We start from the raw sequence: 72,089 nt of genomic DNA on the forward strand, positions 1-72,089 counted from the left end.
TTCCACAATAGTTAATAACAACATAAATGCAAGTATAAAAGAGATATCTCAAAAGTAAAATACTCAGCTCGTTCATATTTCCAGAAAATGGTCATGCTTTACAAATATCTCAGTGAAAGAAGATCCCAGATCTCTTACCGAAAATGCCAAAAGTACGAGTATGTTTGAAAACTGTAATTTTCAAATCCTTTCCATAATAAATAAAATATTTCATTTTCTTTCCAAATAACAAGTATAAAGTGTCTCTCCATACCCACATATCAGTGTATATAATATGTCATGAATGACCTGATACTATATAGCATTAGGAAGAATGCATCTATATGTATGTATGTCATGTATGCATGTGAATGCCATGTATCATAGAGATGAAACATGTACTCACACTCTCAGAATACTCAATCTCATTACCTTACATCCTCTCTTACTAAGCTCAATACTCAGCACACTAAATCACTCAGTGCTGTATAATAACTGTTGCGGCGTGCAGCCCGATCCATATATATATATATAGTCGACTGCGCTCACTAGGGGTGTACAGACTCCAGAGGGGCTCCTACAGCTCAAGCGCTATAATCTGCGGTGTGCAGCCCAACCCAATATCGCTGCGGCGTGCAACCCGATCTATATATATATTGTTGCGGCGTGCAGCCCGATCCATATATATATATATATATATATATATATATATATATATATATATATATATATATATATATATATATATATATCCTCACAATCAGGCCCTCGGTCTCACTCAGTCATCACTCTCTCCAGTCTCGCTCATGGGCTCAAAATGGCATGAAACTAGCCCGACATCAATGATATGATGCATCAACAACAACAACTGAGACTGAGATACGATATGAATGCATGAATATTACTGAGTTCGAAATATCAATGGAAATCAGTGAGATGACAGCAAGAAATAACTACTATGGGTACAAACAATATCATCATAAAGCTTAAACATGATATTTATCATGATTGACAACTCAATTACTTTATCACATGATGAAAACACAAATATCAAAAAAATAGGGCCACTATACAAGGCCATGGAAACAACAGAGTCCATTTCACAGGGTGCACGCCCACACACCCATCACCTAGCATGTGTGTCACCTCAATACCAATCACATAACACGTAGTTCGGGGTTTTATACCCTCAGCACTAAGCTTAGAAGAGTTACTTATCTTAAACAAGCCAATTCCAACACCGAGCAAGCCAAGCGATGCTCTAAGAATCCCATCACGCGTGTTCCGACCTTCGAATGGCTCGAAACCAATCAAAAACAACTCAAATACATCAAACAATGCTAAATGAACCAATCCCAATCGAAAAAGGTCGAATCTTTAATTAAAAGCCCAAAATCGGCCAAAAAGCCCAACCAGGGCCGTACCTCGGAACCCGACAAAACTCACAAAATCCATCAATCCATTCAATTACGAGTTCAACCATACTAGTTTCACTCTAATCCGATTCCGAATCGGTGTTCAAAACTCTAAAATTTATATTATGAAACTTTAAGCCAAAAACCCCCAATTTCTTCTTTAAAATTCATCAACCAAAAGCTAAAGTCGAAGATAGATTCATGAAATATAACCAAAACTGAGTAGAGAACACTTATCCCAATTCATATGTTGAAAAGCGCCTCGAATAATTACCCAATTCCGAGCTCCCCAACTCAAAATATATTAAATGCATAAAATCCTCTATTTAACATTGTTCTGCCACGTTTCTTATGCCAAAAGATCTTGAAACTCACTTTTGATACCTCCAATGGTTTCCTTGTGAAATTCTACTCAAGTTAGGCTCTTTAATCACTCCATTTGACCATATATTGAAGGAGATATGTTGGTTTAAATATTTGAAAATAGTGCGAATTTTTAAATACGCAATAATGGCAATTTCGTAATTAATCTGAAAAAAAATCTGACAGCCCAATTCTTAGTAAAATGACCATAAAATCCTCATATGATGTCCAAATTTGACGATTCTTTCTTCTATGACTCTATAATTACGATACGGATCGAATGCTTCAGTAAAAACAGAAATTGGGGCTCATTTGTTCAATGTGGTACCATTTATGCTTGAAGAAACGACGTCGAAACAAAAGAAAAATAAGTGCAACACAACCCAAACCTATCCGAAACTCACCTGAGCCCCTCGGGACCCCGTTTAAACATACCAAAAAGTTCCATATCATAAGACGGACATACTCAAGGCCTCCAAACACACATAACAATATCGAAACGACATAATGCACCTCAAATCAAACTTAATGAACTTTCGAACTTTCGACTTCCAAAAACTTATGCCAAAACATATCAAATCAACTCGGAATGAACTCAAATTTTGCACACAAGTCCTAATACATCATACGGAGCTACTTGCGCCCCCAAACTACTGAGCGAAGTACAAATGCTCAAAACGACCGGTCGGGTTGTTACATTGAGTTGCTGGATTCACTTATCCGAGTTACAGTTTTTTGGCTTGACGGATGAATCTAGTCTCGGTATGTTTAGACATGATTTTAGCACAGATACTTCTTCATATCTTTCTTATTTAGGTTTTCTTTATATAGATCAATTTTACTAAAATAATTTACGCAAAAATAATACCTCACCTTAGTAGTACTTTCAGATGGAAAAAGATGCACATAACATGCACATGACTCATTTGTTAACTTCTTTAAGGACTAAAATCTCATATTTATTTTATTATTGTGAAAAAAACTTGTCAAGTAACTTTAATCTCTCTAGTATGCACATAAATTCTCTTAATATAATATTCATAATAAATTTTATTTGCTTTCAAATATATCCATGCCCTGGTCGTGGAGGATGAGTTAATGTAGTTTAATCTTTTCTCCTTTGGCTAGTGCCAAATTAGTTGCTAGAAATATGAGTGTTCAAGGTTAGTATTATCCAAATAACCACTATTAGCATTTGCTATGTTATGAAATAGGAAATATCAGAATATATAGTTTTATATCTTTTATGCTTCATATTGCATGTCACACTTAAATAAGTTACAATCTTGCAGGTGATTCCCATTATATTGAGTGAGATCAATGTTGGAACAATACCAAAGTGGATTTCCCTTTCTTATAACTCCATGGTGTTATAAGGAAGTACTAGCACGAAAACAGTAAACATGACAGCATCTCATAACTTCCGTTATGGTTGGAGATGGTCCTTTGCCATTAGTGGATTTTTGGCTTTGCCACTTCTTGTACTATCTTTCTTTCTTAGTGAGACGCTCGGGTTTCTCCTTAAGAAAAGGCGTATGGAGGAGACAAAATCATCCCTTAAGATGTTGGGGAAATGTGGAGTATAAGCAGAGCTGTAGATGTTGTGAGGCATGATGGAAAATTAAGGCAAGAGGAAAAGGAAGAAACTGTCACGCTCGCCCATTTTTCTGCTTAACATAGTGGCTCAAACTTTCCAGCAAGTGTTGGGCTTAGACTCAATACTATCCTTTAGACCATTGTTTCTGCAGTCATCTAGATATACCTATAATGCCTCCTTCGTCACTCAGCTCATTACCGGAGTTGTTCGAGCTTGAGTTGCTGGAGTTACAGCTTCTTTGGCAGACAGATGACTCTAGTCTCGGCATGTTTAGTCATAATTTTAGCACATATACTTATTCATTTCTTTCTTATTTAGGTTTTCTTTTTGTAGATCAATTTTTCTAAAATAATTTACGCAAAAATAATACTCACCCTAGTAGTGTTTTCAAATGGAAAGAGATGCACATAGCATGCACACGACTCATTTGTTAACTTCTTTACGGACTTAAGCCTCATATTGATTTTATTGTTGTGAAAAAAACTCATCAAGTAACATTAATCTCTCTAGTATGCACAAAAATTCTCTTAATATAATATTCATAATAAGATTCATTTACTTTGAAATATATCCATACCCTGGTCGTGGAGGATGAGTTAATGTAGGTTTAATCTTTTCTCCTTTGGCTTGTGCCAAATTAGTTGCTGTAAATATGAGTAATCAATGTTAGTATTATCCAAATAACCATTATTAGCATTTGCTATTTTGTGAAATAGGAAATATTAGAATATATAGTTTTAAATATTTTGTGCTTCATATTGCATATCACACGTAAAGAAGTTACAATCTAGTAGGTGATTCCCATTATATTGAGTGAGATCAATGTTGGGAAGGCACCAAATTGGAATCCCCTTGCTTATAACTCCATGGTACTATGGGGAAGTGCTAGCACGAAAGGAGTAAACATGACAGCATCTCACAACTTCCGTTATGGTTGGAGATGGTCCTTTGCCAGTAGTGAGTTTTTGGTTTTGCCACTTCTTGTACTGTCTTTCTTTCTTAGTGAGACCCCGAGGTTTTTCATTAAGAAATGGAGTATAGAGGAGGTAAAAGTGTTCCTTAAGATATTGATGAAATGTGGAGCGGAAGTAGAGCTGTAGATGTTGGTACGCATGATGGAAAATAAAAGCAAGTGGTAAAGGAAGAAACTTTCACACTCGCCCATTTTACTGCTTAACATAGTGGCTCAAATTTTCCGGCAAGTGTTGGGCTTAGTGTACGATCCGACCGGTTGTTATGAGAGTTGTAGCCTTGTTTCACCATTTTCTGCTCCTTTTGTGCTTTACAGTTGTTATATAATTTACCAGATTAGTTGGTTAAGTTCCAAAAAGATTTCAGAATGAATTGAGACACTTAGTCTCAAGGTTGGAAGCTTAAGTTGGAAAGGTTGACCGGATGCTGACTTCTATTAGCTCCGTTGGGTAATTTTGGACATAGGAGCGCATCCAAATTGTGATTTTGAGGTCCGTAGTTGAATTAGGCTTGAAATGACGAAAGTTGAAATTTTGGAAAGTTTGACCGGAAGTGGACTTTTTGATATCTGGGTCGGATTAGATTTTTGGAAGTTGGAGTAGGTCCGTAGTGTCATTTATGTCTAGTGTGCAAAATTTGAGGTCATTAGGACATGATTTAATAGGTTTCGACTTCGTTTGTAAAAATTTGGAATTTTAAAGTTCATTAGGCTTGAATTGGGGTGCGATTCATGTTTTTGATGTTGTTGAGGTGATTTGAAGGCTTGATTAAGTTCATATGATATTTTAAGACTTGTTGGTATGTTTGGTTGAGGTCCCGGAGGCCTCGGGTTGATTTCGAGTGGTTAACGGACTTGGAATTGGACTTAGTTAAGTTTCTGAAGCTAGGACTGCTTGTGTAATCGCACTTGTGGAGGGCCCGAACATGCAACGAAAAATGATAAGGGTCCATCCCAAGCTCCATCCTAAAAGATTACAATAAAAGAGAAGCAATGCATATGCGGAGTTTGGAGATGTGTGAGCAGTGGATGCAGGTGCGAAGGTTTTGTCGCACCTGCGTGACTGCAGATGCAGCTGGAGGACCGCAGAAGCGGAAGTGGACTGTGGAGTTGGGCTCCGAAGAAGCGGATGTTTTCTCGCAGACGTGATTCCGTAGGAGCTGAAGTTCTAGCACATGTGCGGATATAGCCGCAGAAGCGGGCTTGGAGTCGTTCCTGTGAAGACGCAGAAGCGGCTAAGTGAGTCGCAGAAGCAAGATTGGTGGGCAGAACATATATATATACGAGGGTTCCGATATTTTCACAATTTCTAACATTTTGATCTCGGGTTTTGGAGAATTTTGAGAGGATCTTCGAGGGGATTCTTGAGGTAAGTTCTTTTTGTTTATTTTTATTTAATAATCTTGTTTCCCATTGATTTTCCCACCTAGATTGTGTGGTTTTAAAGTGAAATTTGGGGGTTTGAGGCTAGGGATTTGGAGAGTTTACTTTGGGATTTTGGGTGGCGATTTTGTTTCGGATTTTGATAAATTTGGTATGGGTAGACTCATGGTTGAATGGGCTTTTGGGTTTTGTGACTTTTGTTGGATTTCAAGACGTGGGCCTAGGGGCTGGCTTGGAGCCAATTTTGGATTTTCGAGTTATAACTTTGTAATTTCTTGTATAATTGATTCCTTTAGCCAGTATTGATTGTATTATACTGCTTGTTACTAGATTCGAGTCATTTGGAGGCCGATTTGTGAGGCAAAGGCGTGTTGGAGTAGAGTTTTTCTCAGATTGAGGTAAATAACACTTCTAAAGTTGGCTCTGAGGGTTCGAAACCCCGAATTATGTGTTAAGTGAATGGTGTTGAAGTGACGCACATGCCTAATGACGGGCGTGTGGGCGTGCACCGTGAGAATTGTGACCTGGTCGATTTCATGGCACTCTATTATTGTTCTATCTTGTTGATATCTGTGTTTTCATCATGTGATAAAGTAACTGAGCTTTCAATCATGATAGAGATCATGTTTAGAACTATATGCTGGTACTGTTGGGACGCATAGTCGTCATTTCTTGTTGTTGAACTACTGATTTCATTGATATTTCGTACTCAGTCATATTCATGCATTTCATATCATATCTCAGTCTCTGTTGTTATTTATTGATACATCATATCAGCATGTTCGGGCTAGTTTCATGACATTGTGAGCTTGTGAGAGAGACCGGAGAGATTTATGACTGAGTGAGGCTGATGACATGATTATGAGTGACATTTATGGGATCAGACTGCATGCCGTAGAGGTTATACTGATTTATGATAGAGCTTGGCATGAAGGAGCCCCTTCGGAGTCTGAAAACACTCCCAGTAAGTGCGGTTGATTATATTGAGGGATGGATCTTCCCTGGACACGGATCTTGTCCGAAGCATTTATATAACTGGGGATGGATCTTCCCCACAGGCTGGATTGGCCCTACTCAGTACTGAGTGACTGATGGTTAGTTGATGTATATATTCCGGGATGGATCTTATCCTGCAATATACAGTACTGAGTGATTGAGCATTTGAGAGTGTGAGCACATGAGGCTGTCACCATGGTGCATCACATATAGCATGTGCATTGGCATGTAGAAGTAGAGGAGTATATTTTTCATATCATTAAGATTTGATCTATCTTACTGTTTTGAGTTTATCTATTGAACTTGAAAGCATGCCTATGTTTCTGCACTATTATTTCAATATTGAACTGTACGGGTTATGTTCGTCACTACATACAGTCCAAAGGTTAGATTTGTTACTTATTTAGTTGGTTGTACTCACGCTACACCATGCACCTTAGGTGCAGATCCAGGTGCTTCCGGACACGGCAACTGCTGAGTGTGGAGTCAGGATCTTGGGAGACTATCGAGGTAGCTGCATGGCATTCACAAGCCTTGACTCTCCTTCATTATCTTTACTATGTTTCAGTTTTACTCTTTAGACATTGTATTAGACTATCTTCCATTGTAAATGCTCATGTACTCGGTGATACCCCGGTTTTGGGAGAGATTTGTATTGAGTTGCGAAAATATTTTCTGTTTTGAAAGGTTTTCCTTAAATATTAACTGCTTCTGTATATTTTTCACGGCTTTTATTGTGTTGAGATAGTTGACTAGTTGGCTTGCCTAGTTCCACAATAGGCGCTATCACGACGGTTTGATTTTGGGTCGTGGCACTTAGACTCAATACTATTCTTTGGACCATTACTTCTGCAGTCAACTAGATACACCTATAATGCCTCCTTCGTCGCTCCACTCATTGCCGGAGTTATTCGAGCTTGAGTTGCTGGACTCACTTATCCGAGTTACAACGTTTTTGGCCGACGGAGGACTCTAGTCTCAACATGTGTTTAGGCATGATTTTAGCACATGTACTTCTTCATTTCTTTCTTATTTAGGTTTTCTTTATATAGATCAATTTTTATTAACTGAAATATAGCATATGTAACTTGATATCACTTTTCTAGGATTTTTCCAGGTTTCCTTGTTGGGTCTCTTCCTTTTGGTAGGAGACTATATCTTTCAACTGAGCCAAAAGAGTGCATGTGTTGGCATGGCATTTGCCCTCCCCTTCATAGGCTGCTATTCAATATTCTCAGGGCCTTTTGAGTGGAATGAATAATCGCACGCAGAAGAGATTAGAACGTTAGGCGCATGCTGGGAGACGAGAATATCTTTGCTCATGTGCCTAATCATGAATCCAACCGTTTAGCTGCTCCTTTATGCTCTCAAGGCTTGGATATTCATGTTATTTGCTGCTCTGACACTGGGAATGTGCTTCTCAATTTATAAATTTTTGCCCGAGAGAGAAAAGAAAGACAGAGAAGGAGTTGAGGAAGATCTCTTCAAACAACATTGGTTTTGGAAGAGGTTTCTTCCAAAATATGGCAATGTTGAAGCCGTGTAGCTGTAAGTTAGCTTTTTACTGTAAAACTATAATTTATATTGATTGTTCTTATGTATTCCTGAGATTTTGGGTATATGTTCTTTTCTAGGATGACAGTAGCACTCTACCTATGTGGCAGATCAGGAGCTTAATTCTGTAGATTAATCAACTGATGGCTTTAGGGAAGTTTTAAGTAACACATTTTTATGGGAAAGCAAATTTTTAGTTGATTACCTTGCTAATATAGGCATAGTTGAAAGACATGAGATATTCTTCACTGAGGCTCCTTTTCTTTGCTAGTGCAAGCCAAAGTCTTACTAAAGAATGATAGAAATGGCTATGTAAATTTCAGAATCAGACCAAATAAAGGGTCCTTTACTTTTGATTATGGGTAAGATCAGGAACAACTACATTTGTCTAACTATGACTTGCATTTTGACAATTTGCACTGATGTAATTAAAGGAGTCTTCCTCAATTCGTATCACTTTTTTTGTTCAGAGATGTAAAAGACTGTACTCTACAGGCATTCTTCACTTCAGTTCAGAATGTCAAGAGTATAGACCAACTGTTATAGATTGTTTTTCCTTTTTCCTTTTCGTTTTACACATGACTGAATATTTGAATATAGTATCAATTGGAAACTAGATATGAGTTGTATAATCATATATTGTCTCTTCTCTCTACATTGATTTCCTCTTCTCCTTTTGTTTTAATTTCTGTGTTTTCCCTATTGTTCTCCCATATTGCCTTTGGAGTAAAAGGGTCTGCATTTTAATGCAGAATCTATCATATCTTTTAAGGAGTATCATTTTACTTGTTATTGCAAGTTTACTACTATTGTTCCTAAAATGGATGACTTATACAACTTTATTAAGATGGGATCCTGCTCTATGATTCCAGGCCAGGCGTGCTTAGAGAGAAAACAACAAAGCAACTATGAGAAATATTTTTCTACGCTCAGAGTTTGAACGAGAGCTCTAATTCTTATAGCGTGGTTCTAAGTTCTCGATAGGTTAATGGTTATTAGATCTACACCTTTACGTCTTAGTATATGTTATCTTTCAAGTATGTAATAAAATGTCTGATGATACAGAGAAATGGAAATAGCGCAAATTGGAGTGTTAATTGAATTAGATAGTAGAAAATTGAATTTTTTTTCTTATTTTATTTGATCGAATATGTTAACCTAAATTTATGTTAGCATTATGCACATGTTATCATTACTGAAAAAATTTATGCATAAACAAGGCCTACATCCTAGGGCTGGGCATATATCGGATAAAACTGATGACCCAACCGTTCATTATTTATTGAGTTATCGGTATTGAGTTATTGGGTTAACGGTTCGGTAACGGTTTCGAATTTTTTCACTATTGGGTTATTGGTTCGGGCCTCAGTTTGCCAATTTTGTTAATGGGTTAACCGATAATCCAATAAAAATTAATAAAATTACTACTTTAAAGAATAGTAGAAGAAGAGTATTTTTCTGAGACCTTCTGCTAGCCCAAAATCGTTAACTAAGATTGGAGGATTCAACTAAAGAAGAGGAAGCTTGAAAAGAGAAGAGAGATTTTTGAAAGGAGAAATTTGTTATTGAAGAAAACTTTAATTTCTTGAATTTGGCTTCACTACAAATGCCTAAGACTACTCCTATTTATACTTGTATAGGGATGATTCTAGATACAAAAATAATCTAGACAATTCTATCACCTTCTACTAATATCTTCCTTAAATATCCATTATGCAAGATATTACTCCATAACTTTCTAGAAACTTCTTCTAATTATAATTTTTACTCTTCCAAAAAAATCAACTTTATTTTTTCACAAGTAGCTCTAAAGTTACACATGCAGGCTATCTCCCTTGCCAAGCTAGTGTGATCTCTGGATGTCTTTTGAAATATTCGATGGTTTTTTTCCACAGGGCATGCGTATATTCAGCATATATCATCTTGAGGAGTTTTGCTGATTTGTCTTCCCTTTGGTATGATAACAAATGAACTGTAGCTGCTCCTCCCATGTAGAACTTCTATTATTCTGTAGTTGTGCCCAATGAATCAGTCTACTCCATAAACTTTTAGCATAGCCACATTCAGCAAATAAGTGGTTTCTTGTCTCCAAACTTGATTGACAAAGCACACAGGTATCATTTACAGTGATTCCCCATTTCTTAAGTCTATCCACAGTAAGTAACCTCCATTGGCATTGCAGCCACATTGTTAGTATGGCCTTAGGTCTAGCAACATTTTGGCACATTAGTCTCCTCCAGCTAGTTTTAGGTAAGGTTGGTATCAGTTGAAGATAGATCTGTTTGATGATACTTCTCTTATCATCTAAAGGCTTGTGTAGTTGACTATAACCTCCCTTGCTTCCAATAGTTTCCTCACCATCCAGAATTTGCTAGACAACTTTAATTCATCTCGAAATGTTTGTAGATCAAGGATGGTTCGAATTGGCTATTTTTCTGCAAGAAGATAATTGATGAACATGTACTTAATTGTTTCCTTGGCTTCTTATGCAGATACTGCCTTTGGATATTGGGGAACGGCGCAACTTTGGTTAACAGTGGCTCCATCTGGAGAAACTTAGTCATTGACGCCAAGGCTAGACGTTGTTACTTTGATGTTACTGACGACAAGAGATTGAATCAAGCAATTTCAAATGCAACCATTGAGCTTGGCCAAATAGAAACATTACTTAGAACAGACTCACCTACATTCAAAGCCGCCAAGTGGAAGGTATGCTGCTTCGGGTTCATTAGACTTATTATAATATTTTAAGTTTTCTTCCACTCTTCTTTGACTCAATTGAGTACTAATTCATATTCAAGAACCCCATCTTTGATTTTGTTTCTTCAATATTGTTTGTCTTGAGGCTTAAATTATTTTGGGATCAAAATTGCTGATTTTAGGATAAATGAAAACCATTGAAATGGTGACTTTACAAGTCTTCTTGTTCTGTAGAGACTTAATACTTCCAATGACTTGGCCAATTGATGGAAATACTGTCTCAAGAACTAGCTCAGCTCACAGTGATGGAGACGAGAACTTGGCCCGTCAACTGGCAGCTATGAGTTTGAGGGATAAACCAGGATATTCAAGAAGTTCCAAGTAAGTTTTGGTTGTACATTTAGAAAGTAAATCCACATCACACCCCTTACGGTGCGGCCCTTCCCCGGACCCTCGTAAATACAGGATGCTTTGTCCATCGGGCAACGTTTTTTGTCTATAAGGGAAATAATGCATGGAAAGTAAAAAAACAGAAGTTGATGACTTGTGTTGCTACCAAAGAAATACTCCTTTTTTGGGTATCAGATCAATATATTTACTAACTCTACTCATTTTTACCAATAATTTTCAAAATTCCAAGATGAAGAAACCAGGAATGTTCCGTGAAGTAAAACAAAAATGATTATGTATGAGTAACAGATTTGGCAAATCTTCTTATAATTAAGTCTATTTAAATTGATTCGACATACTAAGATCTTCGAGCTGTATAACATGGAGTCTTTGATACTTTTGAGAGGGTGGGAGCTCCATTTTGCAAGCTACGCAAACCATCCATTGAATAAATCTCATTACAATGCAACTACCAATAATAGTCTTGTACATGCTGTAGCTGTAAATTTCAATCAAAAGGGTCATAACAAGTAACAACAGCAAAAATTCAAGAATCAGCAGATCAAAGGAGTATTATATGCCTAGCTTCCAAGCAATGGAAGCTACAATCTGCCAAAAACAGAGAATTTAATGTTCAAAAATTTGTTATGTCAAATGAATCAACAACATAAATTGAGAAAAACTTAAAAGTAGCTTTAGAAAGCAGTTCAAACACGTGTAACAAGGTTACCTCAGAAAAAACATGATAGAATTGCAAACTATAATATCTTATATTTACCTCTTGTATGCAACTTTAAGGTCTCCCATTTGAACTCATTTGAACGCGTTGCAGTCAGAACATTCCGTAATAAATCATCGACGAGTCAATAACTAGACTGATCTGAGATCGGTTGCCACACTGCTTTGATCATTCCTCCTTTCTTCGTCTTGGACTTGTGAAAATTACTCGTAACCATGAGTAGAGTTAGTAACAATATCACTCTGATACTCCCTCCGGTCCACTTTAATTGATTTTTTGGCTGTTTCACTCATATTAAGGAACCCACCTTTTGTATTAATTAATAATAAAATTGACCATAACCTTAGTTTGTTCATTCCAAATATAACAAATACTTCTAGACTTTTTACTCCAAGGGCAACTTTGAAAAAAAGAAGTTAATCTCTTCTCGAAAAAAATCAAATATTGTGGACCACAAAGAAAGACCAAAATATCAATTAAAGTGGACTGGAGGGAGTACCTTATCGAAAAGATTAGTTATATACACAAGTCATCTACCAAAAAACAAGTTAAAATACCACGGGCTAGCCAGTTTTCGGACTGGTCATTCAAACATAGTTAGCGTTTGCAAAGTCATTGAAAATAGCCACTATTTTGCTGCAACATGGACCGGTCCAACATAATATACTGGAGATCAGTGCACTTGTGTATGAACTTCCAGCATATTATGCTGGAACACGCGGAAAGTTCCCGCGTAATATACTGGAGATTGGAGCACTTGTGTATGAACTTCCAGCATATTATATTGGAACTCCAGTATATTATGTTGGAGTTCCAGTATACTTATGCTGGAACTCCATTATAATATGCTCGAGTTCCCGTTTACTTTTCATAAATTGTTTCCCCCTGTTGAAACTTTCTATATTGTACACCCTACACTCACTTGGAACTTATTGAAGTTTTTGGCTTATCCCTCAAACTCATAGCTGCCATTTGAGTTGCCAAGTTCTCGTCTCGGTCAGAGTATTTTTTTGAGACAGCATTTCCATTAATTGGCCAAGTCATTGGAAGTATTAAGTTCCTTCAAATCAGGATTATTGCTGAAGTCAACAATTCAATGATTTTTCATTTATCATCAAAATGTATAACGATTATAAGAAGAGACGACAAGACATCAACTTACACATGAAAAACATACTAAGACATGTATGCAGAGTACCTATTGTTGCGGAAGCCAAATGTATATACTGTGAATAAGTCACAACTACTATACCAAAAATTATGACAGCCACCAAATAATAAATAAGACAATAAAGCAACAATAAAGGGAACACAAGAATTTACGAGGTTCGGCTAATTTTGCCTACTCCTCGGACACAACCAATATTTTATTTCACTCCAAAAATACAAGTGAAATAATACTAAAGAGAGAAGATACAAATGCCTTAAACAAATGAGAAGGCAAATGAGAGGTGTGTTTAAATCCTAAATATTAAGCCTTCTTTTATAGGGGGAAAATCCCCCCAACCCTTCTTTTCCCACCGATGTGGGACAAAAGGTTTTGCCAAATTCAACAAATCTCCACCTTGGCAAATTTCCACATCTTCAATTTTCTCTCAATAACAAATTTTGATTGTGTCTTCATCTTCAATCTTCAGTTTTCAACAATGTTGATCAAATCCAAACAATGTTGAAACTTGACCGCAGTCACCACCTCTGTCATCATATCAGCAGGATTCTCCGTAGTATGAATTTTCTTCACTGTGACTCCACCTTCTTCTATGATTTCTCGTACGAAATGATACCGAACATCAATGTGCTTCGTCCTTGCATGATAAACTTGGTTCTTCGCTAATTGAATAGCACTTTGACTATCACAAAAAATTGTGATACCTTTTTGTTCAAACACCAAGCTCCTTTAGCAATCCTTGAAGCCAAATTGCCTCTTTCACAGCCTCTGTAATAGCCATGTACTCTGCCTCTGTTGTAGACAAAGCAACTGTTGACTGCAAAGTAGACTTCCAACTAACTGGTGCCTTTGCAAAAGTAAATACATAACCAATAGTTGATCTTCGTTTGTCCAGATCACCCGCAAAATCTGAGTCACAATATCCAACTACAGACTGATTGTCTTCCTGCTCAAAAACTAACCCGACATCTACAGTATTATGAATATACCGTAGAATCCACTTCACAGCTTGCCAATGCTCATTACCTGGATTGTGCATATATCTGCTAATAACTCCAACAGCTTGTGAAATGTCAGGCCTTGTGCAAACCATTGCATACATCAAGCTACCAACAGCATTTGCGTATGGTACCTTTGACATATACTCTCGTTCAGCTTCATCCATTGGCGACATAATAGTACTTAGCTTAAAATGGGAAGCAAGTGGAGTACTAACTGGCTTAGTCTTGTCATCTATGCCAAAACGTTGAAGTACTCTCTTCAAATATTCCTTTTGAGATAAACAGAGTTTCTTTGAACGTCTATCTCTAATTATCTCCATGCCAAGAATATTCTTTGCCTCACCCAAAGCCTTCATCTCGAACTCCTTCTTCAGTTGAATCTTCAACTTATCAATTTCTTCCGAATTTTTGGAAGCTATCAACATATCATCAACATATAGGAGAAGATATACAAAGGAACCATCTTTAAGCTTGTGCAAATACACACAACGATCGTATTTGCTCCTCTTGTACCCTTGCCGCAACATAAACTCGTCAAATCGCTTGTACCATTGTCTAGAAGATTGTTTCAATCCGTACAACGATTTTTCAAGTTTGCACACCATATTTTCTTTTCCAGCAACTTTGAATCCTTCTGGCTGAGTCATGTAGATTTCCTCCTCCAAGTTTCCATGTAAAAACGCAGTTTTTACATCCATCTGAACTAGTTCCAAATCCAATTGTGCTACCAAAGCCAACATAATTCTAATGGAGGAATGTTTTACAACTGGAGAAAACACTTCATTGTAATCAATTCCCTCCTTTTGAGCATATCCTTTGGCCACCAATCTTGCTTTGTAGCGAACATCTAATTGGTTAGGAAATTCTTCTTTCTTTGCAAATACCCATTTGCACCCAATTGCTTTCTTTCCCTTCGGGAGATTAGCCAATCTCCATGTATGATCTGATGAAGGGACTGTATTTCATCATTCATGACAATCCTCCACTTATCTTCTTCTGAACTTTGGACAGCGTCTTTATAAGTGGTAGGAACATCATCAGCTACAATTGAGGTTGCACAAGCAACCATCTCTATGAGACGAACAGGTTTCGTTATTGTTCTTTTTGGCCTGCTGGTTGCTATTGATTCAAGTTGTTGTCGAGGTTCCTGAGTTGGAATCTCCTCTACTGGCTATCCTTCTAGAGGGTAATCTTCATTTGTTTCCTCCTCTGCTTCTTGTGTAGGAAAAATAAATTTTCCCTCAAACTCCACCTGCTTAGAAACACTTTTATTTTGTTTGGTATCTTCTGTTACCTTATTTACCATAGCAGATTCATCAAAGGTAACATCCCTGCTGAATATTACTTTCTTTGTCATAGGACACCATAAGCGATATCCTTTGACTCCAGAAGTAATTCCCATAAAAATAGCCTTCTTTGCCCTTGGATCCAATTTTGACTCTGTCACATGATAATATGCAGTTGAGCCAAACACGTGCAAAGAGTCATAATCTACAGCAGGCTTTCCATACCATTTTTCAAATGGTGTCTTGCCATCAATAGCAGCAGATGGTAAGCGATTAATGAGGTGGCATGCATATGTAACTGCCTCAGCCCAAAATTCTTTGCCCAAGCCAGCATTGGACAACATACACCGTACCTTCTCCAGCAAGGTCCGGTTCATACGTTCTGCCACTCCATTCTGTTGTGGTGTATGTCTAACAGTGAAGTGTCGGACAATGCCATCATTTTCACAGACCTTATTGAAATGATCATTTTTGTATTCACCTCCATTGTGTGTGCGAATACACTTGATCCTCTTGCCTGTTTGATTCTCCACCATCGTCTTCCATTTGAGAAAAATTCTCAACACTTCATCTTTGCTCTTCATTGTATACACCTATACTCTTCGGGAAAAATCATCAACAAAGGTTACAAAATAGTGATTCCCACCCAACGAAGGTGTTTTGGAAGGACCCCAAACATCAGAGTGTACATAATCCAAAATGCCTTTAGTATTATGGATCGATGTACCAAATTTAACCCTTGTCTGTTTCCCTTTAACACAATGCTCACAAAACTCCAAGTTGCAAGCCTTGACTCCTTTTAACAATCCTTGATCTGATAGAGTTTTCAAGGATTTTCCTCCAGCATGTCCCAAGCGCATGTGCCATAGCTTGGTTGCTTCTGCCTCTTTGTCGTCACTGGATGTCACTGTCGCTGTCCCAATAACTGTACTGCCACGATAGCGGTACATATTATTATTCTTCCGATTAGCCTTCATTACCACTAGTGCACCGGAGCATACTCTCATCACTCCATTTTCTGCAATGATTTTGAACCCTTTTGATTCAAGGGCTCCCACAGAGATGAGATTCTTCTTCAAATCTGGTACATATCGAACATCTGTTAATGTTCTGATCATTCCATCGTGGTTCCTTAATCGTATTGAACCAATCCCATATGAGGTAAGAGGGCTGTTATCCGCTGTGTGAATAATTCCATATTCTCCTTCTTGAAAATCCATGAACCAGTCCCTGTTGGGACACATATGATAGCTACAAGCCGAGTCCATCAACCATATGTCTGATGATGTTGATGACTCTGTTGTAACTAATGAGAAGTCTGAATCATCACAATCAGCTACATTTGAATCCATAATGGCCTTTCCATTATTATATTTGGCCTTATTCTTCAACTTCGGACAGTCTTTCTTCAAGTTCCCTTTTTCTCGACAAAAGGCACATTCATCTTTGCTGGGTCTGGATCTTGACTTGGATCTTCCTTTCTTTGTCCTCGTTTGATTTTGAGGACGACCCCTCACAAATAGTGTTTCTCCTTCTCCGCCCTTCTGTTTTTCTCGCTTTCTTTGTTCATAGCTGTACAAAGCCGAACAAACTTCTCTGAGAGAAACTTCGTCATTTCCATGGAGTAGAGTAGTTTCAAGGTGCTCGTACTCATCAGGAAGTGACGCCAACAACATCAAGGTCAAGTCACCATCATCATAAGTTGTATCCATATTTTGCAAATCTGTGACCAACTTATTGAAACTGGTGATATGTTCATTTATCGTGGTACTAGGAACATAGGTGAAGTGAAACAGTCTCTTCTTCATGTACAATTTATTTTGACTGTTTTTCTTCAAAAATTTATCCTCCAGTGCTTTCCATAATTTACTTGCAGAAGTTTCCTTTGTGTATGGATATTTCTGCTCTCTAGCAAGGTAGGATTGAATGGTACCGCAAGCAACACGGTTGATAATTCTCCAATCTTCTCTCCAATAACATCTGGTTTCTTTTCTTCAATGGCCAGATCTAGCCCTTGTTGAAAAAGGACATCTAGAACCTCGCCTTGCCACATCCCAAAATGTCCGGATCCGTCAAATATTTCTACCGCAAATTTCGCATTTGACACAATTCTTGTCATAAGCGAAGATGTCAATAATGACGTGTTGTTGACACTTGATGTAGATTCTTCTTGTTTATTGTCTCCCATATTTGACACAAATATTATTTAATAGCTGACGACATAAATCAAGATTATTTCCTTTCTGATGTAGAAGATCAGACTAAGCTGCAACCACAGAGCATACTCAGACAGAACCTTGACTCAGTTACCAAGATAAATCTTTTCTGATGTGGAAGATCAGACTATGCTGCAACCACAGAGCATACTTAGACAGTACCTTGGCTCTGATACCAATTATTGCGGAAGCCAAATGTATATACTGTGAATAAGTCACAACTACTATACCAAAAATTATGACAGTCACCAAATAATAAATAAGACATAAAACAACAATAAAGGGAACACCAGAATTTACGAGGTTCAGCTAATTTTGCCTACTCCTCGGACACAACTAATATTTTATTTCATTCCAAAAATACAAGTGAAATAATACTAAAGAGAGAAGATACAAATGTCTTAAACAGATGAGAAGGCAAATGAGAGGTGTGTTTAAATCCTAAACATTAAGCCTTCTTTTATAGGGGAAAATCCCCTCAACCCTTCTTTTCCCACCGATGTGGGACAAAAGGTTTTGCCAAATTCAACACCTCTTCAGTTATTCTAAACTATGTTACGCGAACTCTCCAAAATGTCGCACCGGTGTTGGATCCTTCAAAAATGCACTACTTTCGGAGGATCCGACACGTATCCTACCACATTTTCGGAGAGTTCGAGCAACATAGATCCTAAAAACATAAGATAAGCAACTTTTCAGTGGCTATATAAAGATATGTTTGTACCTTTCCACATGCTGAAATTGGCAACGATGCATAATTTTCACTGTATAATTACCAAAAAAGAAGTTGAGGTCCTTTGCCAACGTTGGTATCTGATATCCAGGTAAAATGTCCCAGATCTTTAATACTTGAATGCATGTACAGTCCTGCTGCTGAATATCTATTGTCCAAATCAACTTTAGGTGCTTGACATTGTACACTTCCAACAGCGCAGAAGAATTCCCACCTGGCTTGATGAACTTGATGTTCTTTTCCGGCTTTCGCCAACGACTTGAAAGCTTCACCAAAAGAGAGATCACTTCTTTACTAATCTCCGCATCCTTAATCCTGGCCATCGATTTTGTGAAGTTCTGACTAAATAAAACCTGTAAGTTTATAACAGCAAGAACCTTTTATTTCTACACTTCAAAACAACAATAAAAGAATTAAGCGCGTCAAGTGGCAGTCTTGTATTCTAATACTTTTAGATTTCCATCAATTCCAGTGTTATTAGTGGCAGTTTTATATTCTAATACCGTAGATTTCTATCAGTACATGTTCCTTTCGCCTTTTTCCCCCTTTATCTTGTTCTCGCTATTGCTTGTTGCTACTGCTCTATTTTCATTTTTCCTCGTGCTGATGGTTCACTAGAAACAGCCTCTCTACATCCACTGTAGGGGTAAGATCTGCGTACCCACCCCAGACCCGAGCAACATATCAAATTGTTGATGAGTTATGCAATTAACTCAAAGAATAAGTCAAAGAAAGCTTAAACATCTGGCTTAAGGAAAATGAAGCAACATACTTTCCACTTGGCTGTTCTGAATATAGGGGAGTCAGTTCTGAGTAATGTTTCTATGTTGCCAAGTTCAATGGTTGCGTTCGAAATTGCTTGAGTCAATCTCGAATCATCAGTAACATCAATGTAACAACCACGAGCCTTGGCGTCAATGACTAAATTCTTCCAAATGGAACCGCTGTTAACCAAAGTTGTGCTATTTCCCAATATCCAAAGGCAGTATCTACATAAAAAGACGAGGAAACAATCAAGAACAAGTTCATCAAATTATATCGTTGATACTCGGAACATTTTTGAATAGCTTTCCAGCAAATTAATACTACCTTGCTCGGGTCAGGGCAACGTTTTCTCTCTGAAGATTAGAAAGGAAACCAACTGATCCATTCCCATTACAACGAACCGTGGAGATAATTATAACATCCTCTTCACCCCCTTGAAAACCATCAACAGAACGTACATTCACTGAGAAATCACTGCTAGCATCTGTGTTATATTTCTTGCAAAGAATTTGTTGAATAACAAAAACTTGAGCCTTGTAAGGAGATATACAACCAACACGTACTTTATGTTTCGAAGAGACAGATTCTGTAATTCAGATAACAATATCAGGTTTGCCAACTCAATTGCCATGCAAATCAAGATACAGTAGAGAAAACCCGAAAAGATTAGAGTATCACCTTTATAAAGGTTAGCGACTATTTCAGCTACAACGAAAACTTCTGCCATATTTCTTGTGCTGTGTTGGTCATCAGGCTCCTCTTTTCCACTACTTACGTTTATAAATGAATAGGAGCCAAAAACATTTCCATTAAGAAATCTCTTCTCATATATTGCGGCTTTTACATTAGGACCATCTGTTATTTTCTTCTCATAGAACTCACTATTCGGTAACAGACTGATTTTTGGATGCATCCTATATTGAACATTAGGAAGGTGCTTCTTGTGTCCTAAAATTACCAGCCTCTTAAATAAGCTCCTGCCAAAGTCAGCCTTCTCACAGATCTGTATATAACAAATACTAGTGGTCAATAATATAAGATCAGCACAGTAATTTTATAAAAAAAGCTGTGAAAATATTAAAAGATAACCTTGCTCTGAACCATTGCAGGCAATTGTTTCTCATCTCCAATGAGTATAGCATGGCGCGGACCTGGGAGTTGTAAAGGAATAGTGGATTCACATTCTTTAAGCTGAGCAGCTTCATCAAGTACCACCATCTAAAGTGGTGTCATTCCGTCTATGTGCAATTTCGATGAGCTAGAAGCAGTGCAGAAAATCAAACATGCACCTTTTAGACAAAAACTTCGAATTTGGTAGTCATGGATTAAAGTGGGAAGAGAGATACTCGTACTAAGAAATTTCAATACTTTTAGGCATTCCGTCTTAGTTTCAAGAAGATTACCAAAACGTATCGCCTTATTCCTTGTAACAACTTCGTGTAGTATTTCTCTTAACCCTCCAGAAGTTTCCGCATTAGCAAACAACTTTCCAAGAGTTTGAAGCATTGCAAGTAGTCTGATCATTTCCTTAGCTACTTTTAGTGGAATGAACGAAGTAGGTACATGAGCGTACAAGCTTGTCAGACAAAATATTAACTGGTTCTGTATCCATTTGAATCTTTTGATAACAAACTCCTCAAATGTCCAAACAATGGCTTCTTTGTTGCTTGCCTCCCCTTCGTTCTTGATCTTGTTCGCTTCGTTATCTGCTCTCGAGTTGTTCCTCCTTTGAGAACTTTGTTTATCTTTTGATGCCGCCTTCTTGTTCTTTTTCAATGGTTCAAGGACAAATTTGTTCCACAACTTATTCTTCCTATTCTTATCTAGTACTTGATCATTGGTAATGTTTCCTTTTCTTCCTCTTCCACAAATTTTTTCTTCATTTTCTTTGTACTTACGATATTGCTCTTCAGGATCCTCGAGCAAACATATCATGGATTGCACACCAATTCTCCACCCAGTATTTGGTGACAAACAGCTATAACAAGGGCATCAACACGGTTCTTAAGAAATACATCAAACAGATCTTCATGATCTTCGATCTTCATTCTTTTCCCATTTCCAAATAAAATTATGTCTCCTAAACCATAAATGTCATATTCTAGACCATCTATTACATGTTGCATCAGCCTCTTTGTAACTCCCAACATAGCAATGTTCGTAGGAGCGCAAGTCAAAGTTCTGCATTTCATTTTTAACAGAACATAGAGTAAAGAGGCAACTGTTTTAGTCTTTCCAGTTCCTGGAGGACCCCAAATTAACTTAACCGTGTTCCGGTGACCACATTCTCTTGTTGCAATACAACTTAGAACCGCCTCTTGTTGAGCATCGTCTAGCCCAAAAGATTGAATCACGACCCTTGAATTTGATATAGCATTAGTTTAAGATTCTTTGCCGGAGCAAAGAGAGCAATCTACTTCCCCCTGTGGACAATTGAAAATTCAACGGACGTCAAAAGATGATCATTGGAATCAAAACTAATCGAGGAAGAGTTCAGAATATGCATGCAGACTCATTATAAAATAAAAGAATAAGACTAAATTGTTGGGAATAAACCCCCTGCGAAAATAATATTCGCGGTAATAAAAGCGGAATAATAACGTAGCACCGAGAGACGATAATTAACAAGAATAAAAGAGTAACAACGACACCAAGATTTTTACGTGGAAAACCCTTTTGAATAAGGAAAAAAATCACGACCTTGAGAAGAACAACTGATATCACTATAGCAAGGAATCTTACACTTTGTAGGTCCGAGTAAAATACTCAAAAGACCACTACAACACTCAAAAAGAAATAACCCTCTTTTGATATTCCCACCTCACTACAATATCACTCACTCTATATTTTTCTTACAGACTATTTTCTTATACCCTGTCTGTGAAACCTCATTCTTTCTTTCTAACTCTCAGATATATTTTTCCTCTGAAATTGGTGTGTCAAAAATTAGAGTCGAAGCTCTCCTTTTATAGGCAGAACCTCGCCTACTACGCTTGACGTTTTTCTTCTTTACGTCTGCCATATTTGACAAATGCGGAAGGGAAACATGGACTGCTAATTAAGGAAGAAAATTTTCTTCCTTGATTTATGGGATGGACCCCACAAACCTCCCCCTCCAGTCCCATTCACCTGAAGGGGATAACACCGGAGCTTCTAGTTTGAGTACATGCTGACAAGTTCTTTGCAAAGCTCGAACTTGTCTCTTGGCACTACCTTGGTTAGCATATCCGCAGGATTATCACTCGTGTGAATCTTTTTGACCTGTAAAGATTCGTTCTCCACCTGCTCACGAATTCAATAATGAGAACATCTATATGTTTTGTTCTTGCATGATACATGGAGTTCTTGCTCAAGTCTATTGCACTTTGACTATCACAATAGATGACATACTCCTTTTGATGCAATTTTAGCTCTTGAAGAAACTGCTTTAGCCATATCATCTCCTTGCCAGTTTTTGTAACGGCAATGTACTCTACTTCAGTTGTTGAAAGTGCAACACACTTTTGCAACTTAGACTGTCATGATATAGCTCCCTCTGAAAATGTAAACAAATATCCAGTAGTGGATTTTTTGTTATCAATGTCACATGTCATATTAGCATCTCTGTAGCCCTTCAAGATTGGATCAGATCCTCCAAAGCATAAACAATCTCCTGTGGTACCTCTTAGGTACCTGAGTATCCACTTGACTGCTTCCCAATGTTCCTTTCCAGGATTTTCAAGAAACCTGCTGACAACACCAACTGCGTGAGCAATATCAGGTCTAGTACATACCATTGCATACATCAAGCTTCCGACTGTTGAAGAATAAGGAACTCTAGCTATGTTTCCTTTCTCCTCCTCTGTTGTAGGACACATCTTTTTGCTCAACTTTAGATGACTAGCAAGAGGTGTGCTGATTGGCTTAGCATTCTTCATGTTGAAGCGTTCTAGTACACGTTCAATGTACTTCTCCTGAGATAGCCACAACTTTCTACTTGTTCTCTCTCGAACTATCTTCATCCCTAAAATTTGTTGTGCAGGGCCCAAGTCCTTCATATCAAATGATTTAGACAAATCTCTCTTCAACTTTGCGATCATCCCCTTGTCTTTTCCTACAATTAACATGTCATCCACATACAACAACAATATAATAAAGTTATTCTCAGAAAATCTTTTGAAGTATACACATGGATCAGAATAGGTCTTTAGGTATGTTTGATATTTCATGAATGAGTCAAACATCATGTACCACTGCCTTAGTGTCTACTTCAATCCATAAAGACTTTTATTCAATTTGCACACCATGTATTTCTTTCCAGCTACTTCAAATCCTTTTGGCTGCTCCATATAAATCTCCTCTTCCAAATCTCCATAAAGAAATGTAGTTTTCACATCCAATTGCTTCACTTCAAGATCTAGGCTAGCTGCTAAGCTCAAAATTGTTCGAATAGAAGTCATTTTGACAACAGGTGAGAAAATTTCGTCAAAATCAATACCTTTCTTCTGTTCGAAGCCTTTAACCACCAATCGAGCTTTGTATCTGATCAGCTTGCCATTTCCATCTTTCTTGAGTTTAAAGACCCATTTGCATTTGAGTGGTCTTTTACCCTTTGGAAGTTCAACCAGCTTGTACGTGTCATTTTTCTGTAGAGATTCCATCTCTTCTTGCATGGATTTCATCTACTGGTTCTTTTCTGGATGGGACAGTACCTCCATAAGACTTTCTGGCTCCCCCTCATCACTGATGAGGACATACTCTGTGGAAGGGTACCTGCATGACTCTACCCTTGGCCTCTCTGATCTTCTCAGAGGTTGAGATTTTTCTTCTTCGTGAGTGGGGTGCTACACTTCCTCGACACCTTCATCAAGTTGCTCCCCCTGCTCAATAACCTCACCAGGTTGCTCCCCCTTCTCGGCAACCTCGTTGGTCGTACTTTCTACACTTGTGGGATTGTTAGAAGTAGAATGAATAGTAACAAAGTTAGGAATTATACCATTCTTCGCTTTTTCTGACATATCAACAGCAGTTCCAACTTCACTTTCTTAGAAGACTACATCTCTGATTCTGATGACCTTCTCCTTTACAGAACCTCACAATCTGTACCCGAACTCTTCATCGCCATATCCGATAAATATGTAAGGAACAGATTTATCATCCAGTTTTATTCTCTGCTCTTTTGGTACATGTGCAAAAGCTCTGCAACCGAACACCTTCAGATGCAAGTAGGACACCTCCTTGTTGGTCCAAACTCTATCTGGGATGTCAAACGTCAATGGAACTGATGGACTCCTATTGATCAGGTAACAGACTGTTTGAACTGCTTCACCCCAGAATGACTTAGGCAGTTTAGCCATTCTGAGCATGCTTCTCACCTTCTCCACAATGGTGCGGTTCATCCTCTCGGCTACGCCATTGTGTTGTGGGGTTCCAGGAACTGTCTTTTCATGTCTGATCCCATGACTTGAACAGTACTTATCAAATTCCCTTGAAGTGTACTCACCTCCATTGTCACTTCGGAGACACTTTAGCTTTCGACTCGTCTCCCTTTCTACTAGAGCATGAAACTTCTGGAAAACTTGAAACACCTGATCTTTGGTTTTCAAAATAAACCCATAATTTTCGTGAAGCATCATCAATAAAAGTAATAAAATATTTGTTACCGCCCATTGATTCAATTTTTATTGGGCCACAAATATCAGAATATACTAAATTAAGTATATTCAATTTTCTTTCAGACGATGTCTGAAATGAGACTCTATGCTGCTTACCAAATAAACAGTAGTCACAAGGTTTTATCGTTGTACCTTTGGCATAAGAAATGAGTGATTTCTTGGCAAGAATCTGCAATCCCTTCTCGCTCATATGACCTATTTTTTTGTGCCACAAATCTGCAGAAATCTCATCTTGTGCCGCGTTCAATTCACCTTGGCATATTTCTGCATTTGTCCTGTACAACGTGCCACGAGCAACTCCCTTTGCAATCACCAATGATCCCTTAGTGAGTCTCCACTTTTGATTTGCAAAATAGCTCTCGTATCCATCTCGGTCTAAAGCAATTCCCGAGATCAAGTTCATCCGCAAATCAGGTACATGCCGCACATCCTTTAGAACCAATCTGCATCCGACATTTGTCCTGATACAAATGTCACCAATCCACGCAATCTTTGAGTAACTTGTGTTACCCATTCTCACTGTGCGAAATCACCTGCTACATATCTGCAAAAAAGATCTCTTACCGGTGTGGCATGGTAAGATGCCGCTGTGTCAACCACCCATTCCGACTCTAGTCCTGACAGGTGCATGCATTCCTCTTCCTCATTTATAAAGAGGACAACATTATCATTGTTTTGCACCATAGCGGCTGTGTTGTCGTCATTCTTCCGGCCACTGATTTAACCTTTGCCCTTCCTTGGATTTGCGCAATCTCTTTTGAAGTGACCTGGTTGATCACAGTTGTAGCAATTTCTGTCTCTTGATTTGGATTGGTTGTTTGACTTCCCACGAGCTCCGAATCTACCATAGTTGCTTGAACTCCTTTGATAACTCCTGCCTCTATCTTCCGTGATGAGAGTCTGTCCTTGATTTTCAGGCTTCTTTCTCATCTTCTCATTGAGTAGAAGAGCCGATGTGACATCTTTCAACTCAATAGTAGTCTTATCGTGCAGGATGGTTGTTGCCAAATTATCGTACGAAGATGACAACGAATTCAATAAAAGATGGCTTTATCTTCTTCCTCGATTTTCACTCCAAGGTTGGCAAGCTGTGTGATTAGTCCGTTAAACACATTTAAATATTACAAAAAAATTGTACCTTCACCCATGTGTAGGGCATATAAGTGCTTCTTCAAGTACAATTTATTTGACAGCGTTTTGGACATGTATAGGCTTTCCAACCTTGTCCAAATTCTACGTGTAGTGACTTCATCAATGATGTTATTTACCACATCATCTAATAAGTGCAACCTGATTGCACTAGCAGCTCTTTCATCCAAGTCAGCCCAATCCTCAGCTTTCATGGTATTAGGCTTTTTGGCATCAGCATCTAGTACCTTGTGTAATCCTTGTTGGATGAGCAGATCCCTCATCCTTCTTTGTCATGTTGAGAAATCGTTATCTCCGTTGAATTTTGATACCTCGTACTTTACTCCGGACATTTTTATTTTTCACCGAGTATAGTACTACCGATAGTGAATAGTATTTCAGTGAACGAGCAGAACCTGTGCTCTGATACCAATTGTTGGGAATATACCCCCTACAAAAATAATATTCACAGTAATAAAAGCAGAATAATAATGTAGCACCGAGATACGATAATTAACAAGAATAAAAGAGTAACAACGACACCAAGATTTTTACGTGGAAAACCCTTTTGAATAAAGGAAAAACCACGGCCCTGAGAAGAGCAACTGATATCACTATAGCAAGGAATCTTACACTTTGTAGGTCCGAGTAAAATACTCAAAAGACCACTACAACACTCAAAAGAAATAACTCTCTTTTGATATTCCTACCTCACTACAATATCGCTTACTCTCTATTTTTCTCACAGACTATTTTCTTATACCTTGTCTGTAAAACCTCACTCTTTCTTTCTCTCTTTGTTGGTGTGTAGAAATGAGCTTTTCCTTCTTTTTCTTCAATGTTGACAATTCAATGAAGTTATCTACCAAACCAAAGAAATTCAATAAAGTTGGCTACCAAATCAAAGAAATTCTCAGCAAAATATTTTCCTTAGGCACATGCCTATTACTTTGGCTTAGGTACCCCTTAGTAAGAGGTGTCATCCCACATTGTTTCGTAATAGTTTTACTTACATATGCGTGTAAATAATATAATTTTGAAGAATCAACATACACACACACATATATACAGGGGTGGGTGCACTCAATGAAGCGGTGTCAGCGACACCACTTTGTTGGAAATTTTTACTATTAAATATACGTATTAACACAGTGAGAAAACGGATAAGTAGGAAAAAATGACACCACTTGATATAGACTGTCTCCTGGCGCGTTGGTTATGTGCATTTTGCTCTAAGAGGTCAGAGGTTCGAACCTCAACTAGCATGTATTTTTCTCATATATATGTGGTTAAAAATTATAATTAAGTAGAATTGAACTCAGGACCTTTTCTAACTTAAAACTCAACAAAACGTTGAACTAAAGCTATTTCTTGTCTAGATGTATGATAATTAAAGTTATTTATTCCCGTTCTTCTATGAATTTCAACACCGCTAACTAAAATTCCTGCCTATGCCCCTGTATACACACACCCACACTAGACTGACACTACTTGAAAATGAAACAAAGTACAGAAAGTAAAGCCTGAGAACCACCAAAATCCCAGACTCAACTTACAAGCCAAATTGTAAATATAGGCCTACACTACATGCGCAAAATCCTATGTACGTAGCTGAGGAAAGAGGTTCACTTACAATATTTGGATCAATTGTCAGCAAGGTTTTAATGATCTTCAGGTTTGCTTTTTCCTGGTCTGAATTCAAAGCATTCCACATTCGCAAGTTTGTCGTCAAATTAGAAAGAATCACAACAAAAACCTCTTTGACTTCCCAAAAAGTAATAGTGCGATATATATAATGGACGGATCGGAGGGAGTACTTAAGATCGGATGGTGCCATGGTACTTCCTTATAGATTAGACTAGAATCGGCCAATGCCACGTAGCAGGCAGGCTGCTACGTTTTGTGTTTCTTGCATAATCACATATGGTATACATTTGAAGTCGAATTTAGGTCTAAGTTAGTGGATTCAGAATGAGTATGATTATAATTTTAGATTCCCACGTAAATTAGTTGCGGATTTTGTGGTAAACAATACCAAAAAATCGCATGAAACTGTAGAATCGTATTAGATTCAGGTATTTTGATTTGCAAATCTAATACGATTCAAAATAAACTTATATTACATACCTGAATCTAATACGATTCAATAGGTTCAACTAAACTTATTACTTTCAACTCAAAAAATGTACACATATAAATAAAGTTAAATTGTATTTCATAACCTAAATTCGACTTCAAATGCATACCATATGTGATTATGCAAGAAACACAAAACGTAGCAGGCAGGCTGCTACGTGGCATTGGCTGATTCTAGTCTAATCTATAAGGAAGTACCATGGCACCATCCGATCTTAAGTACTCCCTCCGATCCGTCCATTATATATATCTTACTATTACTTTTTGGGAAGTCAAAAGAGGTTTTTCTATGATCGCACTATTTCTGCAAGAAAATTGTTACGAAGAAAATTCATAGGTAATTCAGTTTCTTGCAGATTTTCCTTCCAAAAAAAATCCGAAGGAAAAACCTTCGTGGGTAATTATTACCTGCGGATTTTTGAAATCCCCAACTAAGTTGCCTGGGAATTTTGAATCCGCATGTAAATTAGCTGGGGATTTTAGATTCCCACGTAAATTAGTTGCGGATTTTGTGGTAAACAATACCAAAAAATCGCATGAAACTGTAGAATCGTATTAGATTCAGGTATTTTGATTTGCAAATCTAATACGATTCAAAATAAACTTATATTACATACCTGAATCTAATACGATTCAATAGGTTCAACTAAACTTATTACTTTCAACTCAAAAAATGTACACATATAAATAAAGTTAAATTGTATTTCATAACCTAAATTCGACTTCAAATGCATACCATATGTGATTATGCAAGAAACACAAAACGTAGCAGGCAGGCTGCTACGTGGCATTGGCTGATTCTAGTCTAATCTATAAGGAAGTACCATGGCACCATCCGATCTTAAGTACTCCCTCCGATCCGTCCATTATATATATCTTACTATTACTTTTTGGGAAGTCAAAAGAGGTTTTTCTATGATCGCACTATTTCTGCAAGAAAATTGTTACGAAGAAAATTCATAGGTAATTCAGTTTCTTGCAGATTTTCCTTCCAAAAAAAATCCGAAGGAAAAACCTTCGTGGGTAATTATTACCTGCGGATTTTTGAAATCCCCAACTAAGTTGCCTGGGAATTTTGAATCCGCATGTAAATTAGCTGGGGATTTTAGATTCCCACGTAAATTAGTTGCGGATTTTGTGGTAAACAATACCAAAAAATCGCATGAAACTTTTGGTAGAAGTTTACAAAAGAAAGGAGTTTTCTTGCGGAATTTCCTAGGGAAATATCTGTAAGTAAATCCCCATAAATTTCCAAATGAATCTTTAGAAATATTTAGACAAAATAATTCTATTGTGATAACATTTTTATTTTCCGAATTATTATATTATTAAGGCAACCTTCTAAATATATATTAATTCTTATAACTATTACTAATTATTACCTTTAATATTCTTCTATTACGTATTAGAAACAAAGTTACTAGTACTCTTACCCAATATTTTGTAGTCCCATATATCACTTGAAAAGCCCACGTGTAGTCCACAACCGCTGGACGCTTGGCACCAAACTCACATTATATTGTGGAAAAAGTCACACAATTCCGTCGTGGGACAAGTTCCCACGGAGCATTTATTTACTCCTAATTTATCCCTTTTATTATTTGTTTTTTTTAAAAGTGCATCACATAAGATTCCATAAATCAAAAATAAATTAGTTTCAAGTAAAAACAAGTGAATAAAATTATGATTACATTTTTAATTTAAATATATTTTTAGTTATTTTTTCTAAAAATTTATTTGTAGCCTAAAATAACACATTAATTTTTATATAAAAATACACTAACTAACAAGAATTAAATATATCGTACATTCATTAAGCAATTGATAAGAATTGTTTTGTTAATTCCAACAACGTATGCAAGGTTACGTTATTTCAATAATGTTAATATTAATTCAGAGATGATGTTAGAAAATAGAATCATAAGATCACTTGATAATTAAGTTTCAAGACCCTTTTTTACAAACTAATACTCCCTCCGTTTCAAGTTATGTGAACTTATTTAACTGGACACGGAGTTTTAAAAAAAATAAAGTTTTTTGAAATTTGTGGCCCTAAAAAAATTAAAAAGGGGCCCAGAGTATTTGTATAGTTATAAAAGTTTCTCATTAAGGGTAGAATTGGAAGTAAGCTAAATTATTTTCAAATTTAGAAATGGGTCATTCTTTTTGGAACGGATAAAAAAAATAGGTTCACATAAATTGGAACGGAGGGAGTATCACTTAAGCAACATACTATAAAATTAAATTTCATCATTCTAATTATACATGAGAGAAAATAAGATATGTAAGATAGAAAGTTAATAAATTTTTTTTTATATATATATATATATATATATATATATATATATATATATATATATATATATATATATATATATATATATATTTTTTCTGCTTAGAAATTAAACTTAAATTATTCACTTATACGCAACTTAGTATATTTTTTATGATATTAGCTTTACTACATCCTTTATATCAATCATATCATCGTGATTCTTAAAATAACTAGATTTATGATAATTATTTTTTTATGAATTTGTTCAAAAAATAACAACCAGTTAGATTATGCTCAATAACTTGTAATATTCAATCCATCACATATGACATAATTACTTAGAAAGTTAATAAAAATTAGCTATGTTTTATAAATGTAAATTAATATTTCTCTATTTCTGATTGAACTTAAATTATTGACTTATTCATAATTTAGTATATTTTCTGAAAATATTCGATTTATTAAATCCCTTTATATCAACCTTATCAAAAATTTTAATTCTTAAAATAACTAGAGTTATGACCAACTATATTATGCTCAATGACTTGTAATATTCAATCCAACCTATCTCACACAATTAATTTTTATATAGGATCAACATTTTAACTATTTACCTATAAATAAATTGATAAAATATTAAATAAATATAATCAATACTGAAGGATGAATTTTACATACAATATTTTTGTAACGTTTAAAAAAAATATAACTTTTAAATTAAAAACAATTTTTTTCTTCTATATAATATTTTTAAAGTGTATTGAAAGAATTTCAAAGTTAAATATGTGGCTATAAAATTTTCAGATAAATTTTCAAGTTAATATATATCCAACTAAATCAACATTTATAAAATTCCTATATGAATTTCAAGAACAAATCCTCAATTAAAACCATATCAATGAAATACTCAAATAAGTTCACAAAAATAAGTTTTCATCCAAAATCACACAAATAATATTCAATTAATTTCTTAGGTAATAGATTTTCTAGGTAAATTCCAAGAAAATATTTTCAGCTAAACTTACAATAATAAAATTCAAGATAATAAAATTCTCAAGTAAATTTTTAAGAAATAAATCAAGCTAATATTGCAGCAACAAAGTTTCTAGGTAATTTTCTAACTAATGAAATATCCATGTAAATCCTCAAGAATAATTCCCAACTAAAATTGCAACAATAAAATCTCCAAGTTAATCCCTGGGTAAAAAAATCTTCATGTAAATCCCCAAAAAATAATCCCCAACTAATATATTACAAAAAGATTCCAAGGTAATTTTCTAGATAATAACATCCTCAGGTAAATCCCCAGCTAAAACCACAACAACAAATCCCCCGGTAATTCCCAAGGTAATATAATTCCCATGTAAATCCCCAAGAAATAATCCCTAACTAAATCCGCAAGTAACATTACCTGGGGAAGTTCCTACGAAATCACAAAGGAAATAATTTTTTATATTTTACATTATTTACCTGCGAAATTACCTATGAAACTGATACTTGGGAATTATTTTCCCAAATAAATCCCCAGGTAATATTTTGGCGCTAAATGGCGCCAAATATATTTGCGAATTTACTTGAGAAAATCGAATTGGCAGGTAAATATTCTAGAATTTAGGAGTTATTGGATTTTCGCATGAAAATTTGCAGGAATTATCTGCGGAAAAAATTTCCAGGTAAAATCCCCAGGTAATTTAAGGTTTTCTTGTAGTGATATAAAAAAAAAGGCAGAGGCAGTAATACAACTACAACAACAACAAATACAGTGTAATCCCATAAGTGAAGTGTGTGGAGCGTAGTGTGTACACAGACCTTACCCTAACCTTGTAAAAATATGGTTGTTTCCGAAGACCCTCGCCAAAGGCAGTAATTGTTTGTGGGACAATATTATATTCAAAAAGATTTAAGTTATATTTATAAATTTACGCTATTTGTATAGTTTAATTTGTAGTAATAAAAAATTAGTGACCATTTTCACTAGACTTACCGGTTACCTACCTTATAAGTGATTTGATTGTTCATTGTATAAATATTTTTACATGGTCCATAATAATAACATTAAAACACTATTAGAAATACTTTCAAGGCATGTATATGGACAAGAAGAAAGAATCAAACCTTGTCTCTATAAAGATCTTTGTTCAACACATCCCCTAATGACCAAGAAAACACCAAATCTATCAACCCCGCAACTGTTTTCTTCATTGGAGTAGTTGTCATCTTAATTCCCTAGTCATCAAAATAAACAAAATCATCATCACTCCCACACCTTGTGATAACAACAACAACAACTTGAGTATAATATGCAGACGTTACTCCTACCAAGAATCATTCCCACATCTTGCACATGCAACAAAAAAATAATAGAAGAAATAAGTGTTTACTTAATTACCTTTCTTTCTTCTTCTGTGATTAAGAGGTTTTTGCTCTATTGGCTAAGCAAATTGCAAAGGAAAAATATGTCAGCAAACAAATAATGTCATGACGCAGTGAAAAAAGTGATCAATTCATGTATGAGAAATGTACGAAACAAAGAAGTCAAGTGATTTTTTTTTTGAAGTCGTTTCATTTTCCTCATTGGGAATTAAAGACGTTTTAATTACCTTTTCACATCATGTTTCCTCGTTTTCTTTATTTTCTCATTAAAGCTACGTCTATTTCTCTCCTCTCTTGAAGAGTAAAAATGAAACATTAGTTCCATTCGTTCAACAATATTCTTGAGTCTATGACTCGATAAATCATGTCCTATGCAACACCAACAACAACATATCCAGTATTATCTCACACTATGGGTCTGGAGAGGGTAGTGTGTATGCTGGCATTGCTCTTACCTTGTGAGTACAGAGAATGTCCTATGGTCAATGAATAATGGATCAAGCTGTAAAAAAATTTTATTCAGTAAAATTGGAATATAATACACAGTTTGCACAAGCAATTCCAAATGCACGAATGCACTTTCTCTTTAACGCACGAATACAGCGGAAAAATCCAATTTCAAGACTTCAAAAAAAAAAATCCACAGACAATAATGCCGTAAATAATGGTAAACTATTTTCTGGTATAAGTTATTTGATACATTTGCATTAAAAGACAATGAGTTTAAGTTTTATTGAGAATGTAAAAGATATTTACATTGTGAGGCTAATATCACCTTATGGTTACTTAATTTCTCATTTCTAGCACTATCATTAAATTATTTTTTGTAACAAAAAAAGTTACTCAACTTTACCTAACTATCACGGAAGTCACTAAACTATTTTTTATAACTAAGAAGTAACTGGACTTTGCCTGTATATCTTGAGCTGTAATATCTCATTTGTTTCCTCTCGGTAACTGTATGTATTGGTCAGAGGGTGTTTAGATTGACTTATTTTAAGTGTTTATTGGCTTTTAAGTACTATTTTAATTTTTTTTTTTTTGGTGTTTGGCACTGATAAAATCACTTACTTTTAGGTATGATAAGTACAAAAATAAGCCAAAAGTTAGATTTACCAACTTATGGGTTTTGACTTTTATCTTTTAGCTTATTAGTACTTCTTAAAAACCAATCCAAACACCCTCTTAGTCAAAGTTGAGCAGCGTTTTAGCTGGAAAAAAAGTTTATTGACTTTTATCATACTCAGTGGCGGAGCCACATGCACAGTTGACACCCTTTCGCCGGAAAATTATACTGTATAGCTCAGTAATTTTTTTAAAAATATGTATATATACTATATAATGACACCCCTTAACTTCTTGGTGAGTTTATTTTTTCATATTTTGACTTCTCTTAATGAAATTCTGAATCCGCTACTGATCATACTTAAGTAAAGTTGAGGAACTCTTTTTATATGAAAATAGTTTAATGAAATTAATACCACAATCAAGTCCATCATGTGGAGTATATAACTTAAATTCTTAGTAATTATTTGCAAATCTCCTCAATTATCTTTTAATGTAGATCTTTCTCACAGTAGCAAAATCAAAAGTGTTGCCCTATATTTCTCCTGGTTGACCACTTTTAAATTCTAACAGACAAAACTCCCAAACTGGTCAAAGAGCAAGATGTTGGAAAAATGCCAGTCAAAAAAGGAAAATGAAGAAAACCTTAACGTGAACGGCAGGATTCGAACCTGCGCGGGCAAAGCCCACATGATTTCTAGTCATGCCCGATAACCACTCCGACACGTCCACTATGCTCTTTCAGTATCGATTTTGTTTGTAATGTAATTTGGTAAAAGCTAATCCTGATTTCTTTGGATAATACGTCTATCTTTGTCTATAGAGATGTTAACATGGTATATTCCTCTTATTAATAAGGGATAGTTGAGGAGCTTGGGATCGTCGGGGGTATTTTGGAAAAATTGCAACTTTTTTCAACTTTTTTTAACATAGGCGGAATCTGTAGTTTTCCCGGTTCTAAGTCTTTTGACGCGTATATATTCCTAAAAAGGAACGCCTCTAGGCTCTTTATCCAGGTTTTTCAATTTATTCAATTCCTCTCCAACTTTCCTGTCTTTTGAATCTTCTCTTGCTGCTCAGTTTATGTGCGGTGTTGTGTAATTATAAGGTGATTTTTCGTTTTTTCTTTCTTTCTTCAAATTGGGTAAATGGTTGGTTGCGACTGTTTATGAAATTACATACAATTTCATCTTAATGGCGTTAGTATATCATTTCTATTGTAAAAAGCTTATGGGATTTAGGTAGTAAAATTACACAAAGGAAAAACTCCACTCTACTCCCCCCCCCCCCAAACCCCAACACTTAATTTGATAATAATGGCAATTACCCTGCTGTCAAAAATTTGAAAGGGAGGGCCGTTGGCTATTAAATAAGGGGTTTTTCCTTCATCTCTATTGTAAAAAGTTTATGGGATTTTTCATATTCCAATTTGCTATTTTATATGAAAAATTTTAAGCTTTTTGTACAATAGTTTAGTAGATTCCAATTAAATAAGAAAGAAAATTAAAGTCACTTGATAGAGATAACTAGTTATTTACTAATGTGAAATTCTTTTATGATGATAATATATATTTTTATTGTTGCTTTTGTTGCGTTTCAGATTAATGGTATTATTATGAAAAATATGGGACTTGAGCGTATGCCCGAAATCGAATTCCGAGGTCCCAAGCCCGAGAAATGAATTTTTAAAGAAAATTATTTGGAATATACATGAGTTTTGGAAATGAAATATGTGTGGAATTTGATGGTATCGGGCCCGTATTTTGGTTCCGGAGCCCGGGACAGGTCTTATATGTGATTTAAGTTGAGCTTGTAAATTTGGTAAGAAACGAAAGTCATATGACGTGATTCGGAACCTTAGCTGTAAAATTTAAAACTTTGAAAGTTCTTGAGATTTTCTTTGATTTTGATGCTAAATTCATAGTTGTTGATGTTATTTTGGTGATTTGATTGCACGATCAAGTCCGTATGATATTTTTGGGTTAGTGTGCATATTTAGTTTGGAGCCCCGAGGGCTCGGGTGAGTTTTGTATAGGCCACGGAGTGATATTTGGACTTAGGAAGTTGTAGGTTTTCAGCTGGTATGTTGCAGGTCTGCAGGCTTCGCAAATGCGAAGCCTGACTCGCAAAGCCCACAAATACGAACATTTTATCACAAATGCGAAGAAGACCTGGGTTGCCTTGGTGGCAAATGCGACCTGTTCATCGCAAATGTGAAAGGTCCATCGCAAATGCGAAGTGGACCAGACTTCCTTTAGTCGCATTTGCGAAGTTAGCAGGTTCTGAAGGGTTCGCAATTGCGAACCCTGGTCGCAATTGTGACATCAGCGACCTGCAAATTCATGAATTAGCCGAAAATCTTTCATTTTTCAAACTCTTTCAAAACATAAACTCTCTTGGGCGATTTTCCAAAGAAAAGTTCTTCTCCAAATTGATTATAAGTCATTTCTAACTCGTTTCTTCAATCTTTAACATCTTTTCACATGATTTCAACTCAAAATCAAGGGTTTTCATGGGAGAAATTGGGTGTTTTGGATAGAACCTAGGTTTTTCAAATTTTGGGAATTTGGACCCTGATTTGAGGTCTGATCAAAATAAATTATATATTTGGGTTTGTGGGGGAATGGGTAATCGGGTTTTGGTTCGAACCTCGGGTTTTAACCATGTGGGCCCGGGGGCAATTTTTGACTTTTTGGGAAAAACTTTAGATAACCTATTTTCATGCATTAGAGTTGATTCATTAAGCATTTATTGATATAGTTAAGTAACTTGTGGCTGGATACGAGCGAATTGATGGTGGAATCAAGAGGTAAAGCGGTAGTTGAGGCTTGAATTATGTTCGTGACATCGAGGTATGTATTTGGTCTAACATTAGCTTGAGGGATTAGGGGTCGTGTCCTATTTGCTACATGTTAATTGTTGAGTACGACGTATAGGCATGGTGACGAGTATCTATACGTTGGTGTCAAGCATGCCCGTGAGTCTTATATTATGATTAATGTGACTCCGTTTGTATTGTTCATGCTTTATGTGATAATTTCTATTGTTGAAAAAGGCTTGTGGAAGTAATATTGGTATTTAAACGTTGAAGAGCATTGACTCAAGTTGTAAAGTGATTTGTGGAAGTATAATTGGCAATTGAACCTTATAGAGCATTGGCTCAAATTGTGAATTGAGTTGTGAAGTAAATGTGAAAAAGAAAAGAGGATTATGAAATTGTCTCCCTTGCCAGGATGATTGTTGTTTAATGTTGTCTCCTTTGCTGGATGCTATTGTTGATATTGTTTCCCTTGCCGGGATATGACTGTTGTACAATTGTTCCCTTGTCGGGATTTAATTATAAATTTGTTGATTCCCTTGCCCTTATTGATTTGTGATTGTTGTTTGGGTGAGGAATAGTGTTAAAACACGAAGGGTGATGCCGTGCATTGGTTTGGTGAGAGAGTGTTAAAGCACGAAGGGTGATACCGTGTATGATTTTGTAAAAAAGAGTGTAAAAGCACGAAGGGTGATGCCGTGCCGCACGATGTACAATTCAGTGCCGATTATATTGATTTTTATGGTGAGGACAAGAGTAAAAGCACGAAGGTTGATGTCGTGCAGATTATATTGATTCTTATGGTGAAGACGAGAGTAAAAGCACGAAGGGTGATGCCGTGCACTTGTTTGATTTCTGATTCTTGTTGATAATTGAGTTATGGTGTTCCTTATATTTACATGTTGTCCTTCTGTTATCATTTGATATTTACCTGCAGCATGTTTTTCCCTCCCATCCTTAACTGTACATTCTTGCTTTTATTTTCGGCTGTATATGATTTAACTGCACAGATTTATTTGGTAGTCTAGTCCTAGCCTCGTCACTACTTCGCCGAGGTTAGGCTAGGCACTTACTAGCACATGGGGTTGGTTGTGTCGATACTACACTCTGCACTGTGTGCAGATCCCGGTGCAGCAGCTTTCAAACCTTAGCTTTGGGGTTGCTGCCTTTAGTCCATTCAGAGATCCGAGGTAGTCCTGCAGGCGTCCGCAGGCCTTGGCGTCTCCTTCTATCCTTTTATCCTATTTCTTTTATGTATCTCGGAGATAGTGTTGTAATAACTCTTTCGGACTTTTATTTGTAGTATTCCTAGACAGTCTGTGAAATTGTGACACCAGTCTTGGGTAGTTTATGTATGGATTGGAATTGACATCTTTATTAAAAATATTATATTTCAGTCTTCCGCTAATTAAACTCCGCTGTTTATTTAATGTTGCCTATTAATTGTTAAAGGATTAGAATGAGAAAAATGTAAATAATTCAAATGGTTTTGGCTTGCCTAGCTTTCACTAGTAGGCACCATCACGACTCCCGATGGTGAAAAATTCGGGTCGTGACAGTTTGAAACTTACTAAAGCCATACGATAAAAATACGGGTGGTATCATCATGATTCTTGTCAATTCAAATATTTTCGTGATACCATTTTTTATTTGTCTCATATTTTTTTCAGCAACTAATTTGGAAAGGAGAAAAGATTAAAATCTATATTAATTCATCCTACACCGCTAGGGCATTTCAAACGAAATAAATCTTATATGAATTTTATATTAAGAGAATGACACATATGTTACCTGATGAGTTTTTTTAACAACCATGAAGTAAATATGAGATTTTACTCCTTAAGTAAATTAACAAATGACTCATGTGCACGTCATGTGCATTCCCCCCCCCCCCCGAAAGCATCCATGGGTTTAGGCCTTGTTTATGCATAAATATTTTCAGTAATGATAACATGTGCATAATGCTAACATAAAATTTAGGTTAATATATTCTATCAAATAAACACTCGAATTTGCGCTACTTCCATTTCTCTGTGTCATCAGAAAATTTAGTACATACTTGAAAGATAATATATAAGACGTAAACTTGTAGATCTAATAACCATTAGCCTATCGAGAACTTAGAACTACGCTATAAGGATTAGAGCTCTCGTTCAAACTCTGACACGACACTAAAGAATAAACAATATAGATGAGCGTAGAAAAATATTTCTCATAGTTGCTTTGTTGTTGTCTCTCTAAGCACGCCTGGCCTGGAATCTTAAAGCGGGATCCCGTCTTAATAAAGTTGTATAAGTCATCCATTTTAGGAACAATAGTAGTAAACTTGCAATAACAAGTAAAATGATACTCCTTAAAAGATATGATAGATTCTGCATTAAAATGCAGACCCTTTTACTCCAAAGGCAATATGGGAGAACAATAGGGAAAACACAGAAATTAAAACAAAAGGAGAAGAGGAAATCAATGTAGAGAGAAGAGACAATATATGATTATACAACTCATATCTAGTTTCCAGTTGATACTGTATTCAAATATTCAATCATGTGTAGAAACGAAAACGAAAAAAGGAAAAACAATCTGTAACAGTTGGTCTAAAATCTTGACACTCTGAACTGAAGTGAAGAATGCCTATAGAGTACATTCTTTTACGTCTCTAAACAAAAAAAGTGATACGAATTAAGGAGGACTCCTTTAATTACATCAGTGCAAATTGTCAAAATGCAAGTCATAGTTAGACTAATGTAGATGTTCCTGATCCTACCCATAATCAAAAGTAAAGGACCCTTTCTTTGGTTTGATTCTGAAATTTACATTGCCATTTCTATCATTCTTGAATAAGACTTTGGCTTTCACTGACAAAGAGAGGGAGCCTCAGTGAAGAGTATCTTCTGTCTTTCAACTACGCCTACATTAGCAAGGTAATCAGCTAAAAATTTGCTTCCCCGTAGCAATATATTACTTGAAACCTCCCTAAAGCCATCAGTTGGAATCTACAAAATTAAGCTCCTGATCTGCCACATAGGTAGAGTGTTGCTGCCATCCTAGAAAAGAACATATACCCAAAATCTCAGGAATACATAAAAACAATCAATGTAAATTATAGTTTTACAGTAAAAAAAACTACTCCCTCCATTCCAATTTATGGGAACCTGTTTGACTGGGCACGAAGTTTAAGAAAAAATGAAGACTTTTAAAATTTGTGGTCCTAAACAAGTCAAAAAGGGGCCCAAAGTATTTGTGTGGTTGTAAAAGTTTATCATTAAGGGTAGAATTGTATGCTTAAGCTAAATTGTTACCAAATTTAGAAAGGTGTCATTCTTTTTGGAACGGACCAAAAAGGAAATAGGTTCACATAAACTGGAACAGAGAGAGTAACTTATAGTTACACGGCTTCAACATTGCCATCTTTTGGAAGAAACCTTTTCCAAAACCAATGTTGTTTGAAGAGATTTTCCTCAACTCCTTCGCCATCTTTCTTTTCTCTCTCGGGCAAAAATTTATAAATTGAGAAGCGCATTCCCAGTGTCAGAGCAGTAAATAACATGAATATCCAAACCTTGAGATCATAAAGGAGCAGCAAAACGGTTGGATTTATGATTAGGGACATGAGAAAAGATATGCTCGTCCCCCAGCATGCGCCTAACGTTCTAATCTCTTCGGTGTACAGTTCTTCAGTCCACTCAGAAGGCCTTAAGAACATTGAGTAGCAGCCAATGAGGGAGATGTCAAATGCCATGCCAACTTAGGCACTCTTTTGGCTCCGTTGAACGATATGGTTGTAGACATGTGATTTTTGTCTTCCCAAGATTTTTTATATTTTAGTGTAAAATATTTAATTTAGGCCTAATATAGCTATTTCAACTCATTTTTACTCTTTTAATTTATTTTATTACAAGAAAAATGAAAATTACAAAAAAATATTTTAGTATGTACTTTTCAAAAAAAAAAATACAAAAATAGAACCATATTTTCATCTTTATATAATTTTGAAAATAAAAAATATATAATAGTTTCATGTTAGCTTTTTCATGGGGTAGTATTTTTTATCTTACTTTAAAATGAGTCAATTAAGGTGTTGGATCATAATTTTAAGAGTTTTAGAACCCAATTCTTGGCCCAATTCGGATTAGTCCATTAAGCCTAGGGACCCTTCTAGACTCTTTTTTGGAACAAAAACAAATAAAGAAGACCCTAAGGATATCACACAAAAGACCTAGGGACTAATGGAAAAATACACAAAAATACACCTAAACCTAGACTCTACCTATAAATTAATACTTAAAAAAAATCAAAAGGTGGAAAAACAACGCTGAGGGAAAGCTGAAAAGCTGCGAACAACAGGACCCATCCCCCCCTCAGATCGTCTTCTTCACAGACCCCTCGCCCCCTTGACCTCTTCATTCATCATCAGCCATCGATCCCAAACGACCGAAGACCCTCCCGTCGTCGCCTCCTACACAAAACCAGCGAGAACGGACCCTCCAATCTCTCTCGATCTCTGAGAACGATGAGCAGTAGCGGACCCCTCCCATCGCCGAAAATTCGAAAATAGCCCGACCTTCACCCAACTCCCTCGTCTCACCTCGCCGCTGTCCATCCCGTCAGTGACCGCATATCCGGTGAGCTTCACCCTCATGCACACACATATAGACGGAACAACTGTGTGACCTCCTCGTTCAATACATCCTTTGACTGTTTCACTCTCAGATCTGTTGATCTTCCTTGGTTTGATGTTTTCACCCCCACTGTCGTTACTGCTTCTTCCGTTTGCCATTAGCTATGCCATTTTCGGATAGGATTATGAAACTCAGCTACAAAGCACACTAAATGGTATGAAATAGATCCAAATCGCTAGTCACTATTACAATCCATTAATTTCATTATTTGGTTTAATTCGAGTTTTCTGGCGAGTTCCGAGTTCGCCGAAGGTCGTAGTCTGAGGTTGCCGTCGAGGTTTTCGGTTTAATGTTTCGGCGCCGATGCGTTTTCATTCGATTTTGGAGTCCATTCGACTTTGATCTCAGCTGTTGTAGCTTCACTGAAATGCTTGCTAATAAAATTTTCTTGAAGAAGTTTGGCTTCTGAAAAGGTTCGGTACTAAACTCCTTGTTCATCGTTCAATTTCTGGATTTTATTCTGGTAGCATTTGATTGTAATATCTATTAAGCTTGGTGTTTGTTCTTTACTCTTAAACGAGAATGTCTTTGCTTGGTTTAAAATAGTTACGAGTTCGTTATCGGTGATCTTGTGCAATGTTAGTGCTTTGTACAATTCTTATCTATGTGTTCACTGGCTTGACTAGTTGATGTTGTACAGATTTGTGAAGTATTATGATTTTTACTGTTGAATCCCATTGATTGAATAGGATGGAACAAGCATTGGGATACAAGCAAAATAGTTTGAGCTAATAAGGAGTGGGTGCACTGCATTTGGGGAAACAATTTAATAATGTTAATCTCTTAAGTTTGCAAAAATGTTTGGCTTCTTTGTTGAACCAGACGCATAACAATTTAGTTTTGTATAGAGTTTCTTTTGTTTCTAGCTATTCTTTGCATATTCCTTGGAACTGTTATCTTAACCACTGGTTGTCCCATTTACTCATTTTGCGTGATTAATTCATGAGTTCAAATTGATATTTGTTAAACAGTGGGATGCGTAGTGGTTGGAATTAATCGGATGCAGAGAAAGTGCATTTGAGTTGTAGTTTCTTTTAAATATTTATTAGCCCATTAGCCTAACAACAAGATCATACCATTTTTCCACAATAGTTTCCTATCCATAATTTATGGCCCTCCAAATGTAATTAATACTCCCTTTAAAAATTAGAATAGATTGGGGTGCGCCATGCCAAACGAAAAATAACAATTGCATGGCATTCACCCTAATTAAATTTAATTTAACCCTTAGAATTCGAGGCACACCGTTTAGTTCGATTCCATGGCCCTCGCAAAGTTACAATGCGAAATTGCTTTAGGCGCGTTAGTTTAATAATATTACCTTCTTAAATTCGGGTGCGCATTTATGTGACCCAAATCCAAATCTCAACGATGTTAAAATATGTCAAAAGTCACGGGTGCATTTATGTGACGTGGTTCGAGACGTGTTTTAACGACGTTGCAATCTTCTTTAATTAATTAAATAAAAGCGGTTAAAAGATAAAATGTGCACATAGGTCCAAAATTGTTTTAAAATTAGATAATTAAGCTGAATATAACAGTTGAGCGACCGTGCTAGAACCACGGAACTCGGGAATGCCTAACACCTACTCCCGGGTTAACAGAATTCCTTATTCAGATTTCTGGTTCACGGACTGTAATACAGAGTCAATCTTTTCTTCGATTCGGGATTTGAACCGGTGACTTGGGACACCATAAATTATCCCAAGTGGTGACTCTGAATCTTTTAATAATATGATCCCGTTTCGATTGTCCTTTAATTGGAAAAACTCCCTTATACTCATTTCTTGGGGGTGTAGGTAAAAAGGAGGCGTGACAATGGTCTACTACCAAAAGGAAGAGACCCAACAAGGAAACCTGAAAATATCATATAAAAGTGATATCAAGTTACATATGCTATATTTTAGTTAGTAAAAATTGATCTATATAAAGAAAACCTAAACAATGAAGAAGTATTTGTACTAAAATCATGCCTAAACATGCCGAGACTAAAGTCCTCCGTCGGCCGAAGAAGATGTTATTCAGATAAGTGAGTCCAACAACTCAAGCTCAAATAACTTCGGCAATGAGCAGAGTGACGAAGGAGACATTATAGGTGTATCTAGCTGACTGCAGAACTAATGGTCCAAAGAATAGTATTGAGTCTAAGCCCAACACTTGCTAGAAAAGTTGAGCCACTATGTTAAGCAGTAAAATGGGCGAGTATGACAGTTTATTCCTTTCCCTCTTGCCTTCAATTTTCATCATGCTTGCCAACATCTACAGCTCTGCTTCTGCTCCACATTTCTTCAACATCTTAAAGGACGCTTTTGCCTCCTCCATACGCCATTTCTTAATGAGAAACCTCGGGGTATCGCTAAAAAAGAAAGAAAGACAGTAGAAGAAGTGGCAAAGCCAAAAACCCACTACTAGAAGAGGACCATCTCCAACCATCACGAAAGTTGTGAGATGCTACCATGTTTAGTGCTTTCGTGCTAGTACTTCCCCGTAGCACCATAGAGTTATAAGCAAGGGGAATCATATTTGGTGCCTTTCCAATATTGATCTCGCTCAATATAATGAGAATCACCTGCAAGATTGTAACTTGTTTAAATGTGACATGCAATATGAAGCACAAAAGATTTAAAACTATATATTATGATATTTCCTATTTCACAACATAGCACATGCTAATAATAGTTAGTTGGATAATATTAACATTGAACACTCATATGTCTAGAAAATAATTTAACACAGCCAAAGGAGAAAAAATTAAACCTATATTAGCTAATCCTCCACGACCGATGCATAGATATATTTCAAAGTAAATAAATCTTATTAAAAATATTATATTAAGAGAATTTTGGGGCATACTAGAGAGATTAATATTAATTTATTTTTTCACAACAATAAAATAAATATGAGATATTAGTCCTTAAAGAAGTTAACAAATGAGTCACGTGCATGTTATGTGCATCTTTTTCCATCTGAAATCACTACTAGATTGAGGTATTATTTTTTCATAAATTATTTTAGTAAAATTGATCTATATAAAGAAAGCCTAAATAAGAAAGAAATTAAGAAGTACATGTGCTAAAATCATGCTTAAATATGCTGAGACTAGAGTCCTCTGTCTGCCGAAGAGGCTCTAACTTGGATAAGTGAGTCTAGCAACTTAAGCTCGAACAACTACGACAATAAGCGGAGCGCCGAAGGAAGCACTATAGGTGTATCAAACTAAATATTGAAGTAATGGTCCAAAGAATAGTATAGAGTCTAAGCCCAAAACTTGCTGAAAAATTTGAGCCACTATGTTAAGCAGTAAAATGGGTGAGTGTGACAATTTCTTCCTTTTCCTCTTGCCTTCATTTTCCATCACGCCTGCCAACATCTCTAGTTGTGATTATGCTCCACATTTCCTATACATCTTAAGGGATGCTTTTGCCTCCTCTATATGCCCTTTCTTAATGAGAAACCTCGGGGTCTCACTAAGAAAGAAAGACAGTACAAGAAGTGGAAAATCCAAAAACCCACTACTGGCAATGGACCATCTCCAACCATAACAGAAGTTGTGAGATGCTTCCATGTTTACTGCTTTCGTGCTAGTACTTTCTCATAACACCATGGAGTTATAAGCAAAGGAAATCCACTTTTGTTCCTTTCCAACATTGATCTCACTCAATATAATGGGAATCACCTGCAAGAATGTAACTTGTTTAAGTGTGACATGCAATATGAAGCACAAAATATCTAAAACTATATATTTTGATATTTCCTATTTCACAACATAGCAAATGCTAATAATGGTTAGTTGGATAATACTAACTTTGAACACTCATATTTCCAGCAACTAATTTGGCACAAGCCAAAGGAGAAATGAATAAACCTACATTAACTCATCCTCCAATGTCAGTGCATGGATATATTTCAAAGTAAATAAATTTTATTACGAATATTATATTAAGAGAATTTATGTTTATACTAGAGAAATTAATGTTACTTGATGAGTTTTTTTCACAACAATAAAATAAATATGATATTTTAGTCCATAAAAAAGTTAACAAATAAGTCATGTGCATGTTATGTGCATTTATTTTCCAGTTGAAAGCACTACTAGGGTGAGGTATAATTTTTGTGTGATGTAAATTATTTAAATTGATTTATATAAAGAAAACCTAAATAGGAAAGAAATTAAGAATTATGTGTGCTAAAATCTTGTCTAAACATGCCAATACTAGAGTCCTCCGTCGGCCGAAGATGTTGTAACTCAGATAAGTGAGTCCAGCAACTCAAGCTCGAACAACTCCGACAATGAGCGGAGTGACGAAGGAAGCATTATAGGTGTATCTAGCTGACTGCAGAAGTAATGTTCTAAAGAATAGTATTGAGTCGAATCCCAAACACTTGCTAGTAAATTTGAGCCACTATGTTAAGCAGCAAAATGGGCGAGTGTGATAGTTTCATCCTTTTCCTCTTGCCTTAATTTTTCATCATGCCTGCCAACAACTACGGTGCTTCTGCTCCACATTTCCTTAACATCTTAAGGGATGCTTTTGCCTCCTCCATACGCCCTTTCTTAATGAGAAACCTCGGGCTCTCACTAAGAAAGAAAGATAATATAAGAAGTGGCAAAGCTAAAAAACCACTACTGGCAGAGGACTATCTCCAACCATAACGGGAGTTGTGAGATGCATCCAAGTTTACTACTTTCGTGCCAATACTTCCCCATAGCACCATGGAGTTATAAACAAGGGGAATCCAATTTAGTGTCTTTCCAACATTGATTTCACTCAATATAATGGGAATTACCTGCAAGATTGTAACTTGTTTAAATGAGACATGCAATATGAATCATAAAACATTTAAAACTATATATTCTGATATTTTCTATTTCACAAAATATGGTTAGTTGGATTATACTAACCCTGAACACTCATATTTCCAACAACTAATTTGGCACAAGCCAAAGGAGAAAAGATTAAACCTACATTAGCTCATCCTCCGTGACCATGGGCATGGATATATTTCAAAGTAAATAAATCTTATTACGAATAGTATATTAAGATTTTTTTTGTGCATACTAGAGAAATTAATGTTACTTGATGAGTTGTTTTGACAACAATAAAATAAATATGAGATTTTAGCCCTTAAAATAGTTAACAAATGACTCATGTGCATGTTATGTGCATCTTCTTCTATCTGAAAGCACTATTAGGGTGAGGTATTATTTTTGCATAAATTATTTTAGTAAAATTGATCTATATAAAGAAAACCTAAATAAGAAAAAATGATGAAGTACTTGTGTCAAAATCATGCCTAAACATGCCGAGACTAGAGTCCTCTGTCTGCAGAAGAAGTTGTAACTCAGATATGTGAGTCCAACAACTCAAGCTCGAACAACCCCAGCAATTAGCGGAGCGATGAAGGAGGCATTATATGTGTATCTAGCTTACTGCTAAAGTAATGATCCAAAGGATAGTATTGAGTCTAAGCCAAACACTTGCTGAAAAATTAGAGCCACTATGTTAAGCAGTAAAATGGGCGAGTATGATAGTTTCTTCCTTTTCCTATTGCCTTCATTTTCTATCATGCCTTCCAATATCTATAGCTCTGCTTCTGTACAAAATTTCCTAAACATCTTAAGGGACGCTTTTTCCTCCTCCATACGCCCTTTCTTAATGAGAAACCTCGGGGTTTCAGTAAGAAAGAAAGACAGTACAAGAAGTGGCAAAGCCAAAAACCAACTACTGGCAAAGGACCATCTCCAACTATAACTGAAGTTGCGAGATGCTGCCATGTTTATTGCTTTCGTGCCAGTACTTCCCCATATTACCATTGAGTTATAAGCAAGGGAAATTTGGTGTCTTTCCAACATTTATCTCACTCAATATAATAGGAATCACCTGCAAGATTGTAACTTATTTAAGTGCGACATGCACAAAAGATTTAAAACTATATATTATGATATTTCATATTTCACAACATAGAAAATGCTAATAATGGCTCGTTGGATATTATTAAAATTGAACACTCATATTTCCAGCAACTAATTTGGCACAAGCCAAAGGAGAAAAGATTAAACCTACATTAACTCATCCTTCACGACCAAGGCATGGATATATTTCGAAGTAAATAAATTTTATTACAATATTATATTAAGAGAATTTATGTGAATACTAAAGATAAATGTTACTTGATGAAATTTCTTCACAACAATAAAATAAATATGAGATTTTAGTCCGTAAAAAAGTTAACAAATGAGTCGTGTGCATGTTATGTGAATCTTTTTTCATCTGAAAGCACTACAAGGGTGAGGTATTATTTTAGCGTAAATTATTTTAGTAAAATTGATCTACATAAAGAAAACCCAAATAAGAAAGAAATGAATAAGTACCTATGCTAAAATCATGCCTAAACATGCCGAGACTGGAGTCCTCCGTCTGCAAAAGAAACTGTAATTCGGATAAGTAAGACCAACAACTCTAGCATTCAGCGGAGCGATAAAGGAGGCATTGTAGGTATATTTAGCTGACTGTAAAAGTAATGGTCCAAAGAATATTATTGAGTCTAAGCCCAACACTTGCAGGAGAATTTGAGCCACTATGTTAAGCAGTAAAATGGGCGAGTGTGACAATTTCTTCCTTTTCCTCTTGCCTTCATTTTCCATCTTGTATGCAAACATCTATAACTCTGCTTCTGCTCCACATTTCCTCAACATCTTAAGGGACGCTTTTTACTCCTAGATACATCCTTTCTTAATGAGAAACCTCGGGTCTCACTATGGAATAAAGACAGTACAAGAAGTGGCAAAGCCAAAAACTCACTACTAGCAAAGGACCATCTCTGACCATGACAGAAGTTGTGAGATGCTACCATGTTTATTGTTTTCATGCTAGTACTTCCCATAGCACCATGGAACTATAAGTAAGGAAAATCTACTTTGGTGCCTTTCCAACATTGATCTCACCAAATATAATGGGAATCACCTGCAAGATTGTAACTTGTTTAAATGAGACATGCAAATCAAGCACAAAAGATTTAAAACTATATATTCTGATATTTCCTATTTCACAACTTAGCAAATGCTAATAATGGTTAGTTGGATAATACTAAACTTGAACACTCATATTTCCAGCAACTAATTTGGCACAAGTCAAAGTAGAAAAAGATTAAACCTACATTAACTCATCCTCCACGATCAGGGCATAAATATATTTAAAAGTAAATAAATCTTGTTACGAATATTATATTAAGGAAACTTATGCTAATACTTGAGAGATTAATGTTACTTGATAGGTTTTCTTTTACAACAATAAAATAAATATGAGATTTTAGTCCTTAAAGAAGTTAACAAATGAGTCAAGTGCATGTTATGTGCATCTTTTTCCATCCGAAAACACTACTAGGGAGAGGTATTATTTTTGCCAAAATTATTTTAGTAAAATTGATCTATATAAAGAAAACCTAAATAAGAAAGAAATTAAAAAGTACATGTGCTAAAATCATGCCTAAAAATGCCGAGACTAGAGTCCTCTGTCTGCCGAAGAGGATCTAACTTGGATAAGTGAGTCCAACAACTCAAGCTCGAACAACTCCGACAAAAAGCGGAGCGCCGAAGGAAGCACTATAGGTGTATCTAGCTGACTGTTGAAGTAATGGTCCAAAGAATAGTATAGAGTCTAAGCCCAAAACTTGCTGAAAATTTTGAGCCACTATGTTAAGCAGTAAAATGGGCGAGTGCGACAGTTTCTTCCTTTTCCTCTTGCCTTCATTTTCCATCACGCCTGCTAACATCTCTAGTTGTGCTTCTGCTCCACATTTCCTATACATCTTAAGGGATGCTTTTTCATCCTCTATACGCCCTTTCTTAATGAGAAACCTTGGGGTCTCACTAAGAAAGAAAGATAGTATAAGAAGTGGTAAATCCAAAAACTCACTACTGGCAATGGACCATCTCCAACCATAACAGAAGTTGTGAGATGCTGCCATGTTTACTGCTTTCGTCCTAGTACTTCCTCATAACACCGTGGAGTTATAAGCAAGGAAAATCCACTTTTGTGCCTTTCCACCATTGATCTCACTCAATATAATGGGAATCACCTGCAAGATTGTAACTTATTTAAGTGTGACATGCAATATAAAGCACAAAAAATTTAAAATTATATATTTTGATATTTCCTATTTTACAACATAGCAAATGCTAATAATGGTTCGCTGGATAATACTAACTTTGAACACTCATATTTCCAGCAACTAATTTGGCACAAGCCAAAGGAGAAGAGAATAAACCTACATTAACTCATTCTCCACGGCCAATGCATGGATATATTTCAAAGTAAATAAATTTTATTACGAATATTATATTTAGAGAATTTATGTGTATACTAGAGAGATTAATATTACTTGATGAGTTTGTTCACAACAGTAAAATAAATATGACATTTTAGTCCATAAAAAAGTTAACAAATGATTCATATACATGTTATGTGCATCTTTTTCCATTTGAAAGCACCACTAGGGTGAGGAATAATTTTTGTGTATTATTATAGTTAAATCGATTTATATAAAGAAAACCTAAATAAGAAAGAAATGAAGAAGTATGTGTGCTAAAATCTTGTCTAAAGATGCCAAGACTAGAGTCCTCCATCGGTCTGAAAATGTTGTAACTCGGATAAGTGAGTCCAGCAACTCAAGCTCGAACAACTCCGACAATGAGCGAAGCGACGAAGGAGGCATTATAAGTGTATCTAGCTGACTACAAAAGTAATGTTCCAAAGAATAGTATTGAGTCAAAGCCCAACACTTGCTGGTAAATTTGAGCCACTATGTTAAGCAGTAAAGTGGGCGAGTGTGACAGTTTCTTCCTTTTCCTCTTGCCTTCATTTTTCATCATGCTTGCCAACATCTACATCTCTGCTTCTGCTCCACATTTCTTCAACATCTTAAGGGACGCTTTTGCCTCCTCCATACGCCCTTTCTTAATGAGAAACCTCGGGGTCTCGCTAAAAAAGAAAGAAAGACAGTATAAGAAGTGACAAAGCCAAAAACTCACTACTAGAAAAGGACCATCTCCAACCATCACGAAAGTTGTGAGATGCTTCCATGTTTAGCGCTTTCGTGCTAGTACTTCGTTATAGCACCATGGAGTTATAAGCAAGGGAAATCCAATTTGGTGAATTTCCAATAATGATCTCACTCAATATAATGGGAATCACCTGCAAGATTGTAACTTATTTAAATGTAACATGTAATATGAAGCACAAAAGATTTAAAACTATATATTCTGATATTTCCTATTTCAATACATAACACATGCTAATAATAGTTAGTTGGATAATACTAACATTGAACACTCATATGTCCAGCAAATAATTTAACACAGGCTAAAGGAGAAAAAATTAAATCTACATTAGCTCATCCTCCACGACCAGGGCATAGATATATTTCAATGTAAATAAATCTTATTAAAAATATTATATTAAGAGAATTTTGGGGCATACTAGAGAGATTAATGTTACTTGATGAGCTTTTTTAACAACAATAAAATAAATATGAGATTTTAGTCCTTAAAGAAGTTAACAAATGAGTAATGTGCATGTTATGTGCATCTTTTTCCATCTGAAATCACTACTAGGGTGAGGTATTATTTTTGCATAAATTATTTTAGTAAAATTGATCTATATAAAGATAACCTGAATAAGAAAGAAATGAAGAAGTACATGTGCTAAAATCATGCCTAAACATGCCGAGACTAGAGTCCTCTATCTGTCGAAGAGGCTCTAACTTGGATAAGTGAGTCCAACAACTCAAGATCGAACAACTCGACAATAAGTGGAGCACCGAAGGAAGCACTAAATGTGTATCTAACTGACTGTTGAAGTAATGGTCCAAAGAGGTTGTTGATACCCAATTTTTCCCAAAAAATATTTCAAATTGCATATATGTCTTCAAAATCATGCATTGATTAGCAATTGATATTTTTCCACAATTCTCCTATATTTTTATTAATTTATCCAGCATTTTATTTCCAAGAAATAATTACAAAATTACCTCACAAATGATTTCAAAAGCATTTCTTGATGTAATGTATTATTTTTGGTCCTATTAAGACCAAACTATTTCATAATTAGCCAAATTGGCACCTTTTGGCTATAATTGCAATAACTTTGCAATTATAGCCCAATCATATGATTTTGTACTATTTTCATCCAGAAATTAATCATGTATATTTTTTAAATACTAAATAAACTTTTTAAATTATTTTATACGTATGAAATTTATTTTTATGATTAACAGCTATTTTTGTAAATTATTTTAATTAATTTACATTGGGTATTTTATAAATAGCCACTTTCATTTCAATTATAGCCTAATTAAATCAGACCCAACCCAATTAAAACGACCCAAATAACCCAAGCCCAATACCTTATCCTATCTAACCCAATCCCTTGTCTAATCTGGACTGTTGATCAATTTTAATTAACGGTCCAGATCTCCCCTTTCCTTAATTAACCTTAGAGGCTACCCCCCTACCCCCTCATTTCTCTCTTTCACTCTTCCATTACACTCTCCCCTCACCTCTCAAATTCTCTTTGCTAAAACCTAAAGCTCTCACCGGCTGTCGACTTGCCGGTAACTATAGTGGTCTCACCACCATCCCAACCCTCATGGCTTCTTCCTACGACGGGTTACTGCTACCTTGAGGTCCTCAAAGGAACCAGAGGCGGTTCAACTCACCCCTATGGTTTTTTATGTCATTCTCAGGCCAATCTTGGCCTGTCCGAGTAAGATCCTTCCATCTCCGGCTAGAACCTTTGGTTTCTAGGCCGATATTCTTTCTCTTTGGGTTATCTATCTGAAACCCTAACTATTAGCTCTTGTTTTCTTAGATCTGTAATAGATCTGGGTATATTTTGAGTTATTTTGCTATTTTCCTTAAAGATTTTCCGACCTTTCTAAAACGACTCTTCATCTTCAAACCAGGGTTTCTTAACCCCTTTTCAAAATGGTTTTTTTTCTTCTGATTTTAGTATTAATCTATGATTTTCACTATGTTTAAATATTTATTTGAGTTTTCTCTTTTCATCTGAGTTATTATGTTGAAAACCCTAAGTTTCTTGGTTTTAATCCTGGATTCTGAGTCTGTTTTGTGATAATATGTTCGCTTAATCTGTATATGTGCTTGTTTCTCATGAGCCTTATGATTCTCTGTGGTTTTATCCTATTTTGTTCATTAGTGTCTCTGACTTTTACTTCTTCCACCTATGTCATGTTTATTCTATTAATTCATGCTATGCTCTATGTGAATCCCTAATTTTGTGTGATTTTACCCTATTTGGCTTATTAGAGTTTCTGATTCTTGCCAATTATGTGTTTATTCCGCTTGTTCTCATAAATTTGTGTCAATTTCTTCTAAATCAGTACTATTTTCTATTTTTGAATCTCTGTGACTGATCCTTCACTGATTTCTTGTGATATTCTCTACTGATTTTAACCTTTAAGATACTTTCTTACCTTAATCTATAGTCGAGCATGCTGTCAACTGATTCTTAAGTATTTTCCTTGATTAGAATCTACTGAACCTAGTCTCTATTACATGTTGTGTACTTGTACTATGCTAAAAATATTTTCTTATTTGTTATATTCAGCCTTATGTGATTTCCTTCCTTATTTAGTATTTGCCTGTTACCATTTAAATTTAACTCCTTAATTAAAGGAAGTACTTATACTGATTTGATTCTAATTAGTATATAGTTCCATAAATACTGCTGAACTATGATTCTTGCCTTATTTTTTTACCTGTTTTCAAACTATAAGTACCTTACTCTTTCATTAGCACAAAGACATGAACACATTGGTTCAACAACTCTCTCTCACACAAAAACTCTCTTCTGCTCTCTTTTCTCTGGTTACTTGCTATTGTTCTAAGTCAGCCGTCGCAAGCCAAGGCTAATTACTCTACTCTCTTGCTCCTCACTTTGTGTTTACTACCTTCTTTACTGGTATGTTCCGATTTCAATTCAAGTTCCAAAAATGATATGGTCCTTTTATTACTTCAATTCATCATGTTTCTAGTCTGCTTTTACTTATGGTTTTATTGTGAAACCTGTAGTTGATATGTTTACATTATTAGCATGTTATGTATTCCCCTTCCTTAGGATTAGTATGAACATGTTACCCCCCCTCTATATAGTTTGTCTCCATGTGATCTTGCGCTATCTGGTTTCTGGTATGAATCTCATTGTAAAGTAGTCTGCACTCCTAAACTTGTATGATTCTGGGATTGATTTTAAATTATGTTGATCCTATACTGAACCCCTTAAGCATTGCTGATTGACTATGTCTAATCTGTGTTTCTGAGCATATCTGTACCAATTCCAAAGACTTCTTCCTGCTATGTGTTTACTATTATGTGCTTTACCTATCCTCAATTCCCATTTACCCTCGTGTAAAGGCTTGTGGTGCTAAACCTATCTTGGTTCTTTGTTCTATTGTGATGCTGAACCTGTTTTGGTTCTGAGGTTGGTGTGTTGTTTGTTGATTGCCCTACTCTTTTCAAAATTGTCTTATTGAATAACTCCTTTGTTGTTTTACAAAACTATTTCAAGTCTCTTTTCAAATTGTTTTCCTACTTAAACCTTTTTTCAAAAATATGTCAAGCATTCTCACTCTATTCTTAGATCCCTAAGTTCTGCCCCTCTAATGTGTGACTGCTTAGAGATCCCTATGAGATCCCTCTGAACTCTAATGCATTAGAGTTGGCCCTTCCACACTACACTTACTCAAATATGGTTGTGAAATCTGGGTGTGAGCACTGCCCGGGATCCGTTGAGGTCCTTAGGGAACTCTGATACATCCGGATATTGAGAAAGGCTATGCAACAATCTGAGCAGTTGAGGTTTTGGAAATCTGGGCCTACTTGCAGGCTCCCTATAATGTAACTTCTTATTTTTCTTTATCTATTAATGTAATTCACTCAATGTTGGTTTGTAATATTCATTGTAAACGAATATTAGGGTTGGCTAGTGAAAAAGGGGAGGGTAGCTATGCATGTTATCAAAGGGTAGAAAACATACTTTAGGTTTATATTTTTCTATATGTGCATTAGAATTCATGTTTAGGACCAATACATGCAAAACATATAATGCATTAGATACCATGCTCCTAGGTTTCATGTATACTGTTTTCAGCATCTCATTTTGACATCCTTATTATCACTTAGAAATCTTGTTTCTAGGATAAACGACAACATTAAAATAAACTGTTACTTATGCATATTTTGAAATCATGATGTAACCTGCTGTGCATTTAGAAATCCTTCTTTAAGAATTCTTCATATAAACCATTCTGAACCTTATATGTGCACATTAGATACCATGTTTAGGATCTCGTTCATACTCGCTCAGTCACACCTAGTTAAACTACTGATGCATAAAAAAGGGTATAAAACAGTCTCACGTCTAATTATCCTGTTTAAGTAAAATTGGTAATAATTCTGTATCTTGTAAAACTTAGAACAACATGCTTTAGGTAAAATATCTCCTACAATGTTTTAATACTTCTGGTAACGATTGTGCATTATCTCATGCCTAGGCAAGCCTTAAGTAGTCAAACTTCTTATAAAACTGGAAACTGCCTCTTTGCGTTTACTGCTTAATGGTTAGCAGGCTTAAAATCAGTAGGCAAACTGATTAGGCCCCTACTTCTAAGTTTAAAAATAAATAAATGAGTATGTCTCTTGTGTTCTGATACTTACTTAGACATCATGTCTTAGGATCCTATTTAATAATACTGCCCTTGTTTATGTTTGAGTCGTGTTGTTTACATGCATTATCTGCGGAGGTAAACCTGAGCCTCTTATTTGCTCCTTCCTGCTTTTATTTGCTAAAGTCCTATGTTTTCTTGCTTATCGCTTTAGTGTTTTCTCCTTTAAACCTTAGAGGTCTATCTAGAACTACCTATATGTAGAGGTCCTAATTTCCTCCAGGACTATTAAGAAGGGACGGGTAACAGCACACATAGAGATTGCTAAATAACATTCACTTAATAACTGCTAAGGGGTGGGAAGGGTAGATATGGATATGATGACCACACGCTAATTTCACGTGTAGCCCCTCATTGAGGAGTGTTTACCGGATATTGCATGGGGTGATCCTGTAGGCTAACCAACCTAGGACCCCTCCTTCCCAAATTCCCTTTACTTTCCATGTGTATACAATTTGTTTAAGCCTTTCCTTTTTCTCATTATTTGAGTCATGTAATGTCCGAAACCTTCTCTTATTTGTAATTATGTGTTTAAATCTATTTATTTGTTAATGGACTAGTTCATATGTATAAGTTCGGCCGGGACCCACCGTTGTGGACCGAGAGGGGTGCCTAACACCTTCCCCTCAAGGTTATCTTGAGCCCTTACCCGAAATCTCTGGTAATGCAAACCAATCCAAGAGTTAATCGCTCTAGGTGCCCTAACACACCATAATCTGTTAGGTGTCGACTCTTCAAATACCTAATTCCCAAAAGAAAACGAGTTATTTCCCCCATAAACGTCGAAACCCGGACTTCTGTTCGCGGAGGGAAAAAGGGGGCGCGACAGCATGACAACTCTGCTGGGGATATCTTAGGATCATACCATAATGAACTTATTTTTTTGAATCAGTCCAAGCATGCTCTATCTTGACCCCTTTGCCCTTATTTGAAGTTAACTTCCTATTTTAAGCATTTATGATTCTTTATTCCTGAAACTGACTTGTCTCTTTATTTTCCTTTTCTGTAATTGTATTTCAATTATTTAAATATTGTATTTTTTTCCTACGTGCAAATACCTGACTATATGCTATTAGTTGCTGCATAAATCATGCTCCACATCATATGCCACTAGTGCGTATCAAATTCTATAGCAATGTTTAATAAGTTGTTGCGCTCTTCCAATTTATTACCCGTAAATTTGGAAAGGCTTATTTGCGGTAAAATCAATCGATCAGCGGTGCATTCAACGGTTCCGTGCCTTTCCCCCTCAAGTTGTCCGCTTGAGGGTACCAGTCTAAAACCCCATAGTAACCTTACTCTGATCAAAATTTTGCATGCATCATGGTAAAACCTAGTCGGATCTGTTATGTTGTCCACATAATAATCCTTTAAGATGAGCCTTATCCAAAGTCCACCGGGGTTTCCATAATCCCAACAGACACAACCACGCTATGCGCATTAATTTGGAGAACTAAATGCCAATATGCTAATCTTGAATGTATAAATAGTCGAGTCTGGTGGGGGGAAAGGCCTAACCTTTTTGTTTTGCAGAAAATGAGGCACGAGGTCCCCAGATTTGGTATGGTTAGCAACATTCCACCATTGCTGCTAGATTGGTGGGAGAATCTTTCCTCAAGCGACAAGAAACATGTAAGGAAGTACCTGGGTAACTTGCCTTCCCTACTAGACATTGAGCCAAACAACAAGTTGATCGAGGCTGCCACTTTGTTCTGGGACAGTGAGAGGTCTGTGTTCCGTTTCGACGACATAGAAATGACACCACTTCTAGAAGAAATTGGAGGGCTTGCGGGATTGACTTGGGATAGTCCCAGATTATTGGTGCCGGAAAACCATGCCGGTATATAGTTCTTAAAGATGATGGGATTGAAGAAGAATGCTGACCTGGTAAGCCTGAAGGAATCTTACATACACTTCGAATATTTGTATGAGAGGTATGGCCATAGCAAGTCCTACCATACCTACTATGATGAGATTTCTCTTACTTCTCTAGGTCACATCCATCACAGAGTGTTCGTGTTCATTGTATGCTTCTTGGGCTTGATAGTGTTCCCAATGAAAAAGGAACGAATCCACACTAGGTTTGCCATGGTCGCCAAAACTTTGATGGAAGGGATCAATGGACAGACATACATTATAGTCCCCATGATCATAGCCGACATCTACAGGGCTCTGAGCGCTGCCAAAAAGGGGTCAAGCATTTCGAGGGTTGTAAGTTGTTGCTGCAATTGTGGTTGTTAGAACATTTTCAAAAGGGTCATTAACGCCAAAAATTTCTGCGAAGGGCTTGGAACGACCATATTGCCTTCCATCAACCCAAGCGGATGACTTACATTCCAGGCAGATTTGCTCAGCTAGAAAATGCCAAAGAATGGGTAGAGTTCTTCAACAATCTAACCAATAAACAAGTGCAATGGATGTTTGAATGGTTCGCGATAGACGAATTCATCATCAGATCCAGAGACGCTCCACACTTGGTGCTGATTGGGTTGAGAGGGATATACCCTTATGTCCCTATCCGAGTTATGAGGCAAGTAGGCATGAAACAGGTTGTACCCAAGGTTTCCAAGATAAACCATTTCAGGGTAGACTTTCAAGACGATGACGTCCCTTACAAGTGCCAAGCCCAGCACATGTGGCACTGCAAAATCATTGTGGAAAAGAATACCGTCGAGCCAGATAGGTATCATGCAGGGTGTGAGCCTCTCTACCCAGCATGGTTGGAAGACAATCTGAAGGGGATGGTGATGCCAGGAACTGGTCGATGGAATAGGATCATAGACGAGGAAGCTGAGGCTCAAGTCAAATACAACAGGCTGCGAAAGAGGGTCCACGACTCTGAGAATGAGCATCGGGAAATACATGAAAGGAATGTGAGTTTGATTGAAGAATGGAAAGAGATGGCAGTCACTTCCAACAGGAAACTGGAATATCTGGAGCGAGGAATAGTGGAGCTGGAATGCAAAATCATAAAAGGATCGAGGATTGCTGATCGCTTCAAACTCCACACTACTAAAAAGTAGGAAGAGGGGGTCGTAATAACTTTTACCCTATATGAGAGTCGAGATCGATTTCCATAGGGAGCTAGGAATGCAATCGAGTATCTATCTATACTAGAAGTGTGTATTTGTTCCAAATGTCACTTTCATACATTTTTGGGTTTTTAGATTATAAACTACTATTACCAAGCTATTAATTGAAACTAGATTATGCTATGAGGAAATTGTTAAGTTGTATTTGATGGAAAGAAGGCACTAGGGTCGTGACATTACCTAGGTGGATAATTGACGGGTAGAAGGTACTAAAGTTCGATTGACATAATTGGGGCTTATGCTATAACCGTTGCACAATTTTACCTCTCTCACACCTCTTGGTAGAGAGAGTGATTTTTCCCAATTGACTCTCTCGAAACCAAACAGGTAGGCAAATTAGCTCAAGCAACTAGGGTTCAAGTGGGGTAATTAATCTCTCGAAGTTTAACCCTTTAATTGGGACTATCAGTTCTCTTGAGTCCATCTCAATTCCTTGTTGGGTCAATTTTGGAGACTTGGGCTCTCTTTCTCACGAAGAGCCAAGTCAACTTAGCACAAACCAGTCTTTGCAACCACCAATTCATAGATTAAACCATAAAATTGACCCAAATAACAAATACCCACAGTCAATCTAACAATAAATGACAACACCCATCAATTATCCACACTAGGGTTGAGCCACAACCCAAGCTAATGGGTTTAACTACTCATGCTTGAAGAAGAAAATAGAGAAATAGATGAAGAACAAGGCATATTAATTAAATTCTAAATGAAAATATAAGAATCTATTGTTAACTTGAAGCTAAGATGCCAAAAATGGCTATAGATGAAGTTCCCACGAGTGCAGCTAAGTTCTGGATATATCTGAATAACCTAAAAATGATAAATTGTTCTATTTATACTAGGCTGGAAAAACTGGACAAAAATACCCCTATGAGGTCAACGCAGGCCGCGTAAAATGGACCGCGGCCGCGCTAGGTTCTTGGACTTTAATTCTGGGTTCTCTAACTTGGGCTCTGCGGATCGCGTAAAATGGACCGCGGCCATTGAGGCAGCTGTCGCTGTCCGCACTACAATGACTGCGAACTGCGTTAGAATTTTCCATCTCTCTGAATATCTCTTCCCCGCACCGCACAAGATGGCAGTGCGGCCGCGGAACCTTCACCGTGGACCGCTCATTGTGGACTGCGGCCGCATTGCCTGAGTCCTGGTTTTTGTCATCTCTCTGAATACCTCTTCCGTGGACCGCACAAAAGGGCAGTGCGGCCGTGGAACATTCACCGCGGGTCGCGCAGTGCGGACTGCGGCCGCGTTGCTTGAATCCTGATCTTGCCATCTCTCTAAATCACCTAGTGCGGTCACATTCCATTTTGTGCGGTCCGCACTAGGCTTGTTTGCCCTCAATTTACTTTGTCTTTGATACTTGAGTAGGTTTCACTCCGTTTGAGCTGATCTTTGACATTTCATCACTTTGTCGATCAAACCTGCAATCAAGCACAACTTATGAGCCTTTTGGCACTATTTTGTAACGATTTATAATCAAAGCATAAGCAAGAAGGAGCATAAAACTCATTAAAATCTCTACTTATCAACTCCCCCAAACTTAAGCCTTTGCTTGTCCTCAAGCAAACAAAATAAGACCCATCCCCTAAAGGAAAATCCAAGTATTTCCAACTATCCTAAAATAACCTCAACAAGCATCAATTGGGACTAACAACTGCCCTCAATACGAATGAATCATTAACAACATTTAAACTTTGAAAAACTATGGATCAAGTGTGACACAAGAGCATCCAGAGTTGACTCATTACATCAAAGAACTCTCTACATTCACTTTGGCCATTGTGGAACCCAAACTCACACATCCTCAACTCTCCCTAAGCAAACCTCACCTTTTAGAGTATTAGCACACAAACGAAGGTTAATGGGAATTCACTAATCTCTCTCAAGGAAAAGTCACAAGTCCAGCTCTAAGTATCATATGCTTGCCCCTCATGTAAGTATCCACTAATGTAAGCGTCCTTCAACTCAAGATCATATAAGGTTTTTGAGGAGTCAATGTGAAGGCTTTTGGTTCAGGGTAGGAAAAATTTGGTCTAAATGGGTTCCATCTTCCCTTAAGCACTTCTTTTGAATCATTTGGCACAATTCTCTTGACTCTTTGAGTATCTCACTTCTTTTTAAGGGGTTAGAGAGACGTAATGTCACTCTTTTTATTGTAGTTCAAAGCGTTTCTCCTTTTCAACTTTTTCCACACCTTTTTCTCTTTTGTTTTTTTTGAATCCCTTTTTATTCTTTTTCACATTGGGCTTTCTTTTTGTCTTTTTCTTTTCTTTTCTTTTCTTTTTCATTGCCTTCCTTTTCTTCGCTTTAGTACCTTTTACCACTTGTTCCTTCTCTCATTTCTCCCCCCAAACATAGAATTTTGCCATTGCTCAAGGGAAGATCGGGTGCCGAAAGAGGGTATATTTTAGAATGGATATAGGCTGATAGTATTGGTTCTTGAAATAAAAAGGTAAAAGGCTCAAAAGGGTTAACTAGGGAGTATATCATTGGTGGGCTATGGAATTGTTCAACTATCATTTGGATCAAGGAGAGCCTATAATCAATTCTCAAGCCAAATTTCACTTAAGATTTCCCCTCAAAAGACATTTAGGGTAAGTTCTAGACCATTGGCTCAGAACTTGAACTCACAATTCAATTTCTTACCACACAAGCTCAAGGATTGTTAAAGACATAGAGTCGGGGACCCACAACAACCTTAGACACGATTTGAGCACACAATGGTCCCGAAAGACCACATGATAATTGTTTGGTCAACACAAGAGTCTCAAGGTCACGACTTTCACCATCCTAAACACAACGACTTGTCTTTGACCATGGGATCAAAGGCAACTGTGTTAGGCCCAAGTGAAGCTTTGCTTGAGGAAACCTTAACTACAAGCTACCAAAAATAGAAACAAAAACGGACTCAAACCCTTAAGAAGGTTGTCACGCCATCTATCATCGGGAAGAGCCACCCGGCTCACACAATACTCCACCTTTGGAAAGAACCATGGCATTAAGAAAACCAAAGGCTTATTGAAAGCTCCAAAAATAAAACAAAAAGCTACGAGCCTATCTAACGAACTAAAAACGGTTTTTTTTACGAAAATAGAAAATAGAATGAATGTGTACAATAGGGGATTTGAATATACAATGGGGATGAACATATACAATAATGTAACTTTATATACATACCAAATGAAAGATAAAAAGTGTGATAAAAGTAACTAAACGTAAAATTATATACAGACCAAAGATGAAAATCAAAAAGACATAAAATGTAACAATATATACAGTCATCCAGAAATGTAGGGCGCACCCCCTCAAATAAAAGTTGGCATTGTCCCGAATGCCAACTAAACAAATAAGCACCAAAAAGTATAAGGAAAGGATATGGGAACTCCTTAAGCTGTGTCCGTCTGCATGGGATCATCAGTGGTCCCTAGGTCCTCTGTATACGCGGGAACCTCAGACTGGTTCCCGGTCTCCTACTGCTCAGCTGCTGGGATTGGGGCCTGGACCTGGAAGGGCTGAATATTAGGAACATCCTATGGCTGACTGAAGGGATCCTCTGGTGGGTCCGCCAACTGGATGATCGCCTCATCTGCACTAGGGAGCTTCGTCTTCTTCTTTGGAAGCCTCTATGTCTGTTCGTGTTGTGACTCTGCTGCTGGTATTGCTGCTGGAGCTGGATCCTCAAATAGCAAGTCTAAAGGCAGCTGGTCTGCCTTCAGTTTGTCCACACCCACTCTAAGCTCCTTCACAGACTCCTTGGAAGTCCGTGTTTTGCGCAGCTTCTTATGCTCCCTGGCAAGCTCCTTTAGGGCCTTGCCATGTGAATCTACTGCCTTAGCCAAGGCACCCTGAGTACTGATGATCTTTTCCTGGTTCTCCAGGATCTTCTTCAATGTATCCTCAATGGCCTGCGGAAGCTGTGCTGGCTGCGGTGTCGACTGAGCCGCAATGGTAGAAGTCAAGGTGGACAACTTGGATGACGCAGCTGACATCCAGTTGTTCAAGCTATGAAGTGTCTGGCTTAGCTGGTGGGCAGTGATAGGATGGGCCCAGAAAGATGGAATCCACGGGCCAGCAGAAGTAGAGGGACCAGCAATAGTGGAAGGTTCGGGAGGCATGTCAGCAACTGTGGAAGCAAGCTCAGTGGAGGGCTCTACCGCAACTGGCTCTTCAGACTGGCCGGTTGGGGCAGAAGCAGACGGCTTGTAATTTTTGTCCTTGGGGTTGTCTGACCCCTTCAGACTGTACCATGAAAACGGAGCCACAGGTTTGACCTTGATGTCAAAAGGTCTCTTCTCCACCTCCAGGTCCCTAAAATACATAGTGAGGGTATTGGGAAAAGGGTGGTTTCGGTCATGCTCAACCCCCACTGCATAAATGACGTGGGACATCACATTGCCCATGTTGATAGGGTATCCCACCATAATAGATGCAATAAGAATAGCCCAGGCAAGCGGAATAGTCTGATCATGGGTAGTGGGGTCGAGCCGACTGCACACAAAAGTCAACCACCCCCTAGCCTCAAAGTTAAAAGTCCTTCGAAGTATTTTGACCCCTACTTACAACCACTCTGGAACCGTACCCGATACTGCCAGGTATGAGGCTAACCACGGATGATCCTCCTCGCCCATTGCCAACTTTTCATTGTAAAGGGACTCATCTTCTTCGTTGAACCCCAGGTATTCATTTAGTGCCTTCCCGGTAAATACCACATTTTTGTTTCGCACTTTGGTCACTTTAGTGCCCTTCAAGATGTGGGCCACATTGCTATAAAACTCCTTGACCATGTGCTCATTCGCTTTCACACAATTATCTTTGAAGTGCTCCCAACCCACTTAACCTCGAAGCTGTCTATGTACATTGGTGTGTAGGGATAGAAGGTCTCTATCAATAAAGCTCCTCTAAAGAATCAACTTTCGTGTCGGCCACCATTTCCTAAACTTATGGAACGCCACCTGGCTGACAAATCTATCTTCCCAGACAACGGGATTTCTAGTTCGGTCAACACCCCCAACCTGAGGCACACCACCCCCAGGTAACTCCCCATATCCCTCTTCACCTCTAGCACCCTCTCCAGATATTGATGTTGTGGGAGAGGTAGAGTATTCATCCCCACTACCTGCCGCTGAGCCCTCAGACGACCCAGAAGAAATATTGATTGAAGCTCGAGTATCGGGGGAAGAGGGAGGAGTGTCTCTATGTATGGCGTTCTATGGATACGGGATGTATAGTGGGACTAAATCTGAAGAGATCTCCCGGGAGGGCTCGTACTCAATCCCCAAGTTGTCAATGGCTCTGTCAGCTGCTTTGATTGCTTTCCTCATGCCCTTTATGTTTTTTCTAGCCTGGGGAGTGAGTTTTACCATTCTTTGCTTCCATCCCCGAGAGGAATTACCTCGGCCAGATTGTTTCGAGCCTTTGCCTCTTTGTTTGACCATTGCCTACAAGCATAAACATCTAGCTTTATTAGTATCAACACAGACAGTGAAAGAGATGTAGAAAATGAATTTGCAGAACAGAAACCACAAGTTGCAGAACATGTTGTAGAAACAGTGCACCGCAGCCCGCACAAAAAGGGGTGCGGCCGCACTGGGGGCACCGCGGACCGCATAAAGGCGATCACGGTCCGCATTGAGGCAAGGTCTATAACACCACCTCTCTGAATCCAACCATCGCAGCCCATACAAGGTAGCACCGCGGTCGTGGTGGGCCAGCGCGGACCGCACAAAATGCAATGCGGCCACGTGGGGCAAGAGGTCAATTTCTTAAAAATTCCTCATCGCGGTTTGCATCACAGCACCGTGGACCGCACAAAGATGGACCGCATAAAAATGACCGCGGTCCGCGGTGGGTGCTTGGTCTTGCATTTTTGTTCAAAGTTTCACCTAACTTTGTCCCTACTCAATTTACCCAGTTAATAATACTCCTCAGGCACGCAAAACTTAACAGTTAAACTAAACTAACATCAAAATTGAAGAATTACGGGGGAAAGAAGCCTACACAGTTAATAGAAAATGACATAAAATGAAATTAACTAATTAAAATAACAAGAAGTGGTTGAATTGTAACCAGATATTGAGAAGAAGTGAAGAAACACAATTCAAACAAGCTAGTATAAAGACGAGGGAAGATGAACAATGATTTTTAGGTCTTTGAGAATCAATTTTCGAAAAGGGTAACCGGTGACCTCAAAGGTCTATTTATATAAAATCACGTGGGACCCAGCCTCACCTCCCAGCGCGGCCGCACAAAATGGACCGCAGACCGCGCTGGGTTTGTTCAGAAGAATCTAGAAAAGGCAACCTCCGCGGTCCGCACAAAACCGACCGTGGCTGCGGTGGTCCACCGCAGTCCGCACTAAATGGAATGTGGCCGCGGTGGCAATCATCAGAGAGCACCTCACTTGTCCTTCACCAGTGCGGACCGCACAAAGTGCAATGCAGCCGCACTGGCAACTTCAGAGACTGTTCAATTTTTCCCAAATTGTTTGCACTGTATCAACACAGTCCTACAATATCTCACAACCAATTAGCTCAAAAATCAATCCTACACTACAAAGAAAATGAAAGAAAACAAGAAGAAAAATACATGGGTTGCCTCCCAAGAAGCGCCTGATTTAACATTGTGGCGCGACGCATGTTACCATCACATCACTTTAGATGAAGAAGTGCCACCACGTGGCTGTCATCAAATTTTCCAAGATAATGCTTGACCCGGTGCCCATTAACTCTGAAAACTTCACCATTTTTGTTCCTTAGATCAAGAGCACCAAATGAGGTCACAAACACAACTTCAAACGGCCCACTCCACTTTGACTTGAGCTTACCCGGAAAAAGACGTAACCGGGAATTGAACAAGAGAACTATATCTCCAACCTTGAACTCCTTACTCCGAGCATATTTGTCGTGAAGGTACTTCATTTTGTCCTTATACAAGGATGAACTTAAGTAGACATGGAATCTAAACTCATCGAGCTCATTGAGTTGTTCAACACGAAGATTTGCCGCAACATCCCATTCCAAATTCAACTTCCTCAAAGCCCACATGGCCTTGTGCTCTAACTCAACTGGAAGATGACAAGCTTTTCCAAACACCAACCGATACGGAGACATACCAATCAGAGTTTTGTAAGTCATCCGATAAGCCCATAGAGCATCATCCAACTTTTTCGACCAATCGGTCCTATTAGCATTGACAGTTTTTGACAAGATGCTCTTAATTTCTCTATTGGAGACTTCCACTTGACCACTAGCTTGAGGATGATAGGGGGTAGAAACCTTATGATTGACACCGTACTTGGAAAGCAACGTGTCGAAAGCCTTGTTGCAAAAGTGAGACCCCCATCACTAATAATTGCACGAGGAGTGCCAAACCTTGTGAAGATGCTCTTTTTAGGAAATGCAACAACACTTTGGGCTTCATTATTAGGCAAATCCACGGCTTCAACCCATTTTGAGACATAATCAACTGCCACGAGAATGTAAGTATTCCCACAAGAGCTAACAAATGGACCCATGAAATCGATGCCCCAAACATCAAAGATATCCACTTCAAGAATCGTATTGAGAGGCATCTCATCCCTTTTTGAAATTCCGCCCGCTCTTTGGCACTCATCACATCTCTTCACCAAATCGCCCGCATCATTGAACAAGGTGGGACAATAGAATCCACAACTAAGAACTTTCGAGGCGGTCCTCATCCCACCATGATGGCCACCATAGGGTGAAGAATGGCAAGCCTCTAAGATACTCAATTGTTCTTCCTCCGGGACACATCTACGAATCACACCATCCATGCAAATCTTGAACAAGTATGGCTCATCCCAATAGAAATCCAAACTATCCTACTTGAGCTTCTTCCTTTGGTTAGAAGAGAGCTCACACAAGATTATTCCGGTCACAAGGTAATTGGCAACATCGGTAAACCTTGGCATATCCTTCATTGTCACCGCAAGGAGTTGTTCATCGGAAAATGAATCATTGATCTCAAGGCCGTCACAAGGCCTCCCCTCCTCCTCCAAATGGGACAAGTGGTCTGCCACTTGATTCTCACTACCCTTCCGGTCAATTATTTCTAGATCAAACTCTTGAAGAAGTAACACCCATCTCATTAATCTCGCCTTGGAGTCTTTCTTGGTCATCAAATACCTAAGGGCGGGATGGTCGGTGTGCACTATAACTTTGGCCCCCATAAGGTAAGGTCGAAACTTTTCCATAGCAAACACAATAGCCAACAACTCCTTCTCAGTGACTGGATAGTTCCTTTGAGCCTCATTCATGGTCTTGCTTGCGTAGTACACTAGATGAAACATCTCGTTGATTCTTTGTCCCAAAAAAGCCCCAACCGCAATGTTACTAGCATCACACATGATCTCGAAAGGCAAGCTCCAATTTGGTGCGGTAATGATGGGGGTAGAAGTCAACTTGAGCTTGAGAAGCTCGAATGCTTGCATACAACTCTCGTTGAATAAGAACTTTGCATCTTTCTCTAGCAACTTGCACAAAGGGTGTACCACTTTAGAAAATTCCTTTATGAACCTCAGTAAAAACCCGCGTGCCCAAGAAAACTCCTCATCCCTTTGACAGAATAAGGGGGAGGAAGCCTTGAAATCACCTCTATCTTGGCTTTGTCAACCTCAATTCCTCGCTTCGAGATTTTGTGACCCAACACTATACTCTCTTCAACCATGAAATGACATTTTTCCCAATTGAATATGAGGTTTGTGTCTTCATACCAGGCCAATACTCTATCCAAATTTTTCAGACACTCATCAAAAGAATCCCCAACCACACTGAAATCATCCATGAAAATCTCCAAGATATCCTCTACCATGTCGGTGAAAATAGCCATCATGCAACGTTGGAAGGTTGCCGGAGCATTACACAATCCGAATGGCATTCGAGAGAAGGCGAATGTGCCATAGGGACATGTAAAAGTTGTCTTCTCTTGGTCCTCTGGGGCAATTAAACTTTGATTGTACCCCGAGTAACCACCCAAGAAGCAATAGAAAGCACGCCCCGCAAGACGATCTAGCATTTGGTCAAGGAATGGCAATGGGAAATGATCTTTTCGGGTCACCTTGTTTAGCTTCCGATAGTCCATACATACTCTCCACCCGGTGACCATGCGAGTAGGAGTGAGTTCATTGTTGTCATTGGACACCACAGTCATACCACCCTTCTTCGGCACACATTGCACCGGAGAAGCCCAAGAACTGTCAGAAATCGGATAAACCACGCCGGCGTCCAACCACTTGATAACTTCTTTCTTCACCACTTCTTGCATCGCCTCATTTAAACTTCTTTGATGCTCCAAGGAAGGCTTTGCATCCTCCTCCAAGATGATTTTGTGCATGAAAAATGCGGGGCTTATTCCCCGAATGTCAGCTAGAGTCCATCCAATTGCCCTTTTTCGCTTTTGAAGCACCGCCAAAGTGGCCTCAAACTGCATGTTAGTAAGGCATGAAGAAAGAATAACTGGTAAAGTAGAATTTGAACCCAATAATTCATACTTGAGGTGTGGAGGAAGTGGCTTCAACTCCAACACCGGTAGCTCCTCAATGGATGGCTTTGTTGGTGGAGTTTTTCGGTTTTCAAGATCTAAAGATAGCTTCCTCAGCTCATAAGAATAAGATCCCATCCCATGTAGGGAATTGACACTTTCCACTCTACTAGCATCAAAATTCACATCCATGTTCAAAAGCTCTGCTTCAAGCGGATCTTCCACGCTGATCATAGCACTGGTATCATCCACAATCACTGCTGTGACAAGGTCTACAAATAAGCACACCTTGGTGCTATTGGGATGCTTCATAGATTTGCAAACGTGGAAAACAACCTTTTCGTCTCCCACTCGGAAAGTGAGCTCACCTGCTTCAACATCAACCAATGCCTTCCCCGTTGCAAGGAAAGGTCTGCCCAAGATAATAGAAACCTCATAGTCCACCTCACAATCCAAAATACAAAGTCGGCCAACAATATGAATTTGTCCACCCGGACAAGCACATCATCAATAATACCCAAAGGTCACTTCATCGATCAATCCTCCATTTGAAGTCTCATTGAAGTTGGCCTAGGTTGCCCAATACCCAAAGTTTTAAAAATCGAGTAGGGCATCAAATTGATACTAGCTCCCAAGTCACAAAGAGCTTTAGCAAAATCCGCACTCCCAATGGTGCAAGGAATGGTGAAAGCACCGGGATCTTCAAGCTTCAGGTCCATTGAATGCACTATAGCACTAACCTGGTGAGTCATCTTTATAGTTTCATAGTCCATAGAACGCTTCTTTGTAACCAAATCTTTCATGAATTTTGCATAGCCCGACATTTGTTCAAGTGCCTCCACCAGAGGCACATTAATAGATAAGCTCTTCATCATGTCAATGAACTTTTTAAACTGATTATCAATCTTCTGCTTTGCGAGCCTTTGTGGATAAGGTGGAGGTAGCCTTGGTAGAGGAACCTTGGCTTTTGGCACCACCGGCTCGGGCATGTCAATCACGTGTTCCCTAGACGAGTTCATGGCATCATGGGTTTCTACCTCGGCCTCACCAATATCAATCCTTACATCATTGCTCATATTCTCTTCAACCACATCTTCAACAATAAAAGGTACATCAACATCCCGCAACTCAATATCTTCAACAATAAAAGGTACATCAACATCCTGCAACTCAACATCTTCATCCATAACTTGCTTTTGCTTTGAGGCATTCACATCACCGCTTCTCCCACTTCTTGTTGTAACTGCCATTACATGATTGTTATTTCCACCTTTCGGGTTCACTACCATATCACTTGGGAGAGCACCCTTCGGGTGAGTATTTAATGATTGAGAGATTTGGCCTAATTGCACCTCCAAGTTTCGGATAGAGATGTTGTGAGAAGCTAACTGTGCATCGGAATCTGCATTCCTCTTCATCATCTACTCGAACATCATTTAATTCTATCCATATCATTACCAGAATAACTAGGACCCTAATAAGAGAAAGGGGTGGATTGTACGGTTGTTGGTACATTGGGGGCCTTTGAAAGCCTTGCCCCCTGTTGCCTTGGTTTCCATTGTTTTTCCACCCGCCTTGATTGTTGTTGTTGCCCCAGTTATTGTTATTTCCATTCCATTTGCCTTGGTTGTTGTTCTAATTACCCCAATTATTGTTTTGGTTGTTATTCCAATTGCCACCACTTTGTTGTTGATTGCCCCAATTTCTTTGGGGTCGCCATTGTTGGTTTGAAGAGTTGACCCTATTGCCTTGATAGTTGTTGACATATTGTACCTCTTCACTTTGGTTATCATAACCATCATTTTGACACTCATCATATTCATCAACAAATTGCTCAGAATTTCCTTGATTTTGTTGCCTACTTTGCCTTCTCTTGTTGACAAGCATACTAACACCCTCCATGGCATTCACTTGGCGAGGATTCTAAAGTTGTTGCAACTGTGCCTTAGCCAATTGATTCACCGTGGTGGTAAGCTCAGCTATCGCTTGCCCATGATCATGTAATACCTTATGCAATTGGATAACTGTAGGGTCACCTTGAGGCATATTTGCTCTACTCTGCCATGCAGAAGATGTGTCCGCCATTTCATCAAGTACATCACATGCCTCCTCATAAGAAAATTTCATAAAATTGCCCTCGGCCAATTGGTTAACAATGTATTGATTTGTAGTATTTATGCCTCGGTAGAAGGTTTGTTGGATCATGACCTCGGTCATATCATTATTTGGGCACTCTTTCACCATCGTTCTATATCGCTCCCAAATCTCATGCAAAGGTTCCGTTGGCTCTTGCTTGAAGGCTAATATTTCATCTCGAAGTGCCGCCATATGACTAGGAGAGAAGAATTTGGCAATAAACGTATCCGCCAACTCATCCCAAGTTGTGATGGAATGGTTGGGGAGTCTCTCGAGCCAATCCAATGCCTTTCCCCGAAGTGAGAATGGGAAAAGTCTCAATCTTAATGCATCCTCGGACACATTCGTCTGTTTGCTCCCTCGGTATGTATCTACGAACCCCTTAAGACGTTTGTAGGCATTTTGATTTACAGCGCTCGTGAAGTACCCACGCTGCTCAAGTAAGGTCAACATCACATTGGTTTTCTGAAAGTTGCCCGCCCGAATTTGGGGTGGGACAATAGCACTTGCATAGCCCTGGTTCGGTAATACTCTGGGAGCCACTCTTGGGGGAACCGGGGGAGGGTCTGGAATATTTTCATTTGGAATAGCATTTGCATTCCAGCCTTTCCGTTGACCTTGAGGCGCAAGAGGCACCTCATCTTGTTTAAGATCATCTACCTCCTCCCCCGCTATCACGTTTCCAAGAGGATCATTAGCGTTGTTTAAAGCCATGTTGGTACCTGAGTAATGACACAAATAAGTAAGTAACAAGGAAGGAAAGAAGAACAATACACAAAACTAACTAAATAGATAGCAAAAACCGTTAGCTCCCCGGCAACGGCGCCAAAAAGTGATCGCTTCAAACTCCACACTACTAAAAAGTAGGAAGAGAGGGTCGCAATAGGTTTTACCCGATATGAGGGTCGGGATCGATTTGCACAGGGAGCTAGGAATGGAGTCGAGTATCTATCTATACTAGAAGTGTGTATTTGTTCCAAATGTCACTTCCATACATTTTTGGGTTTTTAGATTATAAACTACTATTACCAAGCTACTAATTGAAACTAGATTATGCTACGAGGTAATTGTTAAGTTGTATCTAATGGTAAGAAGGGCACTAGGGTCATGACATTACCTAGGTGGCTAATTGACGGGTATAAGTTACTAAAGTTCGATTGACATAATTTGGGCTTATGCTATGACCGTTGCACAATTTTACCCACTCTCACACCTCTCGGTAGAGAGAGTGATGTTGCCCAATTGACTCTCTCGAGATCAAACGGGTAGGAAAATTAGCTCAAGCAACTAGGGTTCAAGTGGGGTAATTACTCTCGATGTTTAACACCTTTAATTGGGACTATCAATTCTCTTGAGTCCATCCCAATTCTTTGTTGGGTCAATTTTGGAGACTTGGGCTCTCTTTCTCAAGAAGAGCCAAGTCAACTTAGCACAAACCAGTGTTTGCAACCACCAATTCATAGATTAAACCATAAAATTGACCCAAATAACAAACACCCACAGTCAATCTAACAATAAATGGCAACACCCATCAATTACCCACACTAAGGTTGAGCCACAACCCTAGCTAATGGGTTTAGCTACTCATGCTTAAAGAAAGAAATAGAGAAATAGATGAAGAACAATGCATATTAATTAAAGGCTAAATGAAAATACAAGAATCTATCGTTAACTTGAAGCTAAGATGCCAAAAATGGCTACATATGAAGTTCCCTTGAGCGCAGCTAAGTTCTGGATATATCTGAATAACCTAAAAATGATAAATTGTTCTATTTATACTAGGCTGGAAAAATTGGACAAAAATACCCCTGCGGGGTCAGCGTGGACCGCGTTAAATGGATTGCGGCCGCGCTAGGTTCTTGGACATTAATTCTGGGTTCTCTGACTTGGGCTCCACGGATAGCGTAAAATGGACCGCGGTCGTGGAGGCAGCTGTCGTGGTCCGCACTACAATGACTACGGACTACGTTAGCATTTTCCATCTCTCTGAATATCTCTTCCGCTTACCGCACAAGAAGGCAGTACGGCCGCGGACCGCTCACTGTGGACTGCGGCCGCGTTGCCTAAGGCCTGGTTTTTGTCATCTCTCTGAATACCTCTTCCGCAGACCGCATAAAAAGGCAGTGCAACCGCGGAACTTTTACCGCGGGCCGTGCAGTGTGGATTGCGGCCACATTGCTTGAAACCTGATCTTGCCATCTCTCTGAATCACCTAGTGCGGCCGCATTCCAGTT

General features: G+C 37.7%; 1 protein-coding gene, 2 long non-coding RNA genes, 1 other non-coding gene and 1 pseudogene across 5 annotated transcripts; 2 read left to right on the top strand and 3 right to left on the bottom strand.

The window, feature by feature from the left end:
* Positions 1-10,046: 10,046 nt before the first annotated feature.
* On the top strand, positions 10,047-12,947 carry LOC107804308 (uncharacterized). 2 transcript variants are annotated; one of them, XR_001652236.2, is made up of 3 exons: positions 10,047-10,371; positions 10,750-10,966; positions 11,192-12,947. It is a non-coding gene; the product is annotated as an uncharacterized LOC107804308 (long non-coding RNA). The 2 variants fall into 2 exon arrangements; XR_001652237.2 differs by having other exon boundaries at positions 10,047-10,212.
* Positions 12,948-18,459: 5,512 nt separating this feature from the next.
* LOC107826522 (ATP-dependent helicase NAM7-like) lies at positions 18,460-22,690 on the bottom strand (annotated as a pseudogene).
* Positions 22,691-34,536: 11,846 nt separating this feature from the next.
* On the bottom strand, positions 34,537-34,618 carry TRNAS-AGA (transfer RNA serine (anticodon AGA)). Its single transcript has one exon. It is a non-coding gene; the product is annotated as a tRNA-Ser (tRNA).
* A 6,400-nt stretch (positions 34,619-41,018) lies between these two features.
* Positions 41,019-42,348, top strand: LOC107826525 (uncharacterized). Its single transcript, XR_001657301.2, has 2 exons — positions 41,019-41,796; positions 42,073-42,348. It is a non-coding gene; the product is annotated as an uncharacterized LOC107826525 (long non-coding RNA).
* A 6,592-nt stretch (positions 42,349-48,940) lies between these two features.
* Positions 48,941-49,351, bottom strand: LOC107826523 (sugar transport protein 7-like). The gene has a single exon (XM_016653515.1). The coding sequence runs from the start codon at positions 49,349-49,351 to the stop codon at positions 48,941-48,943; it is 411 nt and encodes a 136-aa protein (XP_016509001.1).
* Positions 49,352-72,089: the final 22,738 nt, after the last annotated feature.

This window comes from Nicotiana tabacum, chromosome 21, assembly GCF_000715075.1.
Source record: "Nicotiana tabacum cultivar K326 chromosome 21, ASM71507v2, whole genome shotgun sequence".
NCBI classification, from domain to species: Eukaryota; Viridiplantae; Streptophyta; class Magnoliopsida; order Solanales; family Solanaceae; genus Nicotiana; species Nicotiana tabacum.

Bases quoted from the DNA above. Each gene is read 5' to 3' on its own strand.
- LOC107826523 (XM_016653515.1), bottom strand. From the start codon at position 49,351: ATGGCAGCATCTCACAACTTCTGTTATGGTTGGAGATGGTCCATTGCC.